The 72089-nt window shown below is 36.1% G+C and overlaps 2 protein-coding genes across 3 annotated transcripts in view; both read right to left on the reverse strand.

Moving 5' to 3' along the window:
- Nucleotides 1-5985: 5985 nt before the first annotated feature.
- CD226 (CD226 molecule) lies at nucleotides 5986-27465 on the reverse strand. Its single transcript, XM_027650823.1, is given in 5 exon segments — nucleotides 5986-6356; nucleotides 23340-23456; nucleotides 23459-23588; nucleotides 23591-23673; nucleotides 27390-27465. Coding segments are annotated over 5 exon segments (747 nt in total). The 3' UTR covers nucleotides 5986-6015.
- An 18295-nt stretch (nucleotides 27466-45760) lies between these two features.
- The window catches only part of RTTN (rotatin), a 79275-nt gene continuing 52946 nt past the window's right edge, over nucleotides 45761-72089 (reverse strand). The window contains exons 35-50 of one of the 2 annotated variants that reach the window (XM_027650980.1): nucleotides 70174-70285; nucleotides 69410-69608; nucleotides 68288-68378; nucleotides 67126-67279; nucleotides 66837-66974; nucleotides 65670-65881; nucleotides 63334-63439; nucleotides 60254-60348; nucleotides 56737-56814; nucleotides 55132-55258; nucleotides 53144-53343; nucleotides 51082-51349; nucleotides 49735-49838; nucleotides 49307-49376; nucleotides 47661-47735; nucleotides 45761-46180 (exon numbers count right to left, since the gene is read on the reverse strand). In XM_027650980.1, coding sequence (XP_027506781.1) covers nucleotides 46146-46180; nucleotides 47661-47735; nucleotides 49307-49376; nucleotides 49735-49838; nucleotides 51082-51349; nucleotides 53144-53343; nucleotides 55132-55258; nucleotides 56737-56814; nucleotides 60254-60348; nucleotides 63334-63439; nucleotides 65670-65881; nucleotides 66837-66974; nucleotides 67126-67279; nucleotides 68288-68378; nucleotides 69410-69608; nucleotides 70174-70285 — 2064 coding nt within the window. In that variant the 3' untranslated portion in view covers nucleotides 45761-46145. Of the gene's footprint in view, nucleotides 46181-47660; nucleotides 47736-47773; nucleotides 48237-49306; nucleotides 49377-49734; nucleotides 49839-51081; nucleotides 51350-53143; nucleotides 53344-55131; nucleotides 55259-56736; nucleotides 56815-60253; nucleotides 60349-63333; nucleotides 63440-65669; nucleotides 65882-66836; nucleotides 66975-67125; nucleotides 67280-68287; nucleotides 68379-69409; nucleotides 69609-70173; nucleotides 70286-72089 lie in introns of those variants that run through there. The other variant, XM_027650981.1, reaches the window with a different exon arrangement.

Below are 72089 nucleotides of genomic sequence, written 5' to 3' on the forward strand. Positions count from 1 at the left end.
CTGGGTGGCAAGGTATTTTTCAAAATACCAGGAACATTATCTCAGTGCTCAAAAAATTTTCTCTTCAGTACTGCACACAGTTGTATCAGTTGTTTTCTGCTCTAATTCAAAAGAAATCTGTTCACTTCTTAGCAAAAAAATTGCCACAAAAATTTCTCACGTTATCATCTTTTTTAATCACCTAGTATGGTACATGTCTTGATGAGCGATGTCAGGAAACCCACCCTATTTGTTCTAGCCTAAGCTAAAAGACTTTCTTTGAAAACTGCATCCAAGGCAGGAAATTTATAGTAACTTCTCTTAAAATGCATTGGAGTCACATCTTCAAATGAAACTAAGGAGCAACACATAATAACTAAATGGTAGAGACAAACAAGACAATAGCTTCAAGGTGCAAGCCAATATATTCTTATAGCGCTCAAGTCTGTGGAGAGGTAATGCTCATTTCTGAGGTGAAAAACTGGAGGAAAGAACAGAGGTGATATTATCAAACTCATGTAGGTAACCCACAACTCAAATCCTCAGCAATCCATTGGTGAACAGGGACTAAAAAACTGTCTTCAGGTGTAGTTCCTCTTTAATATTCTTCTCACTGTACAGAGGTGAAACCACAGCTGCCCCAAGGTGCTTTCATTCTGGGTAGACAAGAAAGTTATGTGCTTAGTTCACAGGCAAAGGAAAATAATCAGTAGCACTAATGACAATAATCCCAGCTAACCAACTGCTGAGCCATCACCAGATGGCTTTTCTCTCCTGCATCAAAAACGTTCACAGCTTCTTGTCTGGCTATCCTGAATACAGATGAGGCTTGCTAACATACTCCTTTTTACTATTAATGTCCTCACTGGAAGGGATAACGAAAAATACTGATTACAGAAGAGCCTTATTCTTGAATTCCAGTATTATTTTACTGGAAAGAAAAAAGAAAGAATATTCTCTCAGAAGTATACATGTTGTAGGTATGTGACAATTCAGAGAAGGTTGTCTGATAACAAAAAACAGTATCTTTTGTGTTATAACCACATATGAAATCACTCCACTTCCAGAATGTTTTCAGCTCCAGTGTACTTAAAATGACAGGATAGTGCATATAGTTATGTCCAAATTATAATGTCTTTTTTTCCCAGATTTTATGCAACCCACCATAGAAAATCATTATCTTTGCCAGTGAATACTTACAGAAACACGAAATATCTTATAAGTAACAAGGGAAAATTTTTAAATCTTGTATTTAATTGTCATCAAGGATGGGTGAATCTGAATAGAGTTGCAGAGTTCTGAAACATCCCCATCCTTCAGTTTAACTGCTTTAGACTTCATTACTCTTTTTCTGAAGTTTCACATTCAGTTTTATCAGGTCAAGATAATAATCCCTCAATTAATGAGTTCGAGAGCTGAGATTATCAGCTGTCAGTTAAATTCGGATGAGAAAAATTAATAGATTTCTTTTTTTAAACTAACAACAACTCAAAGCCCTTATGTTTTTCTCACTTGAAGTGAGCAAAACCTTCCTTAGGCATTTGTTTTCTTTAACCATACAAAACCTTTTGTAATTACTGACTTTAACATCCCAGTCAAGTTTTTGCAGAAACATGTCAGATGCGTGTCATGTGTCTCTTTAGTTCTTATGTTCCCAACAAAGGTGATATGCTGACGGGAGGTTATTAAGTATATTTCCAGCATCAGTACAATTTCTGTTAAGTATTAGACAACCCATCATAGCCTTGGCATCTTCTCTGCAAGTGTGCCAAAAGTTTTTTGTAAGAAGGTTTTCAACCTTCAGTGCACCAACTTTGGTTTAGAGGAGGGATCACTGATGAGTCATACAGTTATTTGTTTTAACAGGAGATTTGAACTTCACTATCAAGACCTTCATGTATTTTGTCACATGCGTTGCTGGATTGGCACATATGGTGTGCTAACTAGACATCACTGAAATAGTTTTCTACACAACTGAAAGGCAGAAATCCAACACAAATGCATTCATGCCCAGAGAACAGTGGTTTGTTGAGTAGAGACCCACAGACGTGGTTTGATATCTAGTGTTTGTACTGAATGATTGCATGAAGTAAGACAGAAGCTAATTTCATTCCTATCCTGCTCACCCCCTTACTTCAGTCTTACCTTCTGGCAGTTTCCTATGGCCCAGAGTTCCTCCCAGCTCACAAGGGCTATATGATAACCCCCAATGATTGGACAAATAGTCCCTGCTATTCATCTGGATGCTATGAAGATCCTATTGGGTGCAATTGAAAGACATTTAAGGGCACAGTCAACATGCATTCACAAAGGGAAAGTCCTGTTTAACTAATTTGATATCCCTCTGCCATAAGGTCACCCACCTAGTGAGTGAGAGAAACAAATCCATCCTGTCTCTGCACCTGGGACGGAATAATTCTGGACACAAGTATAAGTATAAACTGGGAGAGAAGCAGCTAGAAAGAAGACCTGCAGAAAGGGATGTAGGGGTGCTGGCCAGCAGCAGGCTCAGTGTGAGTGATCAGTGCCCACAGGGCAAATCACATCCTGGGGTGCATCAAACTCAGCAACACCAACCAATTAAAGGAGGTGATTATCCTACTGTAATCAGTGTAGGGGAAACCTCACTCTGACCCCTATGTGCACTTCTTGGCCCCACAAATTTAGAAGGACGTGAAGGTACTTAAATGTGTGTAGAGGAAGGCAAAAAAGCTGGTAAAAGGGCTAGTACAAATGTAATTCCGACCCCCTAAACATACATGTAAATACAACTGCCAACCACCTTTTCAGATCTAGTGGGAACACACAGAAACATGTTTCTATTTTATTTTGTCCAAGAGAGCTTGCTATCTCATTTTCTGCTAAGGCAAGAAAAAACTTATTAAATCTTCCTAAAAATGTCTAGGTCTTCAGGATGTTTAGGTCTTTCAACCCTGCTAAATTTTCAGTCCTTTCATATGACACCTCCCATTCTTTCTGAATCATCTACCAAAACTATATGAATTATAAGTGTGCTTCCTCTCTTCAAAGAATCTCTCAAAGGAAAAAGCATGGTAAGAAAAAAACAGAAACAGGTTCAGATGTGAAATCTGGTGTCATGAACAATCTCCCCACTGATAGAATTTTTAGAAGAAGAGATATGGTGAAGAACACATCAGAAATTAATCCCAGGTCTCTTGAACACATTGTATAATTATATAATATTCAGCTTTCTGTTTCTGTAAGAGTTGTCCAACAAAAACTACACTTTTTTACATACACATTGCCTTATATGTTCCAGATTTCAAGGTCAAAAAATATTTGCAGAAGTCCAATTTCAGCTGGAAATTCCTGTTTCTGAAAAACAAGAGTCACAACATTTAGTGGGATAGAATCAATACACTTAATGATAATTAATTGATGTCATGGTTTCATTTTCACTAATGTTCAAAAATATTAAGTCCATGCTGACTTCTGCTGATACAACTGCAAGAAATGCTTTCACAATGCTTGAATACCTATTCCTTCCTCTCTCCCTTTTTTTTTCACAGGAATTCCATGCTGTTTTTCTTTGCAAAAATATATTAACCTTTAGTCAAGAAGAAAACTGCATCTTTCTACTGTACCACCTCTTGGAATCAGCAGTTTTTGAATTGTTATCAGTTCTGCAAGTAATCCTGTGCTCTTAATACTGCCTTTCACCCAAGATTCCTCTTCAAAAGTCCTTGAGGTCTTTTCAACAACAGCTTCAAAAAAAGCTTACCATCTTACTATCTCTCAACCTAAACAGAGTTTTCTATATTACTGTTTACAGTGCAGTTCTCTTCTCACCACCTAGACTCAGTATTTCAAAAAAACTGGCTTTTCCCATGCAGAATCACACCAACATATTTAAGCATTGGAAGAGTTTGGTAGCAAATCTAAGCTACAGTGTGGCTCAGCGGTAATGCTAAGCCAAAGAAAATTACATGACTGAACTGGTAGAAAATACATAATAAAAATAGTGTGTCAGGTTCCTGGCACCACTTGGTTTACTCAAGCCAGAACTGTTGGATCAAGAAGAGTAAGTCACTCATGAGCCTGAAAGAGACTTCACTAACTGTGTCACCAGGTATGATGGAAGCTGATGCCTGGCCTATTACTTCTTCCCCCTCGCTGTTTCTCCATATCACACTGAAATACTAATCATGTGTCATGAAACAGTTGCAGATGTCAAAGAGAAAAAATTGGAAAGCCTTTTTTATTAGCTTCCTTTGGAATTAATCAAAACTCAATAAAATACACTTCATAAGACAGAGTGAGAGGTTAAAAGGGATACAATGGGTTTTTTTCTGAATCATAGTGTACTTCAGATTCTTTAATGCTTTCTTCTTTTTTTTTCTAATGAGCAGGTATAACTATGTTGCCATTGCTAGGACTAAAAAACATAAACTGAATTTGTTGCAAGAGCAAAAGGAGTATGGAAACTAAACTTTTTGTGTAGTTAGAACTGATCGTTTTGTAAGTTAATGAATTTTTTGCAACTCACTATATGTTTGCATTTTGGTATGAGAAGCATTGCAGCTAAAGTAAACAGAAAATATTTCTATTGCTCTACAGTTAGGATATGTTTGATTATATCAATACAGTCAACATTTTGAAATTCCAATGTTTAAAATTGTCAGAGGTGAGAGGACATTTTGTCCCATTTTCTCTATTCTTATCTATTCTCTTAGTTCCTCTGTTCTCACATTCTGCTCACTTCCACGGATTTTTGTGGTCAAGTATTCAGAGTAAAACAGGTCATCATGTTTTTTTCCAAGTACAACCTTCACTTCTCAATTAACCTAATCACAGATTAAATATATTCTGCAGTTTTACACCCCATGCCACAGTATTGTCAAAGAGATGTCTACTAACACTCATGTATTACCAGGAACAAAAGCAGAAAAATGAAAGCTGGACTGAATGCAGCAACAGAAGAAGGAATGGGGTGGTACAAGAATCATGTCTTCAAAACATGTTCTATAGAGAAGAAGCAAAACCAAGTCTTTTTCTTTTTTTTTTTTTTTTTTAGTCATAACAGAAAGTAAACATAAAGGTGGGACTAAACACACAGTTTGAGAAATCTTGGCTCGGTGTGTGGGGACATGTTGCTCCCATTATAAGCTAACTGTGACAATAGTTACAGCAAAACCTAGAAAGCTGAGAGAGTTCCATGAGGAAACTCCCAACCTGAATAAAGGAGATGTCAGTTTACAAAATTCTACATTTTTAACTGTGAGTGTGCTCTTTGCCTTCACTGAAGGACAGGTCTCATCCTCAGGGCCCTGCAGTACACTGTGCTAATGGGGAATTTCACTTGTACCTTCTTTGGTAGAATACCCACCTCTCCCTGCAAACTAAGGCAGTCTTTCCTCTTCCAAAGCATTTCTAAGTCATATGAGAAGTGGTTGAAGGAGATGGGCTTCTTTAGCATGGAGAAAAGAAGGGCCAGGGGAGACCTTTTCACTTACAGCTACCTGAAAAAGTTGTAGAAGGGTGGGGATCAGCCTCTTCTCCCAGGCAACTAGCAATAGGTCAAGAGGCTCCCTCAAGCTTCAGCAGGGGAGGTTCAAGTTGGACATCAGAAGAATTTCTTCACTGAAGGAGTGGTCAGGCATTGCAACAGGCTTCCCAGGCAGGTAATGGAGTCACCATCCTTAGAAGTGTTCAAGAAACAACTGGACATGGCACTTAGTGTTATGGTTTAGTTGACATGATGGTGTTTGGTCAAAGGTTGGACTTGATCTTGGAGGTCTTTTCCAACCTTAATGATTCTGTGATTCTATTTTATTCTATTCTATGATTCTTAACATCAAAACAGTTGCTCACAAACAGTTCTACACTCCTATAATGAGATCAGACGAGCTTAAAGCCACCTTATTTCTGTGGAAATGAGATTGTTAACTTTGCTGTCTTTTACATCCTGCTAATTGGAACACAGTACTTAAATAAATCCTCACTTGTTATTTTGTATGGGTAAAAGTGCTAATGCCTCAGAAGGTCCTGTTTTGAAAACATTTAACACTTCTTCCTTTACTTACCAGCCACAGTAGAACTCATCACATAGGTTTTGTTTCTTCTGGCAGCTACACAGCAGTACATTGCTAAGTCAGAGGCTGCAATGTTTCGAAAGAAAATCCTGGAGTTTGCCTGATGAGAACAATCCACCAGTGTATGCTCTTTGAAATCTGAAACAAAGCTTTGCTTTCCTGAAGAGTTGCACAGAATGACAATATCTACTTGATCTGCTTTAATCCTTTCCCACATTGCTTGCTGCACCGAATCTCCAGTTTTATAAAGGTGAGAAAAAATAACATTTCCTCCTACTTTGGTAAACATGGTATTATTTTGTTTCTCAGACACTTCAAAAGCATCTGTTGAAAAACACAAAACTCAACAAAAACCTACTTATAACTCACTCAAGGGAAATGTAATATCAGCAATTCCTATATGGGAAATATTAATGAAATTGACTTACAGTAGAAAGATATTCAAATAATTTGAAATGCTGAAAACAATCATTTATACCCATCTATGACTATATTTTTGTGCACATTTAGATAAAACTGTTTGTAGAACTGTGGAGCTGTGATGACACTGCAAGAAAGCTATTTCTATGCATTTCAAGTACATGAATGTTCTATTAACAATTTCAGAAATTCAGCAGCATAAATTATGTGGTCAGTCTAATTAAATTTGTCATAGTCTTGTTCTGCTCTCACACTAGTTATCGTAAGAAAGTGGTTTGATGTGACCCTCAGGACATGCATTAGTAAATTATGTTAAAAGTCATTCCAGCCTATGAACTGCAATTCCCCCATTCACAAACCTTACATCTTCAATAAAAAAATTTTTAGCCCTTCATATTCTCTACTTGTGAAAACCGCTGTGATAGTCTGTCTGTGGTATGAAAGACTTCCAGACAAATTCAAGACTTCAATCATGTAGAAACCATAGATACATTATATCTCAAATAATTCTGACTGAAATCCCCTTGCTCTGTTATTGTTTTAGTAGTATAATTCACAGATTAAGAAAATAAATTTTTAAAAGTCTTCAATTGAAAGATTGTCAATTTCTCTGATATTCAGAGCCACTTGATTTCTAACGACTTTGTAATGCCTATGTCTTGTAAGTTAGGACTAGCACTGTCATCTTTCTGAAGAATTTAATTTTGGAAAAGATTAATGATCAGACTTTATCCTACATTGTAAAATCATTAATCTTCAAGTTCTTCAGTGAGATCCTTATTTTTATTAGATGTTTTTAAGCAAAAAAAGTTACTACTGTATATTTGTAATGTGTTTGCCTCTATCTGTGGCAACAACTGGAAAGTAAATATCTGACCTAGGAAGAAATTATTCTATTAATGTTGACAGGATAGAGTCCCTTGTGGGAGCCTGTAACTTCAGGGACTTGTTCAGTCTCCGTGAAAGAGTGAATGAAAAAGTCTAACCTGAAATTTTTTATCAATGGAACACAGAACAATAAAATTACATTCCCTCTGCCTTTGGAGACCAGAAACATGATTAAAACATTGAAATATTGAAAGACAAAAGGAACTGTGTCTAATGAGTTTACCTAAAAGAAAATTATTAAGAACTTAAAGATCCATGTAGACTGCAATCAAAGAGACTGAAAGTTAATGACAGACAAGGACAGAAGAGAGATAAATTCACTAAATTAAACAGAAGGTACAATACAGTGAAGCTAATTGATTCCTTGGACAGCTTGCCAAAGACAGCTAAATTTCTTTTACTGAAGTTGACTGCCAAGGCTGGATAATCATTTAAGTTATCATGCTAGTTCCAGCAAAAATTTTTATTCATGGAAGTCTAAGTGTTATTTAAATTAGACTAAAAGACTGTTATGATGGGACTCTACACTTGCAAAATATGTTCGTTGAAGTGCAGTCCCTCAAAATTCACTGCATTAAAACAGGTAAGTTTTTTATACCTAGCAGATGCAGATCTGTAGATTCATTCAGATCTGCTAGGGAAGTAAATGAAAAAGTCATTGAAATCAATCCTCTCTCTGATATGTCATATTCTTTGAGGTCAGATCCTTTCCTCAGACCTCTAACTTTCAGCAACTTCCTGCTTTGCAGTAAACTGCATATTCCTTCCAGAGAAGTCTTCCCCTTCTTCATTGTGCAGTCTTTGCTGTCATCTTCTACTATGAGCAAGCCCTACTGCTGTCCACATTCTCCTCAGAAAGCCTTGAGGTTTCCCCATCTTCTCCTGGGTCTGTCCTTCTGGTTCTGTTTGTTTCATAGCAATGCCACCCTGAACTCCAGGTACGTCTACATGCTTAATAGGGAAATTATGTGTATGATGATGCCGCCTCCCACCTTCCAGAGGATTCCCATCTGACCCAAATGACAGCCAACCAGGACCTTGTAACAACCAGACTTCTTCTCTGCTGCTTTGCTATATATTTTCTAGAAAAATGTACATTACACATATGGTCAAGTGGGAACAAAAAGATAAAATATTTTCTACCAGAATTATTAAAATCCCCTCTGTCTTAAAATTTATTAGTTAACTCTTGTGTTGTATTTGCCAAACAACATATCCCAGTTTCTCAATAATACATGATATTACAACATTGTGATGTACTTTAATAGGTACCTTGCAAAGCTAAGGTTGCCTTTCAAATTCGGTGGAGACTTTCCAGATATGAATCTTGATACACTTGTATAACCTGCTGGTATTCAAATAATAAATGTTGTGTTAATAGTGAGAACTGTGCACAACCAACCAAATTAAAATAGAAACAGTTTGAAGATTCTTGGTTGTTCTATATTCTATCATAACTATTTTCAAGCAGAGATATTATGACTTCTTTTTTTTTGTATATGTATTTTATCTGAAATTATGCAGCAACATTGAGGTATTTTCACTCTTGATGAACAATGTAAATGCCTCCCCTTCTTACAATATGGTACCTTGAACAATTTATATGATTATGTAAGGTACAAACAATTGAGAATGAGGCCTACATCTTTCTAATTAGATCTTCTAAGGACACCAAAATCGTCCAGGTTTTTGTTTTAAGCAATTGTCCCATTTTATTTTGATACCAGCATCAGCAGAGTTCTTTCATCCTCCTTCTCCTCTGTTCAACCACTTACTTTATTTAGCTCCTTTCTAAACAGTTTCTTTGCTTTCAGTCGGGTACATGTGGGATGAAAACCTCCCGCTCTGAGAAACATTTCTACAGGAAAAAAGCACACCCACACACCTTTACCCCTACACATGCACAACCCAAGGTGACACACCATGCGTGAACATTTCAGAAATGCTAAATAAAAATTTATCATTGCATCCGATAAAAATAGGCTTCGCCTGCCTGCCGCTTTCTCCAGACACTGCCACTGCTGCCCATGGTCATGTCATCCTGCTTCCTGAATAGAAAGTAGGAGGAGGAGACAGTACTCATGGTCCATGGGCCTCTGCTTAGTAAGGAAGTGCTCTATGCTTGTTATCCTCCCTGCACCTGTTTCAGCAGGATGTTATCTCGTATTTTGCAGAAATACAAGCTTTCATATTTTTAAGATACATAATCTTCTAATCATTTTCTTGGAAAGCAAATCTCAGAAATATAGAGGTATAAAAGAATTTAGACCAACCCTACAGGATTTAAAGGATCAAACAACTAAACTAAAATTCTGCGGCAGAGAAATAGTTGAAGTTGAGAAAATCTTTTGGAGAAATAATAAAATAATGGTGTGATTTCCTCCCTGTTCCCTACACTTGCTACAAGGACTTAAAAGTAAAGATAAATCTCATGTAAAAGTTTGATCCCAATTCTTTTGGGTACCGATTTTCAACCTTTCTCTTTTTTCCTTCATATATCATCTACTTATTTTTTTATTTTATTTAGTTTGGGTTTTGGAGGTTTTTTTGTTCTTTTGCTGTCTGATAAGATTAACTGATTTTGTTTCTTCAGAATGAAGTTGCTTAGATACCTTTACTTGTATTCAGGTATTCATTTTTAAATTCAGTATCTATGATGTTTTAGTTCCTATTCACTGTAATTTTCACCAGTCCCACACGTATAATTTTCCACAAAGTTCCAAAGTTGCATTCTGGATCTGGATTGCACATCAATCTCATGCACTCCTCCTGGTTTAAAATCATATACAAAGAAAACAAGATTCAAACTTCAACAGCAGCTCTGCAAGTCCAGAAAGGCAAAATTCAGTAAAATCAAGAAACAGTAAAATAAAATGTATTGAGATACCCCCGTCTTAACACATTTCTGTATCTCTGCAGAGGCTTAAAGTGTAGGTCAAGTACTACCAGACCTGGTTTTATACCAAGACACTTGCACCAGATGATGGAGGCAAGTGAACACAGAGTCGAGTAACAAATGAAGGGAATCGTATCCTGTCCTAAGCCAGACCAGCACACAGATATTTTCAATGTGCTTGCATTTATCACAAGGTCAGGACAAGCTCATAGTTCTCAGACTGATGGTAACAGAGCTACCTTCAAAGCAGTTGCCCTTAGGAAGTAATGTTCTCCTTCAGAAATAACTAATGATCTTAACAGTCTTATCGAAACTGCAAAGCTATCTTAGCTCTACAGCAGAGACAGGTTCCCAGGTCCCACTTGGTTTGCCAAAGCTCCACATACAAACACAACTTTCTTCATCTGCTTGAAATAAGCAGTGAGGAAAAACAATTGCAGATGAAAAGGAGGCTTAAAATTTTATGAAGATGAACTTTCTCTGGGGCTCTTCTTTTCACCAAGAAAATCAACTTTCAGGAGAGAAAATATTCTGAGTGACCCCTTCACCTTTACTGAATAGACTAAATAAGGCATTATATTTGGCTCCTAAACTGTCTTCCAACTGTATTAGCACATACTACATGATTTTGTTGAATTTCTATAAACACAGTTTTGCCCTTTTTTGGATGACACAGAGAAACATTGAAGTTTAACTATTAAATAAGTTGGAACAGTAAAGATCTCCATTGTAAAGAGCACCTGACACCAGTTCTACGACCAGACCAGAAACCAGTAGTAGTGTTATGTTTGAAGAGAATGCATTCTCCTAATAACAATTAATTAGATCATAAAAATTAAAATGAATATACTTATTCTCCCATACCCTCAAAATATTCCTTTAAATATATATTAAATTTTATTGTTAAAAACTTGGTGAATCTTTCCGTACACGTTATTAATTCTGCATAATATTCTGACCACTTAACATACAATTTTAATTCACTTGCCAATTCCAGGTTGTTTGCAAATATTCCATTACTCTTCATTGCTATTTTACTGGTTTGAGCTGAACTTTATTTGCCTAGAGTGCAAGGAAAGGGAAAAGTCAAAGAGAGGGAGAGAGAAAGAGTACAGTGTTAGTAAGAGTGAGAAAATCATCTCCTCTTCAGGTATAAACATTCATGAACTTCCAGCAAGGAGAATTTAGTTGCTGGAAAAGAAGTCATCTGATAAAAGTGTGTAATACACAATGGCAGGATTCAACTGCAGGAGAGTCTTGAAGATCTGAGAGGTCAGAATTTCAGATTGTCATCCTCTGCAGGAATTTCATCAGTTCAGGATGAAGAGATTTTATGAACAATAGGAGTTCAGTGAGAAGACAGGAGCGACACTGAATACTATGCTCAGCCTTCACTTATTTTTAATGACCCATGCTGTCGCACAGTGGATAAAGGAAGAGAAATGCTGTACTGAGAAAGTGCATGTCACAGTGTGCATTTGTGCCTGCTCACACCTTCCACAAACCTCTTGAGGGTCAGACTTGAGGCAGAGCAGAGGATATCATGGTTTAAGCCACAGAGAAGAAAAAAGACAGGGAAGAGGGAAGGAAAAGGGTGTGAAAAATCAAGCTGGATCCTAAGGACAAGTGCTTGAACCAGTGTTTCTCTAGAGGGAAAGCGAATGATGCCAAGGCAATGGACAAGGTACACACCCAACTTGCTCAGCCTCAGAAGTGATATAACGCCCAGGAACGCAGCATGAGGATACACTATGGGAAATTTGCTGCCCTGCATCTCAGATCCAAGCTGTTATTTTGAAATAGATTGTTCTGTGGGCTGAAAATATATTGGAGAAGAAGGAAACATATAGTTTATTTCATAAAAAGTTTGTTATGTAGATTGGTACCAGGTAAGCAAATGGAAGAAATCAATATATCATCAGTATTTTTTACAAATGTTTCCTTCCCATTTCTTTTTTTCCTTATTAAGTTATAAATTATATTCCTGTCTAACAGGCAAGCTGAAAGAAATGTTCAACATTAGAAATATAAGCAGGAAAAAGGGGTTTTGCAGATAGGAAAATTTCAGAACTTAAAATAGTAATTATCTGTTAGTGATTTCCTTTAGAGTACTTTGACACTGAACTATCTGAATCTGTAATGCTTTTTATGCTCTGCTTTTTGTCTACTTCTGTTCATTCTATAAGTTAACTTGTATTTCCCCAAAAGAAAATATTTTTCGTCTGTCCTACACAAATTAATGCTATCTGCTTAATTCTGAATATTTTAAAGCTGTCACTGTGCACTTTCCATTTCCCCCTGCAATTACATCCAGTGATGAATTCCAAATTGCATTATCTCAAAATTAACAAAAAATTAAGTCACAAAACTCTTGGATATGGATTTAACTACTGGGTGTCATAGCAGTTATGGTGGGTGCTAGAGATAATGCCATACTTGAGTTAAACTGAATTTCCAAGTGATGGTTGCATTGAATAGAGTTATGGAATAGCATCTGAGAAGATGAAGTATTTTTGGCTTATAGAGGTAACAGAATACTTACCACCTAAAAAATTTTTTTTAAACCACTAGATTCAACACTAGATCAGTTTTGACTTTCCTAACTGCACCTATTCTTCCTTGGAAAGTGTTTCCAGTTTCCTGCCAGGTCAACTGCTCCTGCTTTCCTCACATCTATACTTCTTTTTATGTTTGAATCTAGTCAGAAGTTTCGTATTCATTCAAGAAGGCCTTTTGCCATTTTTGCTTGATTTCCTGCTTGTCTGAATGGACCATTAGAGAAAGTTTTCCTTGAAAATCTTTTCTCCATCACCCATAGGATTATTCCAGGATTTCTGAACAGGCCAAAGTCTGCTCTTCTGAAGCCCAGGGCTGTAATCCTGCTTTTCAGTTTTTATGTTCTTCTCTTGAGATCATGAACTCTACTAAGCAGTCAAGGTTACCTCTGATCTTCACAATCCCAACAAGTTATTTCTTCTCTGTAAATCTGAGGTTGAGTAGAGTGCCTCCTCTCTTCATCACATGAGTGAGGAAGTTATCAGCACTGTACTGCAGACACCTGTCAGACCAATGGTGCCCTGCTGTGCTACTCCTTTATAGATACCAAGTGGTTGAACTCTCCCATGAGAATCATAGAATGTGAAGCTTCTTCCAGTTGTCTAATGCAGCCCGCACTATAACAGGCCTGATCAGTCTGATCAGGAAGTCAGAGGCAGACACCCACCACAACATCACCTGTCGGGGTTGACAGAGAACCTGTCAGCAGCCTGGCAACTAGTGACAAGGAATTTAAAGATCTTTTAGGAAATATTTACTGTAATGCCAGACGGAACAAACATAATGTAGCCCAGACCAAAGGTCACCAATCAAAATGTGTATAGTGTCACCAATAGCATGTCACAGCATGCACAGTGTCTTCAGTGTCACCAATAAGAGTGTGTGCAGTTTTTTATGCTTGAGACTCTTGACCAATTATGTTCTGGTACGGTAGTGTACAAAGAGTATAAAAGAAACACTTGAGAGCAATAAACAGCTTCCTGATCGCCTTACACCTGGACTACATCTGATGTCTGTGTCGTTTTGGCCGTTCCGACATTAACAGCGACAATCACTTACATTAAAATGACTGTTTATCCTGATTCATGAGGTCTCAGCCGTCTCATATGTTAGGCAGAGCTTCTCACATTCCCACTGCTCTCACACAAAGGGCAACTCCCATTCACTACCATCCCAGTCTGTGTTTCCTAAGGAACCTGTATTCAGCCATTGTAACACTCCAGTCAATTGGGCCATCTCACATCTCTGTGATCTCAACTGCACATAAAGTTCTAATTCCTTGTTTGTTACCTATGCTTCACTGGTACACAGACACTTCATATGGTCTTCCAGTCATGCTAATTTCCCAGAAAATATATGAGAGATTTCTAACAATTTGTCCTCTCAGCATTTCCCTATTTGTGTGGACATATTTGGAATAACCACCCTTGTGCCATTTTCTTGTTTTCAAGGTGTTTCCTGTCCATATAATTGCACAGCATTTGTTTGTCAGTCCAGTCCACTTTCTCTCACACATATAGGTAGTCAACTCACTGTCCTGTTGCAGGTCCCCTCACCAGCCTGTTGGTAAGGATGCTTTTTCCCTAGGTGCTCAGGTGGATCCTGTCTCTTCCTAGCAGTCTCTGATCATCAGAAGAATCTATGGTGATAAAACGTAAAATGTTGCTGCTGCCAACAGTCATACAACTGAACCTTGTCCTTCTCTTCCCAGGACATTTTCTTCAGCAGCAGAATCAAGAAGACATCACCTAAGTTGCCGAGTCCTTGATCACGAACTCCAGCACCACCATGTAGTCATGCTTGGTGTGCTCCAGCCCTCTCCTGGACTCATCTTTGGAACACATGGAAAAGCATCAGGACAAGCCTCGGCAGTCTCACTGCAGCATCTGAGTCCACCCTGGCAAGCAACAAATCTCCCCAGACAGAACATTGGGTCACCAGATAAAAAGACAAGTGAGATCCATTCCCAAATCATCACAAAACAGATAAAAGTCAGATAATAGTTATAGCATCCAGCTGACACACAATGCATGTTCATCAAAGCAATGCTTGTAAGGAACATATGAAACATTCCTTCTAATTTTATCTTACTTTGGTAAAGGCACAGTTACCCTCATGGGTACTGAATGTTACAATTTTTTCCTTAACATAGCATATTCTGTTGCAAACAAAGTAGCCAAGGGTACATAATAGCATCATTATTCTTAGTAACTAAGTTAACGTTCAAAATGGTAAGAATTAAAAAGAAGAAAAGAGGGGAAAAAAATGTCAAAAAAATCCCCAGAGCTGAATAAAAGGATCTGGATGCTCTGACTGCTAGCCAAATAGAATTGAAAGTGTTAATACATTGTCTGTTTACAAAAGACAAATTTTCTCAGGTATGTCAACAGAGAGTCATATACAAGACAAAGGAGGCATTATTCTGCTCCACTTAACAATGGTAAGACCTTAGATGGAACATGGCTTTTCATTCTATGTACCTTATTAAAATGAGGTTATACACAAACAGGAGAACATTCAGATGAGGACACAAATGATGAAATTTAGAATCATGAACTGAGAAGAAAAGTTAAAAGAACTGTGCTTGTGCAGAAATATCACAGAATCATAAACGTCTTGGGTTGAAAGGGACCTTAGAGATCATCTGGTTCCAATCCTCATGCCGTAGGCCGGGACATCTTCCACTGAACCGTGTTGCTCAGAGCTCCACCTAGTCTGGCCTTGAACACTTCCAGGGATGGGGCAAAAACTGAAGGCTGGGAGCATAACCCTTTTTCTCCTTTTTTTTTTTTTTTTTTAAGAGGACTACAGTGAATAAAGCCAGTATTAAACAAGAGATATCTAGGCTAGATATCTAGGCTAGATATAATGGGAAAAACATCTCCTTGTAAGGCTGGTCCTGCACTAGTGTGACTACATAAGAGTTTTATGCATGCATTTCCAACATGGGAATCTGTCAGATATGTTAAAGTTATGTTTATCCTGCCTCAGAAGGCAGAGATTGATGAAATTAATTTGGAATGTCTCTTCTAGCCTGAGCTTTCCACAATTCTATAATTCCTTGTGCTTGAAACTTTTCCTTCAGAAGGGAAGAGGAGATATCTGTTCTACTCCTAGCAGGGCTGGTTTCAATATAAAAGGTTCTCCCCTTAGCCTTTTATATTGAAGGGGCATCCAATCCTTAGTTCATCATAAAAGATAAAAAGTAAGAAAAGCAGCATTTAACAGGTCAATAATCACAACAGAGGTGTGAAAAAGGTAGCTTCACTTGCCTCCATCCTCTTGCTTCCTAATTAGGTGCTGACAATGTGGTCGACACAGTGTAAGATACAGATAGTTCTTGCTCTGGGGAGCTCAGCATCTGAGCCAAACAATGAAGATCCCTCAGGATTAGTTCTTGCTTCCATGTGCTTTAAAGGCCTGATAATTTTTCACTGTAGACCTATGAATCACATTCTAAATTGAGACAGAGATAAATAGAAAGCAAGTTATTTCAGGTGAATAGGGACTTGAAAAAAACCCTATGCAACGTGCTGCTTTTGGCAGGCAGAAGAGCATTAATATAGAAGTAAGTGCTGAGTGGCATGGATATAATCACACTATCCAAGAATAGAAAAGCTCTATCTCTGCTATTACAGAAGAGGTTGATCACTCTATATAAAAAATGGGAGTACTTCATGGTACATCTGGCATTTAAATACTCTATTAATGAACTTCCATTCTTATTCAGAGTTGCTAGCAAAACAAATCCCCTGAGCAAAGGTCCATTGTCACTGATTGACAAAAATACAAATTTACTCATGAATTAAAAAAAAAAACAAAACCAAAACAACAACAAAAAAAACCCACTAAACCAGCAAAAAAACCCCCAACAACTTATGCAATTCTGAAACTCTGAATAATTCACATTATGAATACAAAAGTCACCACTAACATCAAAAGAATATTTTTGCCATTCTATTTGGAGCATGGTATGGAAACTTCTAAATCAAACTAGTACTATTTTAACACCTAACTGAAATAAAATTCCTGAGAAAATAAACACAGTTTTCAAAATATATAGAAAGTCTTACTAGAATTAATAGTTCTGAAAGACAAATAAACAACATAGGACAAAAACATTCCAGGTAATTTTAACTTAATTTGTTCATTATGTAAATAAACATACAACACTGTTTGACCATAAAGGCCAGTTTTCAATTAAACAGTTTATATGTCACATAATTCTTCACTGCTAAAGACTTTTGACTTCCTATCTAGATGCGTAGTAAAGGCATAGTGTATAGTTAGAACAATATTGGTTTGTGATCTCTCTAATGGTGTTTATTATATTCTATATTTTAAGGTAAATTTGCATTGTAAATTTGCCCATCATGTATTATAAGATCACTGGTCTAGCTTTGGTTGATTGAGTTCTACATCACAAAGATGTTCACAAGCTGATTTATTCTACTTCTAAGACCATTTTTGCTTACATTCAATCATTTCTGCTTCTGTTAAATTTAAAATAATCAATATCCTAATTATACATTTCAGTTAAAAATTTAAAACTCTTAATTCAGGGACTACTACATTTCGAAGCAATGCAGCCTAGAGAGCTAACTGTTACAGGGCCAAGTGGTTTGTGAGGTTGTGTGAAACACATGAAGCCAGATGCACCTATCAGCACTTCTCAATGCAGAATGAGTCAGAAGATAGTTTATGATTGTGTAGGAGGCCTTAATACAGTGGTCTGGAAATGGGAAATTATTGCACTGAACTGCAGCTGACAAGAAAATTCTTCACTTCATACTTTCATACGGGCAAGACAGAAGAGGGTAAGATTATCGTTATGGGCAATGACAATAGAAAGCTATAACCTAGCAGAAATAGTACATCATGTATCATCACAGATATGAGAGTGCAACAGGTAGAAAGTTTTACATAGTGTCTATACAGGGAGCCTAAATTATACTCATTAATTTCTACAAAACACTGCACCTGGAAGATACTTTTGCACGTAGATTATCACTAATCTATTTTGCCAGGTTGGGAACAAGACAGAAATACACTTCTGATTTGAGAAGTCTTAAGTTCTAGATAAACAGGTATTATTGGAAATCATATTTTGAACCAAATGTTTGTCTGCTATCTTGTCTTAACCTTTCCTGTTGATATATCTTCATTATAATACTCCATAGAGTCAAGTATGGCTGAAAAACAGCAGGCTAAGAACTTTAAGGCAGACAAGTACAACAGGACGACAAGACAAAACCATAACTTCCAGGCCAGAATAATTCCTTAAACTCTTTTTCTGTAAGTTGATACTTTATTCATGTTTTAAAAAAGAATCCCATCAAAAATTAGTAACTGTTGTACTGATGGCTTTAACTGAAGAGCGAAGAACCAAAAGACTGAAAACAGGTCTGGAAAAGTATCAAGTAAACAAATGGATCCATGTCTCAAATGACCATAGGTAAACAAATAACTGGACAAACTAGAAAAAAACAATGCTCATAGCATGAAGAGAAAAAGAATTTTCCCACTACCTCTTCCCACACCTTTGTAAATGAAAGTCATTCAAGTCTCCATTCCAATGTGCTTGACACATGAAACATAACCTTTCTCTGTACACACTTTGCAAAAGTTAATAATTTAAAACATAAGAAAGAAAGATTGCAAGACCTCCTGCTGTTGCTTTGCTGCTGTTAGGTATGTGGCTGGCAACTGGTGAAACAACACAGTTGTTTAATGTGTTTTGAGTGACCACATGGGATGACAAGTTAAAGAGGCACCTCTGCACACTCCTGCCCAATGGACTATCCATACTCTCTATGCTTTCCATTTGAAATTAAAGTTGCAATCTCTGCAGCTTCAAATGCTTTCTCTTCCAGGCAGCAAGTGCATGAATTAACATCTTTTCAATGATCAACCGTTCCTGTGTAACATCTCACATTCTAGTGACATTTCCAATTCTAACACTTCTCTTAGTAGTGACTTCAATCCCTGCTCCTCACACTTTATACTGAGCTCAAAATCAGTCTTCAGACATACATCTCTAAGCACTGTACATAAGAAACTACAGATCACTCTTAAACTGTTTGTTAAGAATGATGGAATAAAGATAGTGGCTATTCTTACATAATCTTTATATCTTAGAAAAAATGTACAAGAAATCTTCGCTGAAAGTGAGAGTTTTGTCTGCTTAGTGCGGGAGGATTTGTGAGTCATAAAATGTGGGAACATTAAGAGTAAAAAAAAAAAAAACGCTGAATTTAGTTCTGAAAACTGTTGGATATATGCTCACATTGCAGGAAAAAAAGAAGTATCAGATTCACCCAGCCGGCAAGTATCTTCCTGTGGGATAACTAGACTGTTCTTTGACCACACATTCACGTGTAACTGTGGAAGCACGAACTCTCAAGTTCTTTGCAAATATGGTGCAGAATTTCAGCACTACATCCACTTACAAGAATATCCTTTAGTTATAGTATATGTGAAGTTTCCAGTATAATATCCTGAATATTATTTCTTTTCTGTCAATCTGTTTCATTAACTGCCCATAAAGAAAGCATGGGTAACATGTAACATTGTGCAGTCTGCAAGAGTTCTCTCTCACTTATTTCTTAGACGCCATGGGAAATTTTTAGCTGAAATTTAAGGCAAAAAGAACAATATCTGTCCTAACAAAATTCTTGTATATTCTGACAAAGTTCCAGGACTAAGTTCAGGCCAAATCTAGTAAAATATATATATATATATATATATGTATAAAAAAATCAGTCATTAGAATAATTGCATCAAAAATCTTACCTAAGTGGTGATTTATCACCACTTCTAGGGTCTTCTGTCTACCAATGATACTATGAGGATAGAACACCAAGAAAAGGCCTCTGTAATGAGAGCTATAACATCCCTCAGACAGTTATGCCAGTTCAACCATTGTTTAAGATTATTCTGTTTCTTACTTTTGTCCCTGATTGAAAAAGAATTGTGTTCGCCCCACCCAGACCATGGTGGAGTGAATCACTGTTCTGCAACCAGCTACTGAGCCAGAAAGAGAGTCCTAAACAGAGTTTCTCCACTGTTATTTTGGCACCTCAGACATTATAAATCTGTTGTGGTCTCTTATTTCCTCACATATGAAAGGGTGCACCATGGACTTTTTTTTATAAAGACACTTTTACTCTAAAGGGAAATAAATAAAGATGCTGTCAAAATACTAATTAAAAAACATGCTGAATACTTTTCAAATAACTGATTTCTTTCTTCTCTTTCTCTGTTTTTGCTTTAAAAGGCAAGCCAAGATTTCCAAACTTTTTTAACTTCTGGATCTTGCAATATGAGGGTCTGGTTACCACTTGAGTTGCTGGACCTAGTGACACTACTGTCACCATTAGACACTACTTGAAATCTTTATTCATTAAGCATCAGCACTTAAGGTTTCAAACTATGCAAATCAGAATCATACCAAATTTACTCATTTCATATTCATACCTTTAAAAATTATACAAAGCACATGGGAAAGCGGAATCAGACTCATGACCTCTGTTGATTACCAGGAATGAAGCACTACAGCAACTTTGAACAGACTGAGTGCAGAAATATTCACTGTTTTGCAAGAAAGTAGAAGTTAATCCAAGATACTTTATCCAATTTTATTAAACGCTTGTAGATATGATTGACATGTGAAGAACATTTCCCGTTTAGTGCAGTAAAGAATCTCCATCACAAGCATAACACCATATGGCATTATTTCTCTTTATTTCTACTATTTCCTTTAAATGGAAATTTTGAAAGCAAATAATATATTCTATATCTATATTCTGTTGTCAACTTTCATCGAAGTATGAGCTGCAGATTCCTCAATGGCATACTTACCTGCTTAAGTTGGTGCAGGAATGTCTCTGGGTCCAACAGTAATAGGTCAGTGTAGATAAATCCTGGTAATTTTCAGTGCCTTGGTAGCACAATTTAAATTATAAACCAGGTTTCAGTTTTGATTGACACAAAAAACCCTAATATCTACTTAAGTTCACTGTGCCAATTTACCAAGCAAGTTTAAGATTCATGTTGAATATTATGTTTCCACAAAGTTGCACCCTTTAAAGGCAGACACTTAACTTTAGCCTGGCCAACCAATATTTGAAACTAAAAGCATGAACTACAAGGCATTAGACACCATGCAATTCACAAAAAAAAAAAAAAAAAAATCTATTAAATTTTTCTTGATTAACTGTTAGAAGTAATGGATTTTGCAGTAAGTTGTTTATTTGTCTGGGGGATTGTAGGTAAATTAATGCTTCTAGAAAAGTAATGTCTATTGGGAATCAATAACTTATAAATCCTAACACTGTAATTGGAAAAAAGTTTAATTACTTATAAAGTGATCATTCCAGTATGTTAGCCAGATTTCTTAATTCCATCAAAAATAAGATTCCTTAAAAACACTTAATATACCAGGACCTCAATCATTTCTGTATATTAATTTTCTAGAACAAGATCCATATGCAGTGAAATTATAAGACCAACACTCAGCTTGCTCAACACTCTTGCAGAAAAAAAGCCGCTTTAAAGACAAACATAAATGTCCTAATTTTACATCTTAGAAGACAGAGAAGAAAAAAATATATAACTGGTCTCAGCAGCAAGTTAAAGTACTGGTTGCATGGAAGTGAATTTGAAGTTTACAGTTTAATCACAGCAAGATGTCATCCAGGACTTTAAAATATTCGGTACTGACAAAGGTGCTAGTAAAGTAAGATAAAACCCAACTGAAAGTTCCACTATAGTTATTTCATAAATAAATATCTTCTCTAGACTTTGGTTTTAATAATGTATTTATTTTTCAGTGTAGATTGAAGCTGCAACATTTTATCTCCCCTAATGATACACTTCATTCTCTTCAGATCAGTGTTTATAAAGATCATATTTCTACACATCTATCAGGAGTTGAATAGGATTGTTCTCAGAAATCTTGATTACTTAAAAGGAAAAGGATTCATTTCTATTCAAAATTATTGTCTCCCTCTGTAGTAGATTTAAATGGACATACTTGAAGTACGCAGGGTTTGCTGTTGATTAAGCTTTCATTTTTGGTGTGCTCAAACCAAGACAGAAATCCTATGTACTGAGAATACTGATCCCCAGAGTATCATTTAAAAAATCATACCTCTGATACCCGATCCACTTTTCTGTGGTTTACAGTGTGCTGAAATCTGTGAGGCAATTGCCTATTAGAGGTATTGGACAGAAGCGTAACATTCCACAGGAAGGTGACTGCCTTGTTTCTTGCATCATTTCAGATTAACTCTAGCAGAAACACTCAGAAACAAATAGCTGAGATCACTAATGCCTTGGTCATGAAAAGGACTAAATGAACTTACAGATCTCTACTGCATCTAACTTTCAGGATTATACAGAAAATAAACCCACTGTGAATAAGGGTTTAGCACTGCCAGAAGCCAGGTTGGACTGAGCCAAGTAAGAGGTCTGTTTTGCCTGTCTTTCAAGTGCTAGAAACTAAATTTCCTTTCAATCCATTATTTCCTAGCTGGGAAGTAAAATGAAATGTTGAATGGTATCTATTTTCACACTGGAGAATTGGAATCTTTCCACATTCAGAATAAGAAATCAAAAAAACCAGCAAGAGAAACTACTTCTCCTTTGAAGGCTATTCTGTCATATGTACCTAACAATCTTCTAAAGATTCTCTCCCATCAGAGATACTCAGTAATTTGTGTCATAGTTGCCAGTTGACCAATGCTGAATAAGCATGCACAGAAAATTACTAGCAAAGAGTTCTATCTCCTCTTAGTCACAGAGCTGAAAGGGAAACCAAATGGATGAGTGTTCAGGTAATTACACAGCCTTTGGAAAGTAGACAGCTACACAGAAAGTACATGGTCATAGGTGAACCTTTTTCTCTTATTCTTCCCTTTTCCATCTTTAAAAAAGTCTCCTTTAAAAAAAAGAGGTTCTTTTTCTTTATTTAAGCCTCCCTACTTCACTCCCTTTTGTTGCCACACCATTACTAAATGCTTTTTTTTTTTCCTTCTGAAAAAGCAAGCACAGGAAAGCTTTAGGTAAGAAACAGTCCTAGTTTCAGACAAGGAATGTCCTTACCATATAACATGATCAAAATATGTAACTACTCCATGGGGAGTTACAAGGTTCATCCATGTAATTTCATGGGTAGTTGCAATTTCATCCTCTGAAGAGTTCCTACAGCTTGTTGGAACGCTATGGGAGCCTTGTCCCACTGGAAATATCACAACTGCAATGACCTGTAGTCTACCACGTAATCCATGGCTGTTGTGAGTTCTGTCTGTCTTCTCCATCTCTGCTTCTTAATTCTCACTTCTCTTAAAATGATCTTTTGTCAAAGTACTATTTTTTTTTCTGTTGTGCTGGTTCTTTTCCCCAAATTACTCCATTTTGGCATCCTATGTAAGTGCAAAGAAAAATTGCAATGCCAGAGACTCCCTGAATTGGCATGGATTTCTGCATATATCTGCATATATCTTGCATATATCTGAAATTTAAAAAACAATGAGGGATTTGATTACCTGCCTTAATAATTCCTATTCTCTTTTTCAAAATTCCATCTGGAGTAGTTACAATGAAGTAAATGTAAAGATCATCATCTTTCAAAGTGTTCTTGATGAAGGATGAGGACTTGTCACCCTGGAAGCATTTACAAAATAAATTCTTCCATTGTATTTGTCTTTTCTATGAATGTCATAGGTTGGATGTAAGACAGCTGCATTTTCTTTATGAGTTACAGTAATTTTCATCCAGGATGTCTGGATTATCACATCTTTTTTTTTGGATATATACATTGTAGTTTCACCTTCTCAGTAAGTTTTACACATGAATCCACAAACTATACTTCCACATTGGCTAAAGCACACACATAAATTCAGTTTCAGAATTAACATAATTAAAAACTGAATTTGTAGAGAAACCCAGAGACAATTCTGGCAGCACTACAAGCAATACACTGCAGAAATAGTTTGCTAAAAAACCTCCAAACCTTACAAATTATTATTACTTCTGAATTGTGAATATCATCAAACAGCTAAAATTTTCTGACCCCTGCAGTAATATACTCATGAATTGCAATCATAATCTGTCATGATATGATAAAAAAAGGAAAGATGCTAGCTAGGTTTAAGAAAGTAACCTTGCCTCCACAAAGCTGGAGGCCAACAATAAAAAGAACTGTGTGGTCCATCTCAAGGAACACTGGAATCAATTACTACAGTGTGACATGGTTTTATTCAATCTCTGCACACCAAGTGCCTCTCTCACAGGATTATACTGTTGTTTATACTTTTGAAATATGAAAAACACAATGTGCTTTTTACTTTTACATTCTAGAGAAACACCGGGTTTGAGGCCTCAGTGCAGTTACATCAAAAATTGTCTGAATTCCTACCAAAATTCATCTCAGAATGAAGCTTTCACTACTAATAAATATACAGCAATATGCATAAATACTGTGATGAAGCAGGGATCTTTAGGTTTCATCATCAGTATTCTTCCATTTGATGTATCCAAAATGAACAGAATTTTTCAGACAGTGCAGTTCAACATTTATCTACTATTCAGGAAGTACAAAATCTAAAGAGAAGATAAGAGACTTCCTATATATTATAGGTCATAAGTCTGTGAGTAGTTATAAAAAGTAATGTCTTAAGGTCTGAGAATTTATTTGTGATAACATGTCATGAGGTATTATTTTGGGATCAAAATTATGTAGCTTGAAAAATCTTGTTCAAAGGTGTAAGAATACTGAGTATTCATGACTCATGTTGAAATTTGTCAAAACAAGCCTCACTCTTACATTTTTTATGGATTTTTCTTGGGACAACTGCAAGTACGTTTGTACCTTAGGAGACTATAATTTTATGGAGCTGCTTAAAATTAGAACAATATAATTGATTTAAAGTCAAAACTAAGCTTGAATCAATTAATTAAAATTCTCAAATGAATAAACAAATGTAATTTGAACAGAAGCTGACTGTAGAAATTAGTACTTCAGGTGAGTAATGGCCTGCACAAGCTTGAACAGGACTCAGCATTAGATCTGCTTAAAATACCTTCCACAATGCAACAACCTGTCTGGAAATAAAAATCTGTATATATTTATCTCTATAATGCTAGGGATGTTTTAGGATAATGCAAACTAGAGGTTTTTTCCAATTTGATTGATTCTCTGATTTTCATTGTTTCCAATTACTCCCTTTTACCACTTCCCAGATAGATCTGTAATTCCCCATTGTTGCAGTTACACTTATTTCTACTCTGCCTTGTCAACAAGCAGAATCTACCAAATGATGAAGTAATAAAAAAATTGTACTCTGTAGCACTTTTTAACTCAAAAAAGATGTACTACCTGAATACACTTACTTTGAGAAATCAATAAAAGGTAATATATAAATATATTAATAATAATGTCTCTTTTTGTCAAAATTTAGAAAAAAAATAAAATTATAAAGGTTACTTTTCACAGTCTCTTAAGCTGACGTGATTCTTGTGTTCCTGTTTTCTACAACAATTTTTACAGAAATTTCAAGTATTTTATTAATTTTCTTCTTATGGAGGGCAACTCCCTGGAAAAAAGGAGATCTGAGTTTAAGTGTGAAAAGGTGATAAACCTTGACTTTTTTTCCTTTTTCTTTCCTTGTGATTTTTTGCTTTAGCAAGTGACTGCCTATTTTTTCCTGTGTGGGAAATCATGTTCACAGCTGTGGGTAACTGAAGTTGCTGTTGGTAATGTATTACTCTAAACAGGATTGTTTTTTCCTTTTATGAGGAAGTTGTATACTTGGAATTAATAGAATCAGAGAATCACAGAATTATAGAATGGCATGGGTTGGAAGGGATCTTAAAGATCACCTAGTTCCAAGCCCCCTTCCATGGGCAGGGACACTTTCACTAGATCAGGTTGCTCAGGGCCCCCATCCAACCCCACCTTAGTCACATACGCAGATGGGGCATCCACAACTTTTTGGGGAAACTTGTGCCTCACCACCCTCATAGATTCACTAGATATGTTACAGATCAAAAAGATCCTTAAAAAATAGAAAAATACTATGTGCAAAATCTTTTCTTAAAAGCCTGAACCTAGTTTACAAATCATATTTAATAAAACTGACTCTTCATTGAAATTTCTATTGACCTTGTCTCTTCATTTGTGCATTGTTTTTTATTATTACTTCAATATTCTGAGAATTTCCTCAAATATTGGGACTTCACAGCAGCGAAGCACCTTTGAGGATTAATAAAGTCTTAATACATGACCGGTTTCTTTTAACCTACCTCATGATTTCTAAGAGTATTATTTACTTACATTTTAATTGAGCAATTGAAATTGTCCCAGACAATCCAAAATCTAGATTCACAAGGTACACTTAGATATTCAGTAGTCCATCTGATGCTCAGTATACACATCTAAATAGAAGTGAAATGAGCTGGAGACTGAACCTGGTTCTATTTGCATGACAAAGTTATCTTTTCAAACAGATCAAAACATTAACTTATATTTAGCTTGTCTCAGGAAACACAGAAGTATTACTGATAAGAAAAGCAGGAAATGGGAAGCTTCAGATACTATACTGCAGATTTTGTATTGAAAATGAAAGGATTTAAAAGTCAAATGTGTCATGTTCCTAGATATTTTGTGGCATTGCAGCCTTTAAACCTCTTACATTGGAACTATATGGATCCCATATTTAAAACTTTAAGCTCCTCAGCTAGCAGTTCTCAAACTGCAGTTGCAGAAATGGCAAAAAAAGAAATTACCTCTGTTACTCGAAATATTATTCTTTATTCAACAATATATATGCATATAGTAGTTTACAGATAAGTGATGTTCCGCAAAAATCTAAAGTAGAATGGAAAATATAAACAAAATATGTTAATTCTTTCACCATTATTATTACAAATTAAATTTTTGACACATCTGTCTTGTTTAACTGAAGTTAAGATAAAGTATTCATGAAGACTCCAAAACAAAGATATATTCCCTTAAATGAAAATTATTTTTCACTTATCTGTCTATATATATAAATGGTAATTTTATTGCTCTGAATTTCATGTTCCATTCCATTTCTCTCCATCTGGCATTTAAAGTAAAACAGAAGTTAAGAAATAAACTTCTAATCCCATATGATGACTAAGTATTGATGATATGTTAATGTCTAAGGACATTTAATTGCTCTACAACAAACACAGTTACTACAAACATCAGGAATTCTTGGCCAGCTAGTGCCGAGAACAGTATCCCCCATCATGCCTGCTGAAAAAAAACCCTGTAACCAGAGCATTACTGGATCTCCCTCCAAAGGCTGCAGTTTAAGTCTCCTCTAGATGCCAGTAGAAGTCACCTATACAGACTTGTCAACACATCCACGAACCATAAATCTGAAAACTGTAGGCACTTTGAAAGTTTATTTCACTGGTATAATTTTGGGATTGGCACATAAAGCATCATATTTTTACAGAAGCTGTAACCTATAAAAAGATAAACACACACCAAAAGATAAATATACTTCCACCCTACCCACCTGGGTAGTGGATGTGTCAGAGCAGGTATTGCACAGCCCACTCACTTCTAGCGTCTCCGCAGTCCTCCCTTACCTCTTTTCGCCCTACCCCCACTTCACTGAAAGGCTGGAAAACCCTCATTTCTCCGATCATCTGTGGATACAAGAATCACAACAGCATCAGTAGCACATTTCACAATCACTCCATCACTTGAGCAGTTCCTTGGTCTCTGCCTCTCTGTTTTTCTGCCCACTCTTCCCCACAGCATGTCCCTTCTTTCCCAGTTATGCCACTTTCTGGCTATCCTTTGAACCCCAAAGCAAAGGGAATGCTCACAAACAAGCCATATTTAACTAACCGTTGGCTAAATGCCAAATACAGTTTGAAAACAAAAGTAGCACAGTAGAATTTTCCAGCTGAATTTACAACTGTGGGATGTGGTTTAAAAGAAAAAAAAAAAAGAAAGAGAAAGAGCAAAAAAGATTGTGCAGCAAACACAATGCAGATCTACAGCTTGGATTTTAATCATGACTTGAACATACATCTTCAGAGACCCTGGATGAGTCATTTCATTTCCTGGTGCATTAATTTTCCAAATTCCAATACATAGATAATACATAATGAATGTTGCTGTTTCAAAGCATGTCACAATAATCTCTGTAATGAGGTTTTTTAATAGAAATTGCTACAAAACTGTGAAGAATAAGACACACATATAGGGCCAGCAAGTATGTTAATACACTTTTTAATGATTCATTAGTATTTAAGATTTAGCAGATAGGCCTGTAGCAATAATGCAGAAAGAGTAGCAAATATACTTGCAGAAAGCTGTTACCACCAGAAAAAAAGGCCTTGACTGTGGCAGTGTAATGAAGCAGGAGATAGCTAAAAAGATCGCTCCTGGTACTACTGCTTTACCTGCAAACATGACCAAAATGACCAGGGCAAAAACACTCTTTAGTTTCAGTGACTTTTCAGTGAAGATAACAACGCAAGTGGGCTGGAAGGAGGGAGGTTTTAGCAATTTCACACCTGCTGTGAGCATCCCTGTAGATTAGCTCTAATCCTGTAGAAGCCAGGTTAACCAACCAAGAACAAAAGTTCAGTGACAAGTGATGTAACTCCTTTCTCCATGGACGAGGGTCTACCATCAAGAAAAATACATCTTTTTTTCCATTCACCATTCTATGTTTCTTTAAGCAGGATGGCTGAGTGGTACAGCCAGATAAAGGCACAATAATTCAATTTGCTTTTTCCTATTCTGCACCTTATTTAATTGAAACAATAAAGCACCCCAAACTGGATTAATCCATAGGCATGCTTGATTCAGTAACATAATGGATAAAATTCTTCAGTATGTTTCTTTAACCTCAGAGGAGAATTAAAATGTACCTCATATATTACTATGGAGAGAAATAAAAAAGTTGCAAATTAAATACAATCACATATTAGGGATATATTGGTTAAGATGATTCTGAGAGGAAAACAAATTGAATTTAAAAGGTTTTCCCAAATGTAGAGAAGAAAAGAAAATATAATCCACATACTCAAATTCTTGATAATTTTTTATTCTTAAAAATGTTGGTCTCCAAGATTTTGAGTTATATGAATTATAGTTCTAGAATCAAGTGATTCAACCAAAAGAAATCAATTTTTGTAAGAGAATATGAGTTCAGGAATCTTTATATAAATGATGATGTTTCTGCTTTTCTGAAACTGGCAAATTATTTACATTTTTGGATATTCATCCTAACATTACATTGAATACCTAAATGTGTCAGTATCGTGGTTTAGTGATGGTATCCTCTAATTTAGTGTTCCCACTGAAACCATTCACTCACCCATCTGCCCATCTGTGTAGGGCTGGAGAGAAGAACTGGAGGAAAAAACGTGAAGATCGTGGTTTGAGATAAGAACAATTTACTGGGAACAGCAATGAGATAAGAAAATGAACAATAACAGTAACAATGTTAATAACAAAAGTATAGAAGGGAAGCAAGTGATTCACATGCAAACGCTCACCACTATACCATGCAGAGCCCACCAACACCCGACCACTGCCACACTACTCTGAACTGGAAGGGATCCCTTCCCCTGTCCCTGGAAAATGATGTGAGGTAGGATAGAATAACCTCCAGGTCCTAGCCATGCCTCCTCCTGGCTACTGCAAAAATTAACCCTGTCCTGGCCAGAACTGGGAAAGTGAGAAAGCTAAAGACTGTTGATCATAAAAACTACAGCTCTATGTGTTGTTTTTAAGTAGATTTCATTTTCTTCAAAGTAGTTTGTATGGGGCTGTGTTTTGGATTTGTGCTGAAAACAGTGTTGATAATACAGGGATATTCTCCTTATTGCTGAGCAGGGCTTACACAGCATCAAGGTACTTTCTGTTCCTCCTCCCACCATGCCAGAGAGGAGACTGCGGATGCACAGCCGGGACAGCTGACCCCAACTAACCAAGGGACATTCCATACCACATGGCTCAGCATACAGAACTGAGACAGGAAGAAAGAAGGCAGGGCATGTTCAAAGTGATAGCATTTATCTTTCTAAGTCACTGTTACAGGTGACAGAGCCTGGCTTTCCTGGTGCAGTGGGTTGACCCTGGCTGAATGCCAGGTACCCCCTAAAGCTGCTCTATCACTCCCCTCTACAACTGGACAGGGAAGAGAAAATAAAGCAAAAGTTCATGAGTTGAGATAATGACCAGTAAAGATCACTTACCAAATACTGTCACGGGCAAAACAGACTCCACTTGGGGATACTAATTGATTTTATTAGTAACAAAATCAGAATAGAATAACGAGAAGTAAAACCAAGTCTCAAAAATATCTTCTTCCCACCTCTCCCTCCTTCCCAGCTCTACCTTTTTCCCACAGCAGCACAGGGAGATGGGGAATGAGTGTTAACAGTCAGTCCATCACAGGTAGTTTCTGGTACTGTTCAGAGAGAGGAGTCCTTTTCCTACTCCAATATGGGGTCCCTCTCACGGGAGACAGTTCTCCAGAGAAATTCTCCAATATGAGTTCATCCCACAGCCGACAGTTCTCCACTAACTTCTGTAACATGGGTCACTCTTCCACAGGGTGCAGTCCTTCAGGCACAGCCTGCTCTGGCATGGGTCCCCCACAGGGTCACAAGTCTCTCTGCAGGTCTGCAGGTCCCTGACAGGACACTACTCCAGCATGGGTTTACCAGAGGTTCACAGCTCTCCACCTGTTCCAGCATGGTGTCTTCCATGGGCTGCAGGGGCCCAGCTGCTTCACCATGGTCTTCACTATGGGCTGCAGGGGAATCTCAGCTCTGGCACCTGGAGCACCTCCTCCCCCTCCTTCTCCACTGCCTTTGGTGTCTGCATAACTGTTCCTGTCTCATATTCTCACTCAGCTCTTCCCTGCAATTGCATCTGCACAATAATTTTTTTTCCTTCTTAAATATGTTATCACAGAGGTGTTACTACCTTCTCTGATTGGCTTGGCCTTGGCCAGCAGTGAGTCTGTCTTGGAGCCAGCTGGCATTGACTCTACCGGACATGGTAGAAGCTTCTAGCAGCTTCTTACAGAAGCCAGCCCTGTAGCCTCTCAGCTAACAAAAAAACCCTGGCCATGCAAACCCAATACATTCCACCCCTCACCTCTGTGAATCACATATTTAAGAATTATCATTAAAATACACATTAATCACATAACCTTACCAACAAACTTATATCAACAAAACCAACCAGCAAAAATAAAACAAAACAAAAATTCCCAATACAAAATTCAAAATAACATCACTACAACACTGAATGAAAGTGGACAATTTACACAAAAGGTGTTATCAATACCTTTCTAGCTACCAATGCAAAGCACAACGCTGTGAGGGCTGCTATAGAATATGAACTCCATCTCAGCTAGACCCAATACACCTGGAGATGGCTGAACACCTGCCTGCCCATGGGAACTGGTGAATGAATTCCTTGATTTGCTTTGCTTGCATGTGCAGCTTTTGCTTTCCCTACTAAACTCTCTTGTCTCAATCCACGATTTTTCTAGCTTTTCTACTCTTCCAGTTCTCTCCCTGATCCCACTGTTGGGTGACTGAACAAGTCGTTGTTTGGGGTCAAGCTGCCAGATGGGGTTAAGTTATGACACTGTAATATGAAGGTTGATGACACTAAGTGTTGAGACTAAGGAAGAATATTTTCACAGCTTTTTTCAGCTTTCATGATATGTGCGATGGATGTCATTTGAACATGTAAAAGATACATTTAATGACAGATTAAGCTAATGGAGAGATGTACTAATGGTATAAAGGTCTGATTTGAGCAGGGGAAGATACACCACTGCTGAACAATTTTTGAACACTGTGAAGCACTACTGCTGCCAACTTTCAAGTGAAAGGCAATGTTAGTAGGAGATAAGGTTTGTGGTATTTTCAGGTTTGGTGTGTAAGTCACATTCCTTTGATGTGTTCATAGCAGGAATGTCCACCTGTGATGACTTGCTGAACTTGAGGGAAGTTTGTGTGTCTGTGTGTGAAGGGGAAAATCTTAAAGCAACCATCCAAATACTTCTCTGCATTTAAATAAAATAAAAGTGGAAAACATGATGAAAAAGTGAAGGTAATTTTGAAGACAATGAAAAAAGGTAAGCTGATCTACAAAGAAAAGAGAGAGAAAACCTCAGCAAATAATCTCAATAAAATATCCAGTTAATTAATTTTGATTGTAGTTTTATTTACTTGATTTTTTAATGACATAGACTATCACCATGCAATACTTCTACTTTTATAATAGAAAGATAGTACTAGATTTCTATTCAAAATTTGTTGACATACATTTCCACCCAGTAATAACATGAAAAAAAATTTGAAAGATATTAAAAAAACTAATTCACAAAGGAAAATAGTAAAATATATTTTTCTCTAAGAATTGAATGTACTAATGCTGTGTAGTTGACTGTGCTTATTTCTTTCAGTTTATCTCCTATTGAAGTCTCTGATTTTATTAGTTTGCAAAAAGTGATGTTATTTGCAGAAACATAAAAGTTTCATTTTAATGGAAGAAAAATGAAAGCAGAAAGGCTTCAAGGTCCTCATACAAATCCATTATTGGGAGAGGAAATGGACTTTTCTGTTTCAGAGCACAGCCATTCTCATACACCTTATTTTTTTTCCTGAATTATGCTTTTCCTGGTTCCACACTATTTTTTATGTCCATCATGCTACTAAAAAAAACCTGTTAGAAGTCTGTTTAAGGAAATGAATGTTGCTGGATTTTTTTCTTTTGCTGGCAGAGGCTTACAGAGCTAAACAATGCCCTCAAATACAACCTGGATGTGAAAATGTCCTGCAGAGGGAACTGTTAGGTTGAGGCTATCTTTAATTATAGGATGTTGTCAAGTCAGACATCTCTCCAAGAAAGACCTCTAACTTTCATATGACAAAGAATGAGTTTTTAAATGGCTTTCAAAATCCAAGGAGAAAGTTAAAGAGAGCAAACTATGCATCTTTCCTATATGGATCTTTAATCTTTTTTTGTTGCTGCATCCAGGACCCAAAACAGGATACCTTTCTAACAAAGAAAGTTATCTATCTCATGTATCTTCTTTTTCTTAAGCCCTTTTTGTGGCCCCTTACTGGGAAAAAGCTTGGTAAACAGCAAAGTGACAGTTAATAATTTTCTGGTAATTAAATATCTCCTACAAGAATAACTCAAGCAAACAACGTTATCTGAAATCTCCCTCTCCCCCAAACACAAAAAAAACCCCAGAGAAAATCAAAATCAAAGGAAACGACCCCAAACACCAAATACCAAACCCAAATATCCTCGAGTTAGTACTGATGATACAGAAAAGTAGAAAATCAGATAACTGCTTGCTTTGTTTTACTCTGGGTATATCTAGTTTAATGAGTTATGTTTTTTTCTGTTTAAAAAAGTGGGTATGGAGGTGCTGTTTGGCACAGAAATGGAAGCTGCTGGTGATACTGGGCTGGGTGTCTCATCAGAGGTCAGGCTCTGCCCTGCCCCACAGCTGAGACAAGTTGGGTAGAGCCACGTGTCAACGTGGATGTGGAGGAGGCAGCCATGTTCTCACCACACAGGCACCGGCCCAAGGAATTGGGAACAGATGAGATGAGATCCAAAAGCAGATGAGGTACATGGGCTCAGCCTTACAGGTTTGGTGATGTCTGGGGGTTGCTCACCCAGGTGCAGTGGAGAGGCTTCACAGCAGAACTAGGGGAGAAACTGGCTGCCTCAAGGATGCAAGGTTCAGGGGAAAAACGTTTTCTAACTCTGTTATTAGGCCTGCCATACTTATCAGATTTGAGATCTGACTCTTGTACTATTTGGCTTGTTCAGGGTCATTACTTCTTCTTTGAGGAAATACAGCCAAACACACCTAGATTGCACCATGGTACGATAGCTTCAGGGAACACAGCAGTATGTCTCACATGCTGGCTTAGTGGTCCTTTACAAAGAAAGGGTTGGATCCAGATTTCCAGACCAATGCCTTGGCAAAAATGCATGGTCACTTCTTTCTTCTCCACTTTTTGATCCCTGACTGGCATTAAATGTTGGAAGAGGTACAAAACCAACCAGTCAAACTGCCCCTTAGATGAAGCATTCTTCAGAACAAACAAGCAACGTCTTCTCCAAAAAGTGCCCTGTTTAGAGATATTCAAAATTGAAAACAAAAAAAAAACATTTGAAGTAATAATGAATTAAATGCTTCTCACTCTAGACCTTGGAGAGGGGTTTAAAAAAGATACAGAAAGTATGTAAAAACAACTACATCCTACCAAAACTTTACATATGTAATGAAATGAAAGAATCATCGACAAAATCCAAAGAAATATGTTAAATTCTATTCTATTGTTATGAATTAAGTTGAATTGCTTTGGAGTTAGTTTGAGGGGTTTTTTAACCTTTCCAACCCCAAATATATTGATATATAGCAATTCCTCAAGTAAAAATCTCTTTCCTACTAAAATTCAGCACAGATATTTCTTAAGTATCTCGTTGCTTTGCTGAAGTTCATTTGCTTAGGCAAAACCGAACAAAACAGTAGAGCTTTTACAAGAAAGATAGCACAGTCAAGTGTGAATTTATGGAACCAAAGTGTTCAAGGAATATCTGCTGCAATAATTTTTTTTAGTAGAAATAGCATAATTGTGCCATAAACTTCTGCCTGCTACACTGCAACATATTACATCTGTTTTATGCTAATGTAGTTCCAAAGAAATCCATGATATTTATACTGACATAAAGCAGTGGTGAGTCATATTCTCAATTAGTATCTTCAGTTTGGGAAGGAATATCAGAGATTTTTCTTTATTTTCCAAAATTTAGCCTGTAACCGTATTCACTGATTTCTAAGAAGCTGAAAGTTTAATTAAATATATAGAGCTTAAGAGCACCCATTAAAAAATCATTACAAATTATTTTAGGCAGATTTAACTTTTAAACTGAATTATTGTGACTGCATAGATCTTTTTTTTCATTCATGTGTTCATAACAGGAGGCACTGATCTCTGACAGATTTTTTTTTTAAACTATGTGTGTGTGACAAATAGGAATCATAAAATCATTGAAAAGTAGAATATCTGCTCAAAAAAGGCTTATCAACCATCCTAACATAGCTATCCTAACATATTGATGCTGCCATCAATTAAAAATATTATGTTTTGATTTTTTGTGGTTGGATTCAACACCCCTTAATTGGTTGGTTTTAACTCCCCTTAGTTGAAATCATGTGCAAAACTTCTGCCAGTTTTAAATACAGCAAGGCTGAGAGAGCTGGGGTTGTTTAGCCTGGAGAAAAAGAGGCTCAGGGGAGATCTTATTGCTCTCTACAACTACATGAAAGGAGATCGTGGCTAGGTCTCTTCTCCCAGGCAACTAACAATGGGACAAGAGGAAATGTGCTGAAGTTTGCACCAGGGGAGATTCAGTCTGGACATTAGGAGGAATTTCTTCACAGAAAGGGTTGTTAAGCATTGGAACAACCACCCAGGCATGTGGTGGAGTCACCATCTCTGGAAGGGTTCAAGAAGTGACTGGATGTGGGACTTAATGCCATGGTCTAGTTGACAAGGTGGTGATCAGTCAAAGATTAGACTCAATCTTGGAGATCTTTTCCAACCTATGTGATTTTGAACCCCCCAAAATGAAAAGCTGAAGATTTTCTTGCAATTATGTCTTTCTATTTTTAGTAGTTCGTTTGTTTTTGGTTTTTTTTTGTTAAAGTGAAAGAGATTTTTTTTTTAAAAAAGGTAGTGAACTGATGTGTGAATGTGTGATGTATGATGTATGATGTGTGAATGTTCAAAGGCAGAATAATTTGAGGCATTAGGCAGACAGGAATTTAAACAGATAATCTGAGGTCAACTTTGCTAGGTTTGCTAGGATAAGTTTAATGAGTTGGTTGACTGAATTTAGGTTGATCAGAAATAACCAGAGACCTAAAGATCTGATGGGAGATGGCTCCTCATGCACGTGCTGGACTGTCACACATACAGCTCCAGGTTTTGGGTTATTCAAATGAACATCCTGGATTGAGGGGTCCAAGGTCAAAATTGCATTCTTCAACTTCCTTGTGTTAGTGTTTGTATCCATTGCAAACTATATTTATTTTGCAAATGGGAAACCTTGCTATATAGGACTACTATTTTTGTTTGATTATTTTTCAAAACATAAAATGAAAGATACACTGGATTGTTATAGCTGTATTTTGTCCCTGGATTCCTGGGATAGAGAGCTTTGTGTGCTGTTTTTTATTGTTTCTGTTGTAAATGACAGTAAATTATATTTCCTGTATATTATTTCTCAATCCCTATGGATTTTTTTTACACAACTGAATCAACTGTATTTTTTTACTAAGCCTGAGATGAATACACATGTCCCCCTTTCATTTAAGTAGAAATTCTATTGCTTTGAAAAATATGTGTGTAATAATACACAAAATATGGGGTGCCGAATTAACTCATCAAATGGTGAATAAATTCTTCTCAGAGCAAAGATACAATTTCCTGTCATTCTGGTATTAGTCATTCTTTGTACAGAATGGGTAGCATTAAAAGCATCTTAAATAGTTCTCAGTTTGCTTTTCTGAAAAGATTTTGACAGTGTTAATTACTTCAGCTAACAAATTTCTGACACTTATATGACCTTCGTCTGCATATGAAAGAGGCTGTCATGGTTGGTGTACTGATATATGCAATGAAAATCCTGGGAAAATAAATGAAATTAAACTAAACAAATCTTATCCTTAGCATTGTTAGCTACCAAGTAAGGCATTTCCACTGACTTCACCAAAACACAGATTATACTTCTTCTAGTGGGGAAAGGGATTTTTGTATGAAGAAATAAACTCCTTTGGAGTGTAGCAATAACATGCTACACATGGTTGCAAGAGAGAACAGAATCACAAGGTTTGTCCCAGGCAGAAGATGATGGTGGTCTTGTGTATCATTTCACTTTGCTGGTCACCATCAGATTACCTGTAATTCTAAAACAAACTGTGCTAGTCTCAGTGAAATCAGAAGAAAACAGAAAAATTCTAACTAAACCCAAGAACTACTATCAGAGCACAGGAGAATGGCAGTATGGGGAGGTTTTCAGAACTGGTAAAGTAGGTCATTGTGTATTCTCTTTATTTTCCATGGAAAAGATCGAGGGCTTTGCTGTGCATCCAGCTTGGACCTTTACACTGCCATGGTTAAAGTAATGCCATCATTCTTGGACAAGTGCATTTGTACCAACAAAAATTCTGTTTATTCATCACTTAACATTTCATTCATTTACAAGAAGGCAAATACACACATGATAGTCGCCTTTATGTAGCATGTTCGTTATGTAGCATTGTTACACCGGTATTAAAAAAAAAAAAACCTTAACCTACTGTAAACATGTAATATTAAAATGGTTGGCACAAAATCTGTTGACTGATTGTTAAATTGCCATTCTTACAGTAAGGGTCAACAAAAGTTTCTAGAACAGCAGTAGTGGAAAACCCTGTAAATAGGTCATTGCTAAACACAAAAAAAGAGAAAAAGAAAAAGGAAAATAAAGATTAAACAAATGAAATTCAAACAAACTACGATGGCAGAGAGCGCTGCTGTTTTCACAGGTGTTCATAGCTATCGTCCTTTGAACTTATTTTCTACAGCATCAGGCTATTTTACCCGGCTTACTGTTTCTTTCTCTCTCTTACTCTTTCTCCTTCTTTTTTTTTTAATGTTCAATTTTAGTTAGATTTCAAACTCTTGATTTAGCACTTACCACCTACCATTCTTTCCAGTTGGCCATTTTATCTCTAACTGAAAATTAAGTTATGCCAGTATGTTGGAGAGGAAGCACAGAACATTTTAGAGAATCATATGAATGAATGCATAGGCTGTTAAGGATCTTTCTTCTGATACATTATGGCAAATACACTCCCAGAACAGCATAAGGAGATTTATTACCATTAAGAGATATTTCAATTCAGAGGGAGAATAAAATAATCCACCCTGAAGAGCTATGTTCTGGGTGATTACATTTTGACCTCAATTCCAGCTATATTCCCTAGTGAATTTGTCCATACAATAACATTTCCCCTGCTGGGACCTAGTCCAATACCACCTAAAGTTAGATTTTTCTATTGATTTTTATGGTCTTTTACTTCTTAAAATCAGTTGTTGTTACATCCATAAAAAATTTTTTTCCATGCCTATTGTTCTATCATAAAATATTTTTAAAAGCATATTGGATGAATCCCACAACATTAAACTGCATGTTTAACCACACAGAGACTAAATAATACCCAGTGAAGAATAGAAATCCTTATAATCCATTGCTGTGCTACAATTTTTTTTCTCATTTTATTTTTACAGCATGCAAACTTCTTGTCACTAAGAAAGTCAGCTTTAAAAATTATATTTAAAGCCCTAGTTATGTTGCCATCTGAAACTGTATAAAAATATTTATTCCAATTGGAGTGGGGAGGAGATTGTCCTGTTGTTGTATGATAAATGCAGTAAATGAAAACAATACCATGGCAAATTACCGTTAACAAACACCCAAAGTGAGCAGAGAGAATTTTTCTCTTATAAATGTGAAATGCAAAAAACAGTAGGAAAAAGTTTTTTGAAAACCTCATTAGTTTTAGGCTAAACATCACCACTCACTTTCGAGTAATTCTTCCAGTGTTTGATTGCTGACTTTGCCTCCCCACCAGCACAGGGTACAAACAGGGACAGAGAGGGAGTCCTGAGCAGCAGAGGCAGCCACAGGCTGCACAGTGCCCTGAAAACTCAGAGCCCTCCCTGCTGGCTGTGCCAGCTTCTGGCAACCTCCTGCTGAATGGCTCCACTCCTTCTCATGTATTAATATACATTTTTGCAGGGTTACTTTGCAAACCTTTAATTATCACAGAGTAATTTTGAATAACACAAGATTTTTCACTCAAGAGTAGCAGTTTTATTAGGTCAGAAACCAGCATGCAGGTGAATTTAATATTCCTTTTTTAAACTTATTTTTAATTCTGAAAACTGTACATCTTGCAGGCATGAAGCAACTACACCAAAGGTTCTAAGGAACACTCTGCTGAGTTGTGGAATAATGAGCAGCTGATGTCTTAATTCACACAAAGAGATTAAAAATCACTCTAAAAGTTTCAGAAAAATGTGAATTCCAGTGACACTGCTTCTACCTGCAGGAGCAAGTTATGTTAACCCTTGAAAGCTCATGATTATTTGCCATTTATGAAAAACTTTCAAACTGCAGAGTATCTAATTATGAAGGCAAAAAGCTTGTCAGTAGGTCTACAGGATTCACAGAGTCACAGAATTGCTAGGGTTGGAAAGGACCTGTGGAGATCATCTAGTCCAACACCCATTCACCAAATTCTAGGTTCAGGAAGGCTCTGAAGTTCCGATAAATTAGCTTTAATTGGAAGCAACTCAAAGTTCTTATTCAGGTACTGTTATTCAACTCTGGAAGACACCTTTCTGGAAAAATATTCTAATGGACAAGAAAAGCTCTGGCTGAGAAGGAGTGAGTCACTCTTCAGCTGCCACAGCAAGGGGAGAACATTCCTCTGCAAATCCTCGGTTAGAGAAAGTCCTAGAACGAAAACTGAAAAGAAAGACAATTTTCCTTATCTCAATTTTTTGAAATTCGCCTTTGAAGTGTAGTCACTTTGAGCTTGTCTACAACACACTGAATTTGGATTTATGTGATGAGTACTACTATGCCGAGTTAAGAGTGTGTCTTTCTCAACTCACCTAGATGTTGACAGCTGTATTCTCTCAAAAGAGGGCTTTTGTTTTGTTTGTTTGTTTGTTCTGTCAGAGTTTTTTTGTTCAGACACCAAGTGATCTCTGAAGTCAGTAGGAGCCTGTGACGCAGCATTACACAGGAAATTAAACTGAAGACCTATTATCTTGTTGTTAAACTCAGTTAGTAGACACCATCTAAATTGGCTATAAAGTTTTTAATAACACACATTTATTACCCCTGGATCTAAAACACAGACACAGGTGATCCTATAACTCCCAGTATGTGTAAGACACCAGGCCACAGGCTGTGAGGACATCCCCCCCATCTCCTGTTCTACTCTGTCTCTGTGAAGATCTGCACTGCCACTTAGGGTTAGTGATGGGTATTTCGGTGAAGGAGAAGCTTTGGTTTTAAAAGGCACTTGCTGCTGCTATTGATCTCATACATATTTCAACTCCACGTCAGTATTCTGAAGATAATTTCAATTAGGAAGCATTACTAAAATTGGCTTTTTAAAAGAAAGATGTGAAACACCAGTGAAAAATTGCAAGTCATATATATTACTTATTCTAGCGAACTAAATCACATATTACCTGAGCACTGGGAATTGTCAGCCTGTGTTCTGGTGGCTTCAAGTGCTTCAAACCTTCAATGTGCTAGCAGGGCTTCTTGTGTCATAATACCCTATGCTTCCTGTTGGTTTGAGAAGTACTTTTCCTATGTAAAAAGAAGGAGAATAGATACAAGTTTTACCTGCAAAAGCTCTTACAGAAAGTATGTATGGGTAAGTACAGCTTGTAGGTTTGGAACTGCTCTTTATTGGCCATAAGAACCTGCTGCTACTCAGTCAATCCTGCCTGGCTGATGAGAAATTTATTCCACACACATATGAAAAAAAATTTTTTCCCCAAATTTCTTATGAGTCTATTCACTTTTAGAGTTACTTTTATTTGTCCTTACTTCTTTTTCTGCTGCTCTTAATATTGTTAAAGACAATAATAAATTACTATTTTTAAACAGTAAGCTAGCTAAACTTTTTTTTTAGAAACCAATCATGAAATATGCATGATTTGGGGTTATTAACCTCAGGTTTGTCAAGACAGTAACAGCTTTGAAACTAGCAGTCAGATATCCCCTTATAGGGTGATTCTTTTGAAAGCAGACAAGACTTTGCCTGCCTGTGAAAGGAAGTACAGCAGATTTTCTTGACCGTCTTTCTTCTTTTCCAAACATTCTGTCCAGGTGAGACTGGACAAATTGCACAAAATGGTACAATATCAAAAATCAGAGAAAATTAATCAACTTCTGATATCCTTGTCAGCATCAGACCAAGAATATTTAAGGCCCATCTAAAACAGTTTTTCCATCATTTTTAGAGAGACGCAACAAATTAATTGGAAATTGGTTGCAGTTTTTCCTTCTTATCAATAAACTTAGAAACTGCATTTATGCAGAGCTTTCCTGCTCTAAATGAAGTGTGTCCTTTTAAAAGATGTAGATGAATGTATTCTGTCCTGTCAGTTTGAAGTTAGTTTCAATACTATCATTCTGGATTGTGATCTCAGCTATACCAGACTTTGTTTGCTCCCAGGAAAACTTTATTGTGAAATAGCTATTGAGTCAAGGATATTGCTTATTTCAGTTCATAAAGTGGTTTGGGTTGTTTTTTTTTCCACCATATCCCATAAAGTCTCTCTACATCCAAATAAACAAAATAGCACACATGAGATATCAGACTACTCATAATTATAGAACCCTAGAACAGAATCCCAGAATCATCAAGATTGGAAGAGACCTTTAAGATCATCCAGTCTGACGTCCACCCAGTACTGTCACTGTAACGCCTAAACCACTAAAAGGCATCACCCAGTGCCAGATCCAGATGCCTCTTGAACACCTCCAGTGATGGTGATTCCGGCACCTCCCTGGACAACCCTATTTCAATGCCAGACTACTCTAACAGTGAAAATTTTTTTTCTGATATCTGATCTGAATTTCCCCTGTCGCAGTTTAAGGCCATTTCCTCTGGTCCTCTCACTGCAGGCACAGTAGAAAAGACTAGTTCGCACCTCACTGCAACCTCCTTTCAGGTGGTTGTACAGAGCAACGAGGTCCACTCTGAGCCTCCTCTTCTTGAGACTAAACAAACCCAGCTCCCTCAACCATTCCTTATAAGACACGTTTTATAGACCTTTCATGAGCCTTGTTGCCCTTCACTGGATACATTCCAGTACCTCAATGCTCTTTTAAAGTGAGAGGCCTAATACCGGACATGGTACTTGAGATGTGGCCTCACCAGTGCTGAATACAGGGGAAAGATCGCTTCCCTAGTCCTGCTGGCTACACTATTCTTGATACAAGCCAGGATGCCATCGGCCTTCTTGGCCACCTGGGCACACTACTGGCTCGTACTGAGCTGGTTGTCAATCAGCACACCCAAATCCCTTTCTGCCAAAAAGCTCTTGAGCCACTCTTCCTCCAGCACTGCATAGGGTTGCTGTGGCACAAGTGCAGTCACAGTACTTTGTATTGTTGAACCTCATGCAGTTGTCCTTAGCCCCCTGATCAAGTCTGTCCAGGTCTCTCTGTAGAGCCTTCCTACCCTCGAGCAGATCAACATTCCTGCCCAACTCAGTGTCCTCTGCAAATTTACTGAGGATGTGCTCCATCCCTACGTCCAGACCATCAATAAAGATGTTAAATAGGACTGGCCTCAAATCTGACCCTGGGGGAACACTGCTAGAGACCAGCTACCAACTGGATTTAGCTTCATTAAACACAACTCTCTGGGTCCAGCCTTCCAGCCGGTTTTTTACCCATTGAGTAATCAGTTACATGAGATTCCACATTTGAGAATGTTTTGTTTTCTACAAAATGCTTAATAAACTAGTATTCCAATATGAACAAAGAAATCTTGCTTGCAAACACTGTAAAAGTTTTAAACACTTTACACACAGTGATACATTTGTGTAAAGTCCTTAGAACATTGCACAATTTTTAACATGCATAATTTAGCATTAATGAAATATTTTCGTTTGCAATACATAATGGTCACAACTACTAATTCTGATAACTTCTTGCACTGGTTTTGTGAGAGAAGGAAGCAAGGTTAGCAAAGTTTCAGCTTTTTGCAGAGAAAAGCATGTTCTCTAAGTTGCGGGGGTATATCTCTGACAGTTTAGTGATATCAAAAGGGGCTTGCATGCATCACTCATGCTTTGCAAACTCAGACCAACAGATACCTGTTAGCTTCTTGAGAATCACCAGCTACATTTGATAGCAGATCTCAGTAAATTCACATGAATTTTGGTCTTAAGGTGGGTAAAGTAGAAAAAATAACATATGCTACTTAAAAAAATAAAGGACAATAAAAATTGTAATAAACTATGTAATTTTCTATTAAAAACCAAGGAATATTGAAAAGTGTTTTTTCTTATTTAATTTTTAAGGAATCAACGTTCTATTTCAGGTAGTTTGAGAACAATTACATAATTGTTCATATTAAGGATTAGAAATGTCCAATCAAATTCCAGATTTGTGTATTCAACAGAATCACCAGGCAGAAGAATTTACATTTTTAGGTTCTAAATAATGTATTATTGGATCTAAAAGGTAGATAATGGTGTGTCAGTAATCCACAACAAAGGAAAAGAGACAGAATAAAAGCAGAAAAACATTAGCACTGAAGTTATTAAAAATTTATTAGAATTTTCTGAAAAACTAAAATCATCTTAAAATACATGAAAAATGCAAAAAATGTAACACTAATCAAAATATATTTTTATATTTATTTCTTTATTAAGTAGATTATTTGTACTTTCAGCTGAAGTGGACAGGAAATGCAAAACTTTTGTGGAACAAATAATGAACTTGTTTCCAAACAGCTCCATCATCTATTTATTGAAACCCCATCTAACTGCAACTGTCTTCCAACACTTCCATTTTGAACACAACAGTGTCATATGCCATACTGATTTCTACTAAAATTCCATTTCTGCTTCAGCAAAGACTTGCATGCATATAGTAAACACTAAGAACTGGGATCTAAAAATGTACAAATTTATAGTCCTGTTGGCAAGCAGAAAAGAAGTCGGAATGATGACATAACATCCGGATGGATCATTCAAAATAGGTCCATGTGTTCCTGAGGAATGAGTACATTTGGGAACCTGAGCACATATGTTTGCTGTAAATCTAACACAGACAGTCTCCATTTTGGATGCAGGAAACCAGGGGCTCTGAGAATCTCCTCTTCAGTGAAAACGAGACCAGCTTTTCCATGTATTTTTTTTTTATCTTGGAAAAGTTGTGGTAGCTGACATAGGGTTGAAAGGGTGGAGGGCAACATGCAGCTGAATACAAAATTGAGTAGTAAAAACCCTACTGCTGATGTTCAGCACCTAAAACACCAGCTATAAAACTAAGATGTGCCCAAGAATAGCTAGGACTGAGGCCAGAGGGCACAGACTGACTCTCACCCAAGGGGCCAAATCCTTCCTGGTTACACAACAGGGAGAGTAACCAGGTCTTGGGAATGCCCAGAGCCCACACAGAATTGCTGAATGAGGTCAGGTAACCACCAAATGATGATGATGATGAGGTAATAAATGCAGAATGCACAACTTCCACAGTGCAGCCAAGAGATGAGCCTACGAGGACCGCAGTGTTGTGAAATTATATTTATCACAACTCCCTCTCTAACCTAAAGTAAAGGCAGCATGACTGCTATCACAGCAGTGTAGCTGTAAATGATTACTTTAGGAGCCATCTGGGATAAAGAGTTGAAGGAATTACCTTTTTTTTTTTTTTTGCAACCAGAAGAAACCTCAAATGAAGTGTAGAGTGTCCCTAGATTCCCCAGTGGACAGTAATCTCTCTGTGTCTGCTAAACATTTTTTTTCCCCCCGAAAGATAGTAAAATATTTCTCTGAATTACAAGCAAATTTGAGAAGCTGTCACAGTAGCTTCTATTTTACTGTGAAGGGAAATCCTTACAAAAAGCTGGACCATAGTCTCAGTATAGAAAATTCCCCACCCCAGTCTGGCCAGTACTGCTGCAACAAGTCCACAATTGCTGTAATTCGCAAGTTTGATATGGAGGGGAACCAATGGAAAACTCTATCTGGGGCTGTGTAGTTGCTAAGTGAGGAGAATCCATACGTCCAAATTGCTGTAAGAGCAAATCGTTCCTTTCTCATAAATGAAATGATTTTTTCTGAGGATTTTCAAGTAGGCTTGAAAATCTATTACTCAAAGGTTTGAAAACTTCATCAGCACGTCATGACTTAATGTCTCTATTTGGATGAACACACACAATCAAAACTAAATGATTTAAGTTTAATCTACAATTTTTTACCACTCAAGTGAAAATTATTTCTTTGAAAGTTTTGAACATGCACTAGATGACACATCACTCTTAAAAAAAAATCTGAAAGCCTCATTTTTAGTGGATTTTATGCACTTACCTCTTTTGAATTTAATAACTTCTTTCTTGATTACGAGCTTATCATAAAAGATAAAGCAACCAAGTAAGAGCATGATATATCTGCACTTAGTGCAAATGGCAATTGTGTTCTCCTGGATGAGGATTTTCAAGAGACTCCTAGCTTGCACAGCCATGCCTTTTATTAGAGAAACTAGATGAAAGTTGAATATTACCTCTTAAAATTTTGTAGTCTATTCAGGGAATCCATCTTCATTTTAATTGCACTTTCTTCTGTAGGGTTAGAAATTATTTTACAGCTCTTAGAATTTGAAGCTATTTTAGAATTTAAATATAACATATTAAATAAACATGATAAATATCGCATCCTTCAAGATAGCTGGATCTTCAAAATTCTATTTAACTGTGAATGTGGTCTAAATATTTTCATTTTCTTTCATGAAAGCTATTAAGACTAAAGGTTATTGTGAGGCTATTTATGCTAGTCTAAGTGCCGGTGAACAGAAATTATAGGGTCATATACATTTTATAATTCATTTTGTTAACATGCAGGAAGACAGGATGCAGCCACTGTATGTCCCTAATTTTCAAGGGAAAAGGTGATGAAGGTAAAGCTGTCATTTAAATAAATACATAAAGCCCTTTCCTTAATATTGAAAGAGAAAAGTTTAAAGCATTCACAACGTGATTATAGAGATTTTAGCTCTTAGATTTTAAAAATTGTTTTGATTTTCCAGAATAGCAAACAGAAGTATTTACTTCTGCCATTGCTACAGTTGCTTTCCATAACTGTAAAATGTTGCAAAATAATGAGAAAATAGCAGATAGAGCTATGCTCATTTTGAGATAAACACAGCACTTGCACTAAGGCTTATTGCAACAACAAATGTATTAGTAATTTATCCAGATTTTTCAACATGAATAGTTTCTTCAAGAACTTGTACAGCTTAGTAAAATAGAAATGTGTAATAGAAAACAAGTATCCAGATCTTCTGTGGTCTTATTATATTGTACTTGCATTTAATGAAATCGTGTAACTCTGCAGCCCTTTGTCAGCCCATGAAATCCACACGTATTTCTACGCTTTGAATGAGCTCTCGCCATCCTCATGGGAGTGGTTACTTCCATTAGAAATCATTTGGCATTGAGCGCTCTCACTTTTTGTGTCTCTGAAACAGAAAAAAATGGCAAACTATCTGCATTTTGACTTAGAAATTAATTTATGAGAAAGATCGTTGGAATCAAGTGTGGAGGAGCAGGCATCAGAGTGGGAACAGTTCCAGGCATGGAAAAAGATATACAACAATTGAAAAAGGACTATATTATATGGATTTTACAGTTCTTATGTAGTTTCAAATATGTGTATTGTACGTTACCTCTAGAGTTGTACTGCCCAGGCATGCCACGAGTTGTCTGTTCCATGTTTTCCCCGTTTCACCCTCTGATTGGCTGCAGTGTGGAGAGAGCTACCATTGGACCTCTCCTCTCCCAATTCCTCCCTAGTTCCTCCCTCTTCTCCTGAGTCCCTACTCCTATTCGTTCCCCTGGTTGTCTGTCTCATGCTCCACCCCATTTTCTGGCCCTTTCCATGCCAGAGCTTATATAAGCCCCCTCACACTTTCAATAAACAGCCATTGCACCTCCAACCTTCGAGTTGGATCCTTTGTGCAGTGTCGTGGTCCCACACCCCTTCCCCTCGGACCATGGCAATCAAGTATGTTGAAATATAAGTCTCTGAAGAGCCACCAGTATGAGGGGAAGAGACTTCCCCATTCAAGCACAGACAGTAAATGCTGACTTGCAGAGCTGCCTGCTCTCAAGAGTTGTCCTGCCCGAAGCTGACTGTTCTGCAATACTATGGGATGAGCATTTAACAACCACTTTACAAAATACAATCATCACACAACACAGCAAGTAGAAAAGAATTGGGTTCTGGTGGTCCATCCCTGCTTTTTGCTTGGAGGGGTGGGAGATCAGCCGATAATTACATTTCTAGTAATGACTTAATCCAGCCATAAGCATCACACAGTCAGCTGAATAATTTACAAGCATTGCAAAACAAACAAACAAACAAAAATCCCCTCTGTCAGTGGAAAATCACCCAGTCAGGAAGAAGAGACTAACTACAGATAGACATGGCCCTGCTGTAACTTTCAGAGGTGTTACTCAGGTTTTGCTTTGAATTAACTCACTTCTTTCTGACCCTGACTTAAATAAAATATTTATGTGTTGAAAGAAATTAAAAAACCTGCTAGATACTCCAGAAGCATGGTCAGAAAAACTGTGGTGCTCAGAGATCAATGTATTTTTCCCTCAAACTCTTTAGTATAGAATACTGAAAAACTTAGGACCATAGTTACATAGTAGCACTTAAAAGACAACACAGGCCTGGATAATAGAGAGGTTTTTGCCTCAAGTGAAAGATTTGAAGTGCTTATAAACTAGATACCAATAGATTTTTTTTCTCAAATATTTTCTACAGAATTGTAATGTAACTAAAATGGATGCACACACCTCATGTCCTAAATAAACTGCTATATTAACATAATTGTTACCTGTAGTATCAGCAAGAGCTCTTTTTCAGTTGTTAGCATCTTAAAAAAATGCAGCAGTTTGAATTGAAATCTCCTTCAAAACTAAAACACATACCTTGCTGTTTTGAACCTAAAATAACACAACGGCCAACATTTTCAGTTCTTGAATCTGAGCATACACTGTGCACATCTGCAATGTTAAAAATTACAATTCACCAACAGCAAATGTTGATCTCAAAAACCCCTTTATTAAGAACAATCCAAACCAGAAACTCTAATACTATACAGTAACAATTTCAATGCATAATTTAAGAAAATTATTGATTTTTCACATCCTTTCCCCTACACATTCCTTCTTTTGTGTACATACTTTACATAGTAGCATAATTATAATTTCCCATTGGGATTACAGAATAAATAGTTTGAACCACATATAGTGCAATTTCTTTGGTTCAAAGCAATGAACTCCTTCCTCAAAGGCTTCATAAATTTCTTCCATAGCACATATGCTGCTGCCACAGAACTGTGAATCAGAAGTGCTTTCCTTGAATTTCAGGCTCCCATTGAACAAGCTGTTCAAGTACAACATGAGAAGTCAACTGATGTCACTAACAATCAAGAAGCTGCACTATATTCTCTAAGCATTTTACATAGTAGGCATGTAGTTCATTTTCTTCTGGCTGTGGAGAAGCTAAAAGGAAGAAAAAACAAGATTTGAATTTCTAGTTGATACTTAATACAAAATTACTTTTCCAAAGATTGTACCAAATCCCTTGCTAGAATTTACTTTATGACCTTAACTTCTGCATTATGAGTAGCAAATCAAACACTAGCACTTCATGTTGCAAGGTCTGTTTTGGTTTTCTCTTCAGATAGGACAAAACAGGAAATGTAAAATAACAACAGCCGTACTGAAAAATTCCACCACTGCACTCAGAAGAACAATCTACCATTTTAGCTCAATTACCACTATTAAGTGATCAAACTTTTTATAGCATAGGCTAGTTGAGAACCTTAAGGCAGGAAAATATTGATGACAATATTCATGACATATTACATGACTGTAAGCTATAACAATTACAGCATAAAATCTTTTATACACTATATTTTGATATGTAAATATTTACTGAATTAAAAATCAATAGTTCAGTCTAGGACTTTATGATCTAAAGCAGTATGCAAGTAAATGGGGAGTAATGTTAGGTGCTAGTCCGTAAAAGCTGCATATTTCTACCTTGTTGATTCAACAAGCTGAACCTATAGTATCAAAGCTATTCAAACAATAGTTATGCTCATTCACTTGAGCAAAAAATCTCAAGCTTTCACAATGTCAGGTAACTCACTGTACTCGTTTAAAGATTGGAACCCTTCTCTCTGTGACTGAACACTGTGAGGCTGAGCACTGTTAAGCAAAGTCAATGATAAAAGGAAAATTTTTCCTATCACTAAATTTAGGAATTAACACAGACCTGTACTGTGAAAATAAAGAATTTTGTTGCAAGCATGATCAGATCTACGCTTAGAAACCAAGCTTAGCAATTACACAGGGTCTTATTTATAATTTGTTAACCAAGAGGCATTTTTCTCTATCTGTATTTATAGGATGCCTAACCATAAACCATATTGCTCTTTGTGATTTTAGAGATAAAAGTATCATTTAAAAAACTTGTAGCACAACTAAAACTTATTGCGATGATATAAATTTAAATGTTTTCATGATGGAAAAATAAAGAATTGGCCCTAGGTGGAAGTAAGACTTACTTTTCTTCACTAAAGAATAGGCCTCATCTATTCTTCTCCTTATTGATGGATTCTTCAAAGTCACTTTTGCCTGTAGCACACACAGACACACAAAATAGAATGAGCTGACTTTCTTCCCCACAGGATCACACTTCAACAGCAAAGTTTAGAGAATGATAATAATTCAGCAGAGCATGAGATGCAGGAATTTTAGAATTAACATATGACTGTATTATCATAGAGACTGCATTTATATAAGCTGTCACAAATTACAGAGGACAAGCCGCTTTTTTACCACGTTGTTTAATCTCCTAGACTCAGCAGCTACGCAACTAAAATCAAATGACTACTGTAAAATTCATTATTATTTACTTAGAGACTACTGTATTACAGTTTACAGCATAAAAGTATAACATTACAATTTTTTCAAGCATTTCTCAAATACTAACCTTCTGATAGTTGTGCAGCAAAGCCCAAAGCGAAGCTGCTCCTATTCTCTGAACAGAAGGACTGTCACTTTCCAAACAGGCAGACAGCACTCCAATCGCCTGCTCTAATGAGAGAAATAAAAAAAATAATGAACCCAAAAGTATCTAGAAAATATAATCAAAAGCACACAAATATATTTACATGCCTCAGTTTATTAATGCTTGGAGTACACTTAGTTTTATGGCAAGTTTTGGTATGGCAGAGGAATTACAGAAACTTTATTACTGATTAAATTTCAATATGCTCATGAAATTGGCAGACTACATTGAAAGAAATGTTGAAAACAATATAGCAAAACAAAGACAAGTAATGCTAAAAATTAAGCCATCAGTAACAAAACACGCACATTACGTACAGCCATCAGCTATGCATAGGGACTGAGTAAGCCATGAAACTGTTTTATAACTCCCAGTAGCCACAATTAGAACCACATCAGGGTGGATATTAAGATGTTTCTATTTTCCTTCATACTTATTATGCAGATGATTTGCAACCAATGAGAAATATTTGCCACTCCAGTGTAGGTGCCTTTATTTTCTACCATTGCTCTGAAGCCAGACTTCAAATTTGCTTGTTCACTTCACAACAAAGATTCACAGATTACGTAACTGAATAATAAATGCTTAATCAAGGCAACAAATCCACATCTTAGTTAAAAATAAAAAGCATGAACACTACGGAAAACCTGCTGAGAAGTTATAACAAAGACAAGAGCATTCTCTCTGCAGTTAAATGGGGGAAAGAAACATGCTTTTACAAACAACCAAGAAAAAAGTTCTGTGCGTGTTGTTACATTAAATATATATGCCATGATCATAACTTTATCATTATCATAATCATTTTCCACACATGACAGGACATAAAATAGTTTGTCTCAACATCCATGACTTGTAGGAGCTAATATGGCTTTGCCCAACTGAAACATAGGACCTTCAGTTATTTCAAACTGACTGACACAAAGAATCCTTCAATCCTCCCTAAAAAACTTGCTGTTTGAGAAAACTGCAAAAATCCTTTAATTCATGTGTTACTATATCCAAATGATCTATCTCACAATGAATCTTGATTTTCTTTTTAAAACTATTTATTTGCTTTTCCTTTTATTATTTTAATTGCCTCTCTGCCAAACTATGTGCTCTGTAATCACTTCTACAAAAATAATTTTTATAAAAATGCTTTTCTAAAAAGCAACAATTGAGTTCTTCGTCAGTAACCCAAACTGCAATGAAAATATGGTCTTCTGGAAGCCACAATATTCTCAGAACACAACACATACTTACCATTATATAAGTATACAGAATACTTACCATTACCTAATATCTTTGGTTTATTAGTTGGACTAAAACATATGTTATGTAGAATAAGAAGTGCTAGATGTTGGCTGCTCTTGTGTTTGTATTTACACATTTCCACGATCTGGTCTAAGAAACCATTTATCTTCATGACCATCTGCTGTCCATCTTCTCCAAAAGATATGTTCAGTAGCAGTTTTAGCCAAAGAGTAGACACATTACCAGGATTTTTATTACTTCCTTTTGGTAATGAAAGAGACAAGAAGTTCTGCAGGAAGTTACTCTGTTAAAAGAAAGAAAAAGGATGTTAGAATTCACAGTATTCCATGGCTTGTTTGCTGCTGTTTGACCTTCCAATCTATGTACTTGCCCAAAAACTGGTACTAACATTTCATTCACATATTTCAGGTAACCCATTATTAGTCAAGGACTTTTGAAAGAATTACATATGAAAAAGAATCCACTTCCTGGTTAGAAAGTTAATATGGTGAGATAAAATTTCTTCTATAATAATTTATGCAGGGTAGATAAATAAAAGTTGATCCAGTACGATATATTTCTTTAAAGGCTAATTCTCACCACTATATAGGCTTTCTGTTTTGCACTTAGCATTTCTGCCCAAAAACAAGCTAGAAACATTTTAAGTGAATCCCTGTACAACTCAGATAATGTATTCTTGATTTCTTATTTATTATTGCATGTGTTATTAGCAAATGTTAATAACATCTCAAGTTGGAAGTGACTCATAAGGACCTACAGCACCACTCCTCCCTTCACTGACAGCCAGAGGAATATCCTTTTTTTTTGCCAGATTTGAAGAAAAACTGTATGTCATATCAGTGCAGTTATAGCTCAGGGTTTGTCTCCACTTTAAGGAGATTCTGAGCAGGTGAAAATCTATCACCATGTTACAAGAGGGAGATGTTCTAACAAATTCCTGTGATGATAAAGTCCTTAATATCACTGATGGTAAATTCCCCATCTCATTGAACCTTGACAACATATACAAGCATCTGGTCAAAAGCAAATAACCCACCATACAAACTCGTTGTTTTCTTCACATGAATATAATATTGGTAACTTAATTTTCACAGATGGAATTAGTTATTCAGCATTGCTTACACTTATGAAAGGAGAGTTCAGGAGAGAGAACAAAGACTATCACACTAAAGTGAAACTGAAGAGAGCAAAAGAAGAAAAATTCACAGAACATAACAGCTGCTACAGAAAAGATCTCAAATTCTCTATCAAAAAGTTTGAATATGAGCCATTTTCCAACTTTATGATTAAGTTTTACATAATTAGCATCACAAAAAGATCATATTTCCCTCCGCATTTTCTAACAGGTAATTAGGTCCATGCACAGAACATTGTCAATAGAGATTAAAAGAAATGGTTGTAATTATTAAATTACTATAAAATATGTTAAAAATAAATAACTTTTTCTAATTTCTTTTGTGATAGCTCATCTTATGTCACTACATGGCTGACTTTCAACATGGTCTGACTTCTTTTCCCAAGGTGTTGAATTTATTCAAATGATCAAAGTTTAAGAGAAACAGATTTTTCAAATAACATTTGATAAAACACAGAAAGGATCATTCTATATACAAATTAAAAAACAATAAGACACTACATAAACAAGAATGGATTTCTATCTAACATCCAACTACTGACATGTAGGACATCTTCCCTAAAACTTCTATAAAGATTATGTTTCACACAGTATACCTAATGATTTATACAACATTTAATTTCTTGTTTACTCACGTGCAGTTTGTTCTACCGCATGCTCACTTTCATGATCCAATAGTGATTGCTACTATATATATGGGTTTTAAAAATTTTACACACCAGTGAAACTGAGAGGTTATAAAAGGTTGCATCTGTCCAGACTATGAATTTCAGGCTGCTTGTAGGGAACAGTAACACAACTAACTGAGAAGACAAAATGGTTTTGATTCCTGCAGAAGCATTTCTATATGATCACAGGACACTCCATATTGAAAGACAAGCATTTATTAAAAAGGAAACTGCAACCATCACATTGCTAAAATCAAGAACATTATTTACTTACCTTCTGAATAATGCCTTTACAGTCATGAGACAGAGCAAGGTTAGAAATTAGACAGAAGACCACCTGCTGAACTGGGCTGCTATCATTTGACACTTGGGAAGCCAACCTCAAGATGTTATGCATTAATGAATTGCCAGCTGCACCTCGTGCAGACAGAAGTGATGATTGTCCACCACTGGTCCAACAAAGTGAAGCACAACCTTAAAGCAATGAAACATCATATTAGAAATGCAGATACATATTCAAAAGAAAAACCTATAGAAAGAGCATCCAGCAGCTTAAAGTTGAGATGGAATTTTTGAAAGGATTTGTTACTTATTTTTTCTTTGAACCACAATGAAGTAAATGGGACATACTTTGAATAGAAACCTGCCTGAATGTGGCAGTTTACCGGAATAGGCATCTACTGTTCTATTGTTCCAAAATCTAAGAGGCGATTCTGCTGTTAAATAGAAGCCATTGCTCCGCCTCAGAGCGTCTCCTTAAAAACTGGAACATTGTATTTAAGGCATTATACTATTATTTGGCAACAGAATCTGAAGGGATCCTCTGAAAATGGTTCAGAAAATAGATGTCTCTGCATAATCTGAAAGGACTAATATGAGTTTTTTAGTATATTTTTCCTGAGAAATAAAAGCACTGTCTGCACCTGTCATTACACTGTACAACAGCAGCACGCACAAACCTAGGCTATAGAGCTACAAGTTCAAATTAACACAGCAGCAGGGAACAACTATGTTACCTGCCTGATGCTTATGCACAAATATAGATATAAACCTTTTTGTCTAGTGGCATTTGCCATCCGTAACAAAGGTTAACTTCTGCCATGGCAAAAGTAAACAAAAATGAGACAGTGTTTAACTGTTACAAATATCTACGTGCATTTCTTTGACTACACTGAGAAGGGGTTAACGAGTTCAGAGTAGGTAGATTTGGGACACTTCATAAACCAGCTATTCTGAACAGAAAGAAAAAACATGATTGATCAGAGAACACTTGCTCTTATCAGCAAGAAAAAAAAATGCAGTCTAGAGTCGCTCAGCGTTAAGAAACAAGAAAGACCATCAGAACTTCAGCTTGATTTCTTCCACGTTGACACGACACTATATTTAAATTTTATACCCTGTGGTTGACTAATAGACATTTGAGCTTTCTTCAGTCCATATTAAAAAAAAAATTCTTTATGAAAAAAAAAGCCATTGCAAGATCATTTAGGTCTGGAGACATTAACTTAAAAAAAAGAGTGAAAAAAGCTCAAGAGACTTTTCAGTTAATATATTTTAACCTTGCTAACTCTTTTATTGTATCTTGACAAGGAGAAATGAACAGACACTTACATGTCTCTTCAAGGCACTAGCAAAACATTTTCTGAGTAAATAACCAGGATATGGAATAAGAAAAATCCATACTAGAAAAAAGATCATGTTTCTAGTAGTGGGGATAATTATCAATGGAAATAACAGATAAGTTTGCTCAAATGAAGAAGAAAATCCTTATGAAAAATATACGAACGCAAGCTACTGAGTCGAAGGCATAAATAAATGGAAGAAATTTAATATAAAATATTAAATTTAATATTGACTATTTTAAAACTGGAATGTTCTCAATAAGGAGCGAAGTACAAACCATGTAAGGTACTCATATACCGTTCTCTATCAAAGAATTCTTAGAGTAGTACTTCTATAACATAACTATTCAGCTTTGTAGGACATTCAGTGAAACCTTCAAACATAATGGTTTGAATTAAATGCTACTTAATCCTTTAGTACAGTTGTAGTCTTGCTAAATCCAACAGTCTGAAACAGGATCTGAATAAAAGTCTTGAATGTATTAAAATCAAAACTCTTTATAGACTTTGATGAACCAGCGCTTTTATATTTTCCTCTTATGGTAGCAATAAACTTTCTTTTACTTTTATTATGCTTTTCCATCTTAATTATTCTGGAAAAAATATTTTTATGTTTTACATCACAAAGTGACTCTCATACCTGCAGGATAGTTTGCAGTGTAGACACAAAGCAAATGCAGACCTGTTTGCATTGAGGAGTCATCAGTTAAAAACCACGGCCATAGTGAATGAAGAACAGGAACAAGATGAGTTTTGAGCGCTGCCACCTGCAAAAACATGAGGAAGAATTTAAACTACTATACTCTTAAACACTTTTAAAATGAAGTATAGTGAGAAAAGCATATTGTAATCTTATGTCGTTTTATCTTATGGTTTAAAAGATTGTACAGAGAACTGACACCATTTCAACACCAATGAAATTAACTCTATGCAAGCGAAAACCTGCATGTTTTCAATTACTGAGAGACATGCAAACAAAAGTAAAGACTTATTCATTCCAACTGTGATTGTTCAAGAGCTCTCTATTCTATAGTTTTATTCAACTCCAACTAAAGTAATTATTGGAACTCAAAAAGCATGGAAATACAAAAATGCAGTTGTGTACAGAGTAAATGATAGAAATCTTCAGTTATCAACAGAAACCTCCTTATCTTCTCCAAGCAATTGTCTCTGCAGATCCTGATCAAAACAAGAAAAACAATCCATAATAATCTTAGCTGAGATTATGGCACAACCAAGTTATGGGGACCTTAGGGATAATTAGATTCCTTATTCAGAAACAGGTGTTCTCTATACAAAAGGAATGCTAATACATGCCCTAGAAAAGGGGTACTTCTGGAAAATCAGGAAATCTTGTGGTTCCACTAATGTATGCAGTAAAAGTAGAACAAGTTGTATAAATAGCACAAGTAACACAATGCCAAGACAAATTAATCTGTGAAAGAGAAAATGAAAATAAATATGTGAATGGTATTGGCAATAAGAAAGAGCAAGAACAGTGATCAGAAAGAATAGAGGAAAAAATGAGAAAAGGTAATCTAGTATTTTCCCCATGGAAAAACAGCTAGGCAGAACTGAAGTTGAAAAGAATTTGAGAAGAACAGAGAAAAAGATAAAGAATGTGAAATGAAAAGAAGAAATTCAAGATTCTGAGCAAGAAAAACTATTTTTAAAAAATCAAGATGCAAACAAAACTGTGTTGTGGAAGATTAGTGCAATTTAACTCAGATAAAGAAAAGTAAATGGCAAATTATTATTTAGGGTTTGTTTTTTGTTTAGTTTTGTTTGTTTGAGTTGGTTGGGGTTTTTTTTGTTTTGTTTTGGGTTTTTTTGTCTTTCAGAAAAGAAAATAAGGAGAGAGGAATAAGGAGAGGAAACCACTTCCCAAGATCTCAAGCTATTCCTATGTGCCTTTCTGGTGGCCCCACACTTTTCTCCACATTCCTTTTTCATATGATATGCTTTGAAAATTAGAATTATTTAATTAAGCAAAACAGAAGTGGATATAAAAGATAAAAACCATCTGAAACCATCAGGAGATGATGTTCCAATAAGACCATCGAGTTCCTAATGCATGTATGAAATATTCTTGGAAACTGGGAATAATAGTGAAATTTGAAGCATTTCCTGCTATTAATATTAAACTTAAATTTAGCCAGCTTGAAAATAACTTCAAAGTAGAAAAAAAATTATCTTCGTTAGCTAACTGAATGTGTTCACATTACTTCAGTATAAGAATACTTACTTTGCATTCTTCATTTTGAAAGAGACAGTTCCTGAGGAGCTGCATAGAACACCTTAAATCCTTGAGAAGGTTCTCCTCCTATCCAGAGAAAAATAATTGAAGATTGCCAACATAGGACCAGAATGAATTTTGTACAAGGAAGAAAGAGATTTCTAAGGAGAAGTGCAAATCTAAGGCATTAGCATTTGGGTCACATCTCTTCCGCAGTTTTCTTCTGATCTCAGGTAGGATTCATCTCATATTTACTAAAGACATTTATAACAAGTTACTTAGAGTCATCCTCATCTCTCTTATAACCCACAGAGACTATTTCTAGGGACACCAATCTGACCAAATGCAGACATCAGCTCCATTTCTCTTACAATTAATGAAGAATGGGTGGGAACATTCCCAAGAATTGGTTCCATCCTAAAGATATCTAAAACAAGTCAAATGAATCACTCCTGAGAAGCACCTTTCTTTTTCCTCGGATAAAAACAAGGTTAAACTAACTCTGTCTTGCAGATCTCTACATTTGGTCAGACCAATCCATCCTTATATTCCCAGGGTCTTAGCCTCCCATCCTTAATAAAGGAAATAGCTTCCAACCTGATAAGAAAATCACGAAGATAAATACAGATCATTGGACAGTGAGGTACTATACTGAGATTAAAGTATACAAGTAAACAAAAAATCCATCTTCATGATAGAGCTGTGACACTAGAGGCTAATGATCGCTGACCTAACTTCTATAAGGTTGACACAGTAAAACACTTATGAAAGATGATCAAATTCCAACAAGCCTCTTCACCACAGCATACTATTTCTGCCTTATAAAGGAACAAAAATGTAAAATAGGATTTATGCTTAATCTCGGACAAGGTGAAGCAATAAGGTATGCTTATAAATCATAACATGCACAGTTGATGACATTCAGAAATGAAGTAACAGTCTATCCCCCAAAGGTTAATGAAAGTCAGGTATAGTAGATAAAGAAAAAACATACAAGTCTTCATTACAAATACATTTTATAACTGGTTTGTCTCACTTTTAGCCAAATAAAATGCTATCTCCAAGACACTATTCCAAGGAATTCCCTGTGTATTAATTTAGTTAATAAATATAACAACTCTAAAATGCCACAAGCTATAACTCATATTTAATGTATAATGTTCTAGGAGGCTACAAAAGTTATGGATTCTGTTGATTGCACTGTTGTATTTACTTGTTTTAGGATAACTTGATTTTTACTAAGATCCTATTTTTAAGGGCTTTTTTCGAAAGCTTGGCTATTTGTAAATACTTCCCATGCTCTTGGTTAGTATCACATTAATTATTGTGAAAGAAAAGGAATATCAGCTAAAACACATCGGTTGCCCTGAGAATGAAGCTAGGTTAAACACATTTTTCTCAACAATTAAAAATAGAGAAAGAAAAAAAAGAAAGCAACTCTCATCACTTCTTTTTGAGAGTTGTGCCTTGAAGTGGGCCGAGGGGCAGTTTTGTGAATGATCAGCTAAGTCTGCTATGAAAGCAATGTCTCAGTTTCCTTCACATGAAACTCTTTGTCATTATGCACTACATATGATGCTTACATACACTTACATGTGAAGTAGCAACCTACAGTCCCAGCTCAGCAGGGAAATCTGCCACAAAGTCTTGCAAATCTTTCAAAGAATTTTTAATTCTTTGAATTAAAAAGCCTTTCTGACCTTTCTCAGAGGCTTCTTTCCTCTAATTTCTTTCAAGTTTTAAATTCCTTCTATGTTTAGCAGAGGAGCAAATGTCCCCAGCTTCCCTCTTCTCACCCCAAAAAAATACAAAGAACTAGCTGACTTCAACTTTACAAGACATATCCAGGGCAGGACACCTTTCAGCCTCCAACCCTTGAAGAAGGGATAATAAATATGTTTAGTAGCTCTGAAGAAAAAATATTGTAGCCTTCAAATGTCAGGGTCAAACTTAAATTTTTTTAAGAGTTCATTGTTTTAAAACACAGTTCCACACTCTCACGTATCAGGGCTAATGTCTGTGTCAAAACCTCAGAAAAATACTACTGAGCACAAGAAATGCAGAAATACTCTGCAGGAAGATGTTTTCTGCAATTTCTGCTTTATGTGGGAGTGGACAAGATATCAAACTTGACAGCAGAGGTTACTGCCTGTATTTTATATTTTAATCATTCTCTTAGATGAAAGTGGCAGAAAATAACCAGATTGCAAAAAAAATCTTATGAAACTGTTGTATGATGGTAAGACATATCTAGATGTGGTAAGGAAGAGTTGGGTGATATGAGAGTCTGGAATAACTGGAAGGAAGTTAAAAAAAAAGGCTAATTAAAAAAATTGTGAATGGAGAAAAGAAACTGGGAGTGCAGGCGGCAGAAGGACCGCAAGTGTGACGTTAAAAAAAAAAAAACTGACAAGAAATTAAAACCAGGGGCAATTAAGTCTGATGAGAAGAAACTGAGATGCCTAGACCAAGTTTGAAGACGAACAGAACAGAAAGTACAATTGGAAGCCAGATAATAGGAGAAGGGGGAAAGTAAAAAAAATATGATTTACATTCATAAGCAGACTGAAAGTGGTTTTGGGATGGGAGGGAGATTGACTGACACAGGAATAGATAAAAACAAAATGGCTAGCACTGGTTGAAAGACAATGAGAAAGAAAACTTGAAAAAACAAAAATTATTATTGTGGAAACAAGATGGGAAAAATTAGCTAGATTGGATAGAACCATGAAGTCACGGCTGGAAGTCCAACTATGTTTGAAAACAATACAGTACTCTGATATTGCTGTAAGGCTAAATATCATAAATTACGAGCACTGACAGATTACAAAAGGATGTTTGTGTACGTAAGCTAATGTCTGAAACTGAACTTTTACCCCTCAATCAGAAGCCTTCTAGTTGCTGACTTCATCCAGAATGAGCTACTTCTGACAACCTGGACTAAAAGTGGGAAGTCCTGAATCCTCCAATTAATGAAAAGACATGAGACTGAGACAAAACCAGTAACTCAGAGGCTGATCATGTGTTGTACTTTGCACATAGATTAAGTTACAGTAAACAGGAGCTTGGAGTTCCAGAAAGAAAAGTTGGTGCAAAAAGGATTCCTGAAAAGGAATTGTCTCTAAAACAAAGAAAACAAAAAAAAAAAAGAAGAACATGAAGATCCTGGCTAGAGGAAGAACCCTGCAAGTGGGAGAAGATCCTAAGGGCTAGAGAGATGCATGGAGAAAAACACCAGTACATGCCCAGGGGTTTTGTCCAGCAAACACCCAAGACAGAACAGCTGCAATTTATGAACTGATGTGATTTTCTGCCTGACATTCCTGAAGTAGCAGTCATCTCCATGTTGGAAAAGGAAGCTGAGACCTAGTAAGACTTTATAGAAGCTCCAGTGTCCAAATCCACTACAAGTTGTCTCATCTGTGACAGATACAATCAGTATCTTCCTCAAGAAAGAAAAAACAAACCAAATGAAAGAGAGCTGGGAAGTGCCTTATCATATCAGTCTTCTGGCTTTTATAGCTACCTTTTTCCTCTGTGCTTTCCCAGGCTTTAGGGAATCCAAGTTCAGTTGTGCGTGAATGTGCTTCATGTTTTCTATACAGCCATCTATCAGGTCAGCTGGAAGACAAAAACCAGTAACGTTTATAATTACATTCACATTCAAAAACATTTTAAGAAACACAAAATATCTTTCTGGCAATGATCTTGTTATCTTCTTAATATCAGGAAGTAACTAACAGTTTCTGAGATCAAGTGCATCCAGTTGAATGATCTCGAGAAGCCAGAATACATTTGAGTCCTCTTGCAACAGAGTCCCATGAGAGGAATGCCAAAAGGAAGGACTGGTAAGACTGACAGAGGAAGATGATTTGAGAGAGGATAATAAGTCATAACTCTTCAGGATATTTTCAATGATGCTGCTTAGAAGAGTGAAGCTTCAAGAGGTTAGGGCACCCATTTGTATTACCCAGCCCTTCCCTAATAACAGCAGATTTGCTGCACGTGAGGTGGGACAAAGGAAAGCAATTGTTCAGGTGACTCAAAGTGCAAAATGGAGAGTTATGTAACTGACAGGTGGACTGTACAGTGGCTGAGGTGGTTAGATGCTCACTCAGAGGGTAGGAGTCAGTGGCACAAAGTCCAGATGGAGACTGGTGACAAGTGGTGTCCCTTGGGAGTCCATGTTGGGTTCGGTACTGTTTAATGTATTCACCATAATATAGTGGGATTGAGTGCACCCTCAGAAAGTTTTCAGATGACACCTAGTTGAGTGGTGTGATTGACATGCCTGAGGAATGGGATGTCATCTAGAGGGACCTGGACAAGCTCAAGAAGTGGGTCCAGATAAACCTCATTATGTTCAACAAGGTGATGTGCAAGGTGCTGGACTTGGGTTGGGGCAATCCCAAGTATCAATACAGGTTGGGGAATAAAGGGATTGAGAGCAGTCTTGCTAAGAAAGAATTGGGGCTGTTGGTGGATGAAAAGCTGGACATGACTTGGAAATGTGCACTTAGAGTCTAGAAGGACAAATGCATCATGGGCTGCATCAAAAGCAGCATGGCCAGCAGGTTGAGGGAGGGGATTCTGCCTCTCTACTCCTCTCTGGTGAGAGCCCACCTGGAGTTCTGCATCCAGCTGTGGGGGCCCTGGCACAGAAAGGTCCTGTTGGAGTGAGTCCAGAAGAGGACCATAATAATGATGGGAGGGACGTAATAGATCTATGAGGATAGACTGAGAGAGTTGGGATTGTTCAGCCTGGAGAAGAGAAGGCTCCAAGGAGACCTGATTGCAGTCTTCCAGTACCTAAAAGGAGTGTATAAAAGATGGGGACAAATATTTTAGCAGGGCTTGTTGCAATAGGATAAGGGGTAATCATATTAAATTATGAGAGAGCAGACTTAGGTTAGATATGAGGAAGAAATTTTTCACGATGATGGTGATGTAGCCTTATCCAGTTGGGTCTTGACAATGTCCAAAGACAGAGACTGCGCACGATGTCTAGTCACTGCTTTACTGCCTTCAAAGGTTTACTTACAGGCAGTCTGACCCTCAAGTTTCAATTTATGCCCATTCTTTCTCATCCTCCTTCACCATGCACTGCTATGACAAACCTGGCTCTATCTTCTTCAAAATCTCATAGGTATGAGAAGACTGCTATTATGTCCTCCCAAAACCTTATTTTCTCCAAGTTGAACATAGTCAGTTCCTTCAGCCTTTCATCTAAGGACAAGTGGACACAATCACCTTGGTGGCCCTCTGCTGAACTCCAGTTTGTTGACATTTCTTGTACTAGGGCAAAACTGGATGCACTGTTCTAGATTTAGTGTAACAAGAGGTAAGTAGAGGAAAGGTAATCCTTTCCCCTTGATCTGCTGGCTGTGTTCCTGTTAATACAGCCCAGGATGCTGTTAAGTCTTCTCACATTCAGCTTGCTTCCTACCAGGCCCATTTCAGCTCTCCAGTCAGCCTCTACTGCTGTAAGTGGTTGCTCCTTTTGAGGTGCAAGACTTTGCATTTTTAACTTAAAGTAGTCCTCTAGAGCTGAACAGATGATGTTAGAGCTACAGGTGTCTTAAGGACATTGAATCCCAGAAGTCCTATTCCTCTTTTTCTAAGACCTGTATTGCATGACAGCGAGGATGACTTGAAGACTTCGCAAGCACAGAACATGATGCACTTCCTGCAGTGGTAGTGCCTTCACAGAAAGTCATATCTTTGATGATCTAGTAGGTCATCAACAGAAGAAGGACCTTAATTGAAGTAAGGGTTGAGTACAGCACCAATACACTGAGAAAGAGCAGAAAGCACAGGATTTGAAGTTCAGTGTTTTCTGCCACTATTGGGATCAGACACTCAATAGATATGTCCAGGCTATCTACTTAAATATAGTGTAGGTTTAAAAAGCAGAAAAAAACCCAACTGGGAGATATAAGGAACAAGAAAGCACCCAGGATAAAGTGAACTTGGACTAACCAGAAGGTATTAAACGCATGATACACGAGAAATGCAAATTAAGTACTCTCTGCTGCATTCTAGAGGGCACAAAAAGCATTTGGTTAGAAGTTGGTTTACTACTGTAAACTTAGGCATGAAAGATATTGCATAGCAAGGGAAGAAGGTCCTACTTAAACTGTAAAAGGGGACTAAATAAACAAAGAGGCAGGGAAGAACAAAGTTGAGAAAACGAAATCTCTTTTTGTCTAGGTACAGCCAGAACTGAGAACACAGGCCATACTTTCACCTACAAAAGTACTGGCACAGCATAAAACAAGAAATGGAAGATACTGTCAATAAAAAAATCTCCAGTTTCAAATGGATGAACATGCCATTAGTGGTAAAAGCTCATGGGACTCTTCTCACTCTAACACAGAGCTGTGACTTCACCACAAGTTTTTAGACTGGTTATAACATAATATTTTATTTGCAGCTGAAAACTTTTAACTATTAAAAAGATTTCATAATAAAAATCTGAAAAAAACCCTGCCACTGAAACCTAGGTCTTTTGCTTTGACAAAAACCATTATGATTTAAAGATAATATGAAAAATACCTGCGAGCATTTGATTCACAAATCATTTAACATTCAGTTTGAAATGCTCACCTTCCAAAGCACATTTCTGGGCATTTTTACTGACAGCTAACAAAGACAGCAGTGCATTTGTAGCAACTTCTTTCAGCACATCCTTTGAAGATTTTCTTTCACAGACCTACAAAAAATGCAATTTCATTACCGAAATGAAGTGACCATATTAAAAATAGTAGTCATATCTATAAATAGGTTGTCATAGTCTACATTTTCATTTGGATGATTCATCACTATATTCCTATATGGAGTTCTTTTTATAAATATTCATGTTTATAGACAGTCTGCATTAAAGTGTTTAATTATTTTTTGTAATTAAATATTTTTTTTTAATTAAATTTTTCTTCTTTTGCTTGCAAGCCCACTCCTCTTACTTTTTTCTTAACATTCTACCTAGGTTCTCAGCCTGGGCATTCCAGACTTTTCCTAATATTCAAGGTCAGCTATTGCAGACAATTAATTGATGTGCCTTTAGTGCAATCTCATTTTCCTTCAACACAATGATGAAGAAGAGACATTAAATACAGTGAAATTCCTGGGAATAAAAGTATCACTGCTAACTATTTTAGATACTCTTCTAAACACTGAAAAATAGTATTTTGTCTTATTTTTGTGTGGTCTTTGTAAGCATAAAACCTTTTCTAATAACATAAGTATAATCTCTGTGTTTTCAAAAGAATATTTATCTGGAGTCATATAAAAGACAGTTGAAAGACAAGGAGCTGTCTGTGCTTCATATATGATCCACTAGAGAATTTTTTCCATCTAGCAATTTTCTCTAAAATATCATGTCAATACTGACATCCAATAAAATGGCAAATGACATGCATTGTAATCAGAAGAATACAGTAAAATAAGAACAGTTACTGGATCATAGTAAAAAGAAAAACATATTTTAAAGTTAACCAAAAATACATCATCTTAAGAAAAACTTTATACTTCAGATAGAAATCTTAATCTACCTATCCATAAAACCTCACAGATTTTACCCCTACTTACATCATGTATTAATGGCCTAAGAAAATTTTCAAATTTTAATATACAATAAAATATCAATGTATTGCTCTAGGGTTATCATTTACTGAAGGGTTCACTGCAACCAGGAGTGAAAAGGTCAAGGAATAAAGACTAGTAAGTTGATAATTTGAAAAAAAACCCCAATAGTTCACTGATAAGGACAACTGACACCAAATTAAAGCACCAAAGCATGGACTGCATTCTGCATTTCCAACAAAAAAAGAAATTTACATTTAGACTACAACTGTTTTTACTAGATCCATTGTGAAATCTCTGTTTAGAGGCTATAGAGCCACAGTGCTGCAACACAGCAGCAAAAGAACACAGTGTGTGTAACAGATGCTAGCTAGATCAGGTCAAATCTTGGTAGGAGTAAGGTTATTCTACAAGAGTTCAGCACCCATAGGAAGAGAGGAGATGAAATTATATTAACAGAGCATTATTTTGGTCACACCATCCAATATGCATGAATAAATGTCAAATAAATTACGTTTTACATAGCAAAATAGTACTAAGATACTTATTAACCAAAATAGTTGCAAGACAATGAGTCCAGAACATTAGAAATCATAAACTACATTATATAAAATGTGCATCTTTCAGAAAACACTACACTTTGAATCATGGTTCACTATTATTGTTACAGTGACAAACTGCACATGTAACTTTGCATTTAACAATCCACAAATAAGTGAAGGATGCAAATACAAAAAAGGTAAATGAATCTTTTAAGGTAGTGTATAGAAGTAAAAATAAGAACAGTGAGATTACATTTATCAAGACAGAACATTCAGAATAAGTATCTAAGAAAAAACCATCTTGTCACCAATATAGATTATGCTGGGCAACAAGTTCCTACAAGAATTAGCAAAAATACGCTAATACATTAAATACAACAACACTGACCTTATGCTATCATGGAATGAATTAGAAGGCTTAATGATTCATTTTGTTAAAAAAATTTTACAAAGGCAGCTGTTAATGGGAATAACTGTGTCTCAAACCTTAAAAACATGATTACATGTTCGGAAAATTGGGGAAAAAAGTGCATTGGCATTTGGCCAGAGATGTTCTATCTGTGTATCATCTTCTCTGTGTAGGATTTCACACCATATTGTTGCAGCATAATTGCCTTGCAAGGCACTTCCTAGAAGTTGCTTCTTTGCAATTCTTCTATCTTATTACATGAATTTCAAAAATGAGTGTAATAGATGTCTCAAAGATGTCTTGGTTTATAACTGGAAACAATTGATTTTTCATTAGGTAACTACATATTCTTTTTTAATGAAATACAAAAATGCAAAATTTTGTATTTTAAAATGTCAAATTTCAAATACCTGAATAATTAATGCAGTAAGTTGAGTTACTGATGCCTGGCATCCTTCAATGTGCTCCAGAAGAAAGCTAATAGTTGGATTCTGACATACGCGTGGTTTATCTTGGAGCTGTCTTCTTCCTTCTTCATTCAAAAGGACAGAGAGGAACTGTAAACTAGCCACATATAAAGCAGGATATGTGGTAGACAGATGAATACAATCAGAAATGGTATCTGAAAGGTTTAACAAAAAAAAAAAATTTTACATTTCATTATGAATAAAGCTCAAGGGCTTTGGAACTCAGAAAGACTTATCAAATAAAGTGTGTGAGCCAAGAGGCAGTAATACCTGTACACTGCACAAGGAATACTACAAATTCTATGCATCTAGTAAGTCTTTAAAAAAAATCTAAGAAAGAAAAGTTTGAGTTTTATAAGGTTTGAATGAATTAACTGCTCTGCATTGATTTGACTATAAAACAAAAAAAGTAATTTCCATTTCACTCAAGTCACTCATTTGTTCAAGAATTTTCTGAACTCTCCTCACTTTATTCAACGGCTTACATTATAAACCCAACAGTATCTATCAGCTGCTTTATGTACAATTGGATTTGGATTCATTAAATCACTTAACATGCACTTGGTTAAAATCACAAGCTTGTCTGGACTGTGCTCATATTTCAGTATTAAAACATGTCACAGAATCTTGCCTGACTATGCAAGTAACCAATGTAAGAATAATTAAAAAACAAAGAAATAAATAAACCCCTGTATAATAATCTTGAATTCCTATGTCTCTTATCTCCCCTCAAAAGTTTGCTTTCATTTTATGCAAGATACTAAAAAAAAAAAAAATAGGGAAAAATAAAGTGTTAATGGATCATTTCACAAATACCACATTTGGTTTTACAAAAAAGTTTACAAAGGTTTACAAATAAAATCACTAACCCACACATGCAAAAAAAAATTCTGAATTTATCTAGCTGTTCAAAAGTTTGTCTCATGATACTAGAAAGAGTTATAAAAATTCAGTTAACGAAACAAGTCAGTCAAGCTCTGGACACATTTGGCTTTCATTCTGGATATCTCATTGGTCATTACTTAATAGCATCTAAACAGGAATGACTCTCTTTTCTATTGTTTGTTTTATTAGTTGTTAGGTTAAAATCTATCCAGGAATAGTCATTACCAATTACTGCTGTACAATGATTTGCAAGGGCTGCTGTCACAGATGGAAAAGATATCTGGCCACTTTTCCACAATAATGTAGCTAGAAGGTTGAAACAGTCTGCCCATGTTTCACGAAGTACAGATGTTAACTCAGTATCTGCAAAGACAACATAGAAAATCAACGCATTTACAAATGTGCACAAACCTGGAAAGCTAAGCCTGACAGCAAGTGTCAATTTACATGAAGGAGGTCCATAAATGAAGACCTGCCTCTATCTGGTTATACTGGAAACAAAGTACTTCATTACCTAACCCATCTTTGGGGCGTATGGTGAGAATCCTAAAGGTATTTTCCAAGAGAGTTTTCAACAGTTCATTCTGAATTACAAGCTGAGAGTCCACCAACAAACATGATTTTAGAAGCCTGGACACAGATGACAAGTATTGAAGTAGTATTATGACCTGTTAAATATTTATAGAAAGATATGAAATAAAGCCATATATTTACACCTTCCACATTATTTTAAATTTATTCACATTATGTCAATTGATTCATAATATTTTGAGCTAATATATGTCACTTTAAGATAAATAATAGGACATAAATTAAAAAAGTGTTCTCTTAATTTTTACTGTTGAAGATGAAACAGAATCCTTAGTTTGGAAACACACACATGGAATCAATTTTCTAGTGACAAAGGTTTCCTTTGAGAAAGTTATGACTCTCACTACGTGTATAGCAGCATATTCCTTGGAATCTCACAAAGAAAAACATAAAAATGGTCATTAATACTGAGACATACATGTATATTTCCTGAAAACAGAAGTTCAATTTGAAGTTTTGGGAAAAATTACTCCTGACATATTTATTTATTCTCGTAAGATTTCTGCAGAAAACACATTTCTTTAATTACAGGAGTAATTTTCTTCAAAGTATATCTGAAGGCAGAGCAGCAGAAGCTATAAAAGGGTGCTGTGCCATGAAACAGTATGTTCTATATGTTGTATATACAGAACTAAATGTGATAAAAAACTAGTTCTATCAGCAGTAGCCCTATATGGTTTGCATACATCAAAATTTCAAAAAATTTCTAAGTGTCTGCAGGATTGGAGACAAAGCAAAGCAGTCAGGTTTGTTGCAGTGTATGTGTCAGTAACTGTACCTGGCTTGTACTTCAATACCATACAAAGAAATTCTATTATATAATTTCTTTAATGGCTAAACTCAATTTATATTTTTAAAACATAATTAATTTTCAGTTTGATGGTTCTAACATAGTTCTAATACAGAAAATAATTATTCTGTTTTGAATAAAATGGTTTATTTTCACTTAAGCCTTGACAAAAGTGCAGAGATGCACGAGTGTAGCCTATAGCAGGATGTCTAGACTAAGTTAATGATATATATTATGTTAACATAATTAATTTCATAACTTGAAAAAATTAGAAAGTAACAAATGCTTCACTAACCTGAGCTTTTACATGTTCTCTATGACATGGATGACCCAATGGAGCTTTCAGTTCCATGATACATCTCTCAACCAGATTAGCATTTACAAGACTAAAATAAAATAAACTTGGTTAGAAATACAGATAACAGTTAAACATCCTCCTAACTAAACATTCCATAGAAGAGAACGATATAAATAAACAGTAAAAATAAAATAAGAAGCACTTATTGGTAAATCCCACCATTTTAAAAAACTCTAGTGCAATGGTAACTATAATAGCAGTTAAGTTGTTTCAAAATAGTTAGACTAATATAAATTCCAATAGCTGTTACTGTACTGGCAAAAATCAATTGTTTCTATTTGATTGTTTATTTTCTTTTCTCTAGAAGAATAAACACCTCTGATATAATATAAACTTCATTCAAACCAGAGATGCTGGGAGTTTGTTTGTTTGGGTTTGTTTAATTTTTTCCGTTATTTGCACTAGGAAGAGCAACTATAAAAGCTCTTGAAAACCTTTGCAAAAAAAATGAACTAATTTTTCATGCTTCACTTCAGGACTCCCAAACACCTTCTACAGATGAAAGAATTCTTTATGGTAGAAGTGGAAACATGAAATAGAATTTGAAGACTATTTTGAAGTAGTTTCTTCTTTTAAAAGAAGCAGAACACCAGGATTTATCATCCATACTTTCCAAAATCTGGCCAGTGTTATTTACTATCTTTTAATGTGAGACTTCTTGGTTCATCTTCAAAATATTTCATACAATGCAACTGAAATGATCTGCAATTCCAAATATCTGACTATATGATGTGTTGCTTTACTAAAAATTACCCGTCCAAAAAGGATGACTAATGGTCATCTAGACAAAAACCTAGAACATTATGAGAGGAACACAGTTGTCCTGTAGAAGACAGACACCACAAATTGAACCACCGATGTGGCTACCTATTCTGTGAAAAAAATAATCATGATTCTTTTCTTTCGTTGATTGTATTTTTTAAAAGAGGCATTTCTAAACACCTCAGAAGCAAGAAGTGATCAATATGTTTAACAGTTGAGGTAAGAAACACAAGTAGATCTCATTTGAATCTCTATTGCTACACCCTGTTTATAGCTTAACAGTTATTGATCTCATACCTGCTGAGGGCTGTTAGCGAATGTGCTTGCTGAAGAGCAATTCCAGTATCTTTTGGCATGACAACAAGCAGATTGTGAAGAAGGCTGCAAACAGCTGACAAAAGGGCAGGTGTGACTACACCACGCTTTTTAGACAGAGCAGTAGACATGGGAGAAGCATGTTGAGTTGGAGATTCTGTGATGGTTGTATCACTTTGACCTAGAGTGTGTTTAATTAAAAAAAAAAAAACAACAACCAAACAAAACCAAAAAAACCCCACAGATTATTAGATTACAGTAGTTATATAAAATAAATTTCTTCTTATTCTTCATAAAACATTCAAGTTTTATATGTTATTATGATTTTATGTGTTATATTTTTAATTATATTCATTTTTATCTTTCTACATACAAGGAGAATTACATATACATCTCTGTGTGTGTGTGTGTGTGTGTGCACACTTGTGTGTGCATGTATGTATATGACAGCTTTACCATGATTGATTGTTTTGAAAGGGTGACTAGATGCCAGGAATAAAACCTAAATCTTGAGTTACATTTCAACCAATACCAACAATTTTCACTTCTTTCTGTCAAATGTATTTCACCTTATTTCATTTTAGAGGAAGTTTTTAATGTTTGTCTTCTAAAACAACCACAGGAAGCACCCATGATTGTTCCAGCAATATGCAAGCTGTACAAATGTACAACATGGAAAATAATGAAATATGTGCAGGCTAGTACATTGTATTCATCATTATATACACAACTCAAGCTTGACTTACCTTGTGCCATAAGTCGATCAACTACAGCTTCAGGAATAAAACTGGCTGAACTTGTTGGAACTGTTGCCTGAAGCTCAGTAACACTCCCCAATGACGGTGATGCAGACAGAATCTATGAAAGCCATACAAATAAAACTAGTTGAGTCCAGCTTTTGTAGACTAGTCTTCTATTTATACTTTGCTTGGAACGAGTGAACAACCTACCATAACCCACAAACTCATAAAACAAAAACCGGTGTAAATATTACTGTTCAAAAGTAATTTGATTAAATTTCGTCCACTGTGTGTATGTGTGTATATAATAAACATCCAGTAATCGAAACTATTGAAAGATGTGCAATATGAACAGCCTGAAACATTTCAGTTAAAAACTGATCAATGCCCACGTCACTGGAAATTCCTCCTCTTCATCCTTCTTTTTCATCCATATAATTGACTTAACCTACATTTGGATAAAGATAGAAAGACATTACTGAAGCATTTAAAGTCAGATTTTTCATGGACTATTTGCTCTACTGAGAACATGAGCACTTGTCCATTTGTACCAGAACACACTCAGACAAAAATATCACAAGCGCATTTGTCATCAGTCAGAGTTGATGTGGCAGAGTCATTCTAACTGTGGGTACTTCTCTTAACCTTAATCCTGTGATCTTTATATTTACTGATTTCATAATGAAGACATGAGATATTCACATGACAGTAGGTAACTTTAAGGTCACACTACTACCATGCTCCTCCTACCAATTGTACGTCATCCACATTATGACTTTTGCATGCTTTCAAAAGTTCTTAACGCTCTTGCTACTGTGTTTAAAACCACAAGCTTTAGATCAGAAGATCTAGAGTCTCCAGCTAAATGATGTGCTTTTTTAACAGTAAGACCTGTGGCCTGTTTCAGAGCATGGGACAAGTATCTATCATGTCAAGTCACTTTTCACTTCTGGTTTTTATTTTCTAGACGGACAATTCACATAAGATAATTTTCTTCAAGCGTGTCACTTTACAGTGCAAAGAATACAGAATGTTGGAGAACCCAATGAAATCTCAACACAGTTACAGCTTGAAGAAGAATGTTATTAGATTTTTCCTCACAGTGAGCTTTCAAAGGAAGACTGAAATATTTCAGAAGTTTGCTTTTTTTCTTCTAAGTTTTGCAAGAATAACAATATTTTTTTACCTAAGAAATGTAAAAAGTGACTTAACTGACAAAAAGGGTGGAGAGAAGGAAAACACAGATTACTCCTTTCCTACTTTTAACCCGCGTGTTTTAACTCCCTTCTCTCCCCCATTTTCCTCTGGTCTCCCACTATTATTCATCCTACAGTCTTGAATCTTTCTCCTCAAGTCTGCTCAGTTGTTCCCTAAAAAAAGCCAGGAGGTTATTGTAACACAGAAAACAATTTACAGTAAAATTTGGGAGGTGTGTCCAAAACCCAGGATTCACACAGAGCTTGTGCCACATAAATACTAGGACAATGTTTGGCTAAATAATTTTCTTGTTAGTAAAATGCTAACTGTACTGAGCAATTGAAATTCAAATTCTATTTTGATTATACAAATAAAAACCATGTTTGCCTATTGAAATAAGGTATTTAAAGTTTTATGCTTCCTAATTTAAATAATTATTAAAATTCATTTTTTATATTAAACCAAATGAGCTTGACACATGGTAAATTCGGCATTTATTCAGCACTATACTTCAATTCCAAGCATTCTCATAGGTGAGAAAAACCATAACTCTTTTCCTTAAATAGTAATATCCCAAAACATAGCTTTTAACAGTCCATATGGTCCTTTTAAAAGAAGTAAAGCCCTAAAAGGAATTATAACTATACTGAGAGTCATCTTACAGATATTATTATGAATTATACAAGCTTTCACACATTAGTAAATAGTACCAGCTACATTGCACA

Source organism: Corapipo altera, unplaced genomic scaffold, assembly GCF_003945725.1.
Source record: "Corapipo altera isolate COAL_440 unplaced genomic scaffold, ASM394572v1 24, whole genome shotgun sequence".
NCBI lineage: Eukaryota > Metazoa > Chordata > Aves > Passeriformes > Pipridae > Corapipo > Corapipo altera.